The 65,451-nt window shown below is 42.7% G+C and overlaps 4 protein-coding genes and 1 long non-coding RNA gene across 9 annotated transcripts; 4 read left to right on the top strand and 1 right to left on the bottom strand.

Moving 5' to 3' along the window:
- The first annotated feature begins 13,624 nt into the window (after positions 1-13,624).
- On the top strand, positions 13,625-20,044 carry LOC109897561 (mitochondrial dynamics protein MID51-like). 3 transcript variants are annotated; one of them, XM_031833859.1, is made up of 6 exons: positions 13,625-14,576; positions 14,922-15,222; positions 15,416-15,563; positions 15,790-15,970; positions 18,703-18,965; positions 19,188-20,044. In XM_031833859.1, the coding sequence occupies exons 3-6, from the start codon at positions 15,417-15,419 to the stop codon at positions 20,013-20,015; spliced, it is 1,419 nt and encodes a 472-aa protein (XP_031689719.1). In that variant the 5' UTR covers positions 13,625-14,576; positions 14,922-15,222; position 15,416; the 3' UTR covers positions 20,016-20,044. The 3 variants fall into 3 exon arrangements, with proteins under 3 accessions (XP_031689719.1, XP_031689718.1, XP_031689717.1); XM_031833858.1 differs by having other exon boundaries at positions 15,412-15,563; XM_031833857.1 differs by having other exon boundaries at positions 15,382-15,563.
- A 1,953-nt stretch (positions 20,045-21,997) lies between these two features.
- On the top strand, positions 21,998-24,846 carry LOC116375846 (uncharacterized). The gene is made up of 2 exons (XR_004211257.1): positions 21,998-22,373; positions 22,920-24,846. It is a non-coding gene; the product is annotated as an uncharacterized LOC116375846 (long non-coding RNA).
- A 1,679-nt stretch (positions 24,847-26,525) lies between these two features.
- LOC109898286 (cathepsin D) lies at positions 26,526-34,508 on the bottom strand. 2 transcript variants are annotated; one of them, XM_020493203.2, is made up of 10 exons: positions 34,430-34,508; positions 33,976-34,225; positions 33,415-33,583; positions 32,994-33,117; positions 29,652-29,770; positions 29,216-29,415; positions 28,338-28,460; positions 27,891-28,035; positions 27,597-27,695; positions 26,526-27,375 (listed from the first exon to the last, which is right to left on the bottom strand). In XM_020493203.2, exons 2-10 carry the CDS (start codon positions 34,041-34,043, stop codon positions 27,214-27,216), a joined length of 1,209 nt encoding a protein of 402 aa, XP_020348792.1. In that variant the 5' UTR covers positions 34,044-34,225; positions 34,430-34,508; the 3' UTR covers positions 26,526-27,213. The 2 variants fall into 2 exon arrangements, with proteins under 2 accessions (XP_020348792.1, XP_031689716.1); XM_031833856.1 differs by having other exon boundaries at positions 34,402-34,460.
- A 17,901-nt stretch (positions 34,509-52,409) lies between these two features.
- LOC109897560 (apolipoprotein L domain-containing protein 1-like) lies at positions 52,410-54,223 on the top strand. The gene is made up of 2 exons (XM_031833855.1): positions 52,410-52,812; positions 52,987-54,223. The coding sequence occupies exons 1-2, from the start codon at positions 52,769-52,771 to the stop codon at positions 53,273-53,275; spliced, it is 333 nt and encodes a 110-aa protein (XP_031689715.1). The 5' UTR covers positions 52,410-52,768; the 3' UTR covers positions 53,276-54,223.
- Positions 54,224-54,961: 738 nt separating this feature from the next.
- LOC109898285 (cyclic AMP-dependent transcription factor ATF-4) lies at positions 54,962-58,086 on the top strand. 2 transcript variants are annotated; one of them, XM_020493200.2, is made up of 3 exons: positions 54,962-55,156; positions 56,058-56,468; positions 56,795-58,086. In XM_020493200.2, exons 2-3 carry the CDS (start codon positions 56,174-56,176, stop codon positions 57,709-57,711), a joined length of 1,212 nt encoding a protein of 403 aa, XP_020348789.1. In that variant the 5' UTR covers positions 54,962-55,156; positions 56,058-56,173; the 3' UTR covers positions 57,712-58,086. The 2 variants fall into 2 exon arrangements, with proteins under 2 accessions (XP_020348789.1, XP_020348791.1); XM_020493202.2 differs by having other exon boundaries at positions 54,981-55,156; positions 56,798-57,908.
- Positions 58,087-65,451: the final 7,365 nt, after the last annotated feature.

Here is a 65,451-nt window from a genome sequence, read left to right as displayed (position 1 = left end):
ACTATGTAATAACCAAAAAAGTGTTAAACAAATCAAAATATATTTTGATTTCAAAGTAGCCACCTTTTGCCTTGAAGACAGCTTTGCACACTTTTGGCATTCTCTCAACCAGCTTCACCTGGAATGCTTTACTAAACATTCTTGAAGGAGTTCCCACATGTGCTGAGCACTTGTTGGCTGCTTTTCCTTCACTCTGCAGTCCAACTGATCCCAAACCATTGTTGAGGCCAGGTCATCTGATGCAGCATTCCATCACTCTCCTTCTTGGTCAAATAGCCCTTACACAGCCTGGAGGTGTGTTGGGTCATTGTCCTGTTGAAAAACAAATGATCGTCCCACTAAGCGCAAACCAGATGGCATGGTGTATCGCTGCATAATGCTGTGATAGCCATGCTGGTTAAGTGTGCCTTGAATTCTAAATACATCACTGACAGTGTTACCAGCAAAGCACCCCCACACCTCATCTGTGCTTCATGGTGGGAACCAACACATGCAGAGATCATCCGTTCACGAACTATGTGTCTCATAAAGACACGGTGATTGGAACCAAAAATCTCACATTTGGACTCAGACCAAGGACATATTTCCACCGGTCTAATGTCCATTGTTCGTGTTTCTTGGCCCAAGCAAGTCTCTTCTTCTTATTGGTGTCCTTTAAAATATGTTTCAAGGCAAAGGGTGGCTACTTTGAAGAATCTGAAATGAAATATTATATTTAGATTTGTTTAACACTTTTGGTTACTACAAGATTCCATATGTGTTATTTAATAGTTTTAATGTCTTCACTATTATTCTACAATGTCGAAAGTAGTAAAAATAAAGAAAAACCGTTGAATGAGTAGGTGTGTCCAAACTTTTGACTGGTACTGTATATGAAAATATACAAAGGTATATGATAGGATATACCTCCTATTTGTTGCCCTTCCTCATCTACACAATCAGCAAATTTTCATCACACAATCACTGCTCTCTCATAACTGCAACTCATCTCTTGTTCCTAGTGTTATAGTATACTTTCAGAGTTTTATAGATATGCTGTCTCGCTTTCTATGCATCCCTTAGGACGTTCAATGAAAGAGCTGACAGTTAGGGGAACTTTTTCATCAGTCTTTGAGTAACTAATGGGTTAGGGATATTTCAAGGCATGTATTTCCTGGCCTTCATACGGGGTATAATATGTATGTCTCTGATGTCATTATGCTGAAGCAGCCAACACAAATAGCGCTCTGTGCCCATGCCCCATCCACTGGTGAGTAGAGGAATGACCTGCCGCATGTTGATGTACCACTTGTAGGATTCCTCTGGGACAGCGTGATGTCTGAGGGCTTCTTGCACCATCTCTGGGTTGGAATGACGCTCCCCAAGACCCAGAGTCTCTCCCAATCCCAAGAGGAGGTCCGATGCTTTTGCCTTGCGTCTGCCAGAGCCCTCCACATATGCTTGATAGAAAGCCACTCCCAGGTGGTCCATCTCTGTCAGCCAAACAGCGCCTCCGTACTTCTCAATCAAAACCTTTTCTCCTTTGCGGGTTAACTTCCTGCCAAACTGGGGCTGGTCGTCCTGTACCCACTCCAAGCAGTCTGGGGAGGGCATCATAGGGATGGCCTTGTCCAGAGTGACTCTTGGGAGAGCGGCTCCTCCTTCCAACTTCTCCAGTAAGTCCTGGACATGTGAAAGGGTTCCAGCAGAGTTCAGGATGATGTTGGAGTGTTTTTTCAGCATTGCATTGGTGAGATGAGCCAAGTATCCCTCAGCTATGTGCATGGCAGTATCCATGTCACCCAGGAGCTCACACTCAACATGGTAGAACTGGTTAAGATGCGTGGCATCTGGATCTTCTCCCCGAAAACTTGGCGATATATAGTATGCCCCCGGCAAGTTCTCTTGGAATCGCAAGAAATACTCCAGCACAAATTGCATGGAGTCAGCCAAGTACACATCCTGCCCCAGCAAGTTGACGTAAACGGGCTCGGAGTCTGATCCCAGGCCCATCGGAGAGGAGATTGTGTCAGTGGTGAGAGGAGTCAGGGCATATGCGTACTGACAGGTGTTGTTGAAGTACTCCACTGTGCTGTGGAAGAGGGTATTTTGAATTTGAAAGAGATTGCGGTACCACTGGCTCTTGATGGCTAACATGGAGTGGCTCTGTGGGTCCTCCCAGGAACGAGGAGGCCTGCAAAGTGTGATTTTGGTGTGGATTTCTTTTAGAGATTCAGGGCTAGCGGGAGGACCATCAGCAGATGAGACATACCCGGGGTAGCTTTGGAAGTACTCTGGGAACACCTCAGCAGGCTTGTCACCACGTGGAGGAACTAGAGGTATCAGCTTGACATGGGCATAATCAATCTCAAAGCCCTCAAAGATGAGTGCAACACCTCGAGCATGCATTCCTTCCTCCAGCAGCCCAGCTACTTTACGAGTGGCCAGGATCAGTGATGTGTAATCAGTCTCTTCCAGACAGAAAATGTTGCTTGGCAGTGGTTTACGTGGCACTAGAACTGTGAGTCCAGGTGTATTAGGGTAGGGGGTGAGGAAAGCCACATGATCACTGTCCTCCCACACCCGCCACTGTTGCTCCTCGCCACGGACGATACGGCAGAACAGTCCATTGTGAGAGGGATTTCCTAAGAAGTCATAACACAATGGTGCGTTAGGCGTTGGCAGCTTGTCCCGAATCTTGGCCTGAACCCGGTCCAGATCTGCGTCTTCCCAGCGTGGGCCACTCTTTGAGCTGCAGTAACCTGGGTCACAGGGCTGAAAGTCCTCCTCCCCGGTCAGATGGGGGCACCAGTTGGTTTCCAGGCCATGAAGTGGTAGCACTCGGATATGGGCCGGGGTCTCGGGACGTGGGTTAAATACTAGGGCGCAACGCTGTACCCCCAGTCGTTCGCATAGCAGGTTTGAAACAGCCCGTGCTCCTTGCAACAGTTTTAAGAAATCTGGTACAGCCAACTGAAAGATGCTGCTCGGTCCACTCAGAGTCTTTTGGGTAAGGATGGTGGCACCTGGTGTCCAAGGGTTTGAGTGTAGGTGAGCAACTAGTTTGTCAGTCTCCCAGATCACATTGGAATAACTCTTCATGGGTCTTAGGACTTCGACACGTGCAATGCCACCAACCATGGATGCCACAAACAACACCCCAGCATTGGTTTCAACAACAGCATCGCCTTTGGCGTCTACAGCAATGATTCCAGCACAGCTGCCCTTCAAGTTCTCAGACATGACTTCTCGACATGCTGCCCTAAGGCTGTAGCCTTTATGATGGTAGAGACTGGCTACTTTTTGAGCAACTGTGTGCCTTAGAAACACATCTCCATCCCCAGAGCAGGTTACTGCAAGCTTGTCATCAGCAAATATACCTGCTCCCACTACTGCTGTGTCCCCAACTCGACCCTTCCATTTTCCCACCAACCCACCAGTGGACGTTGCAGCAGCTAACCTACACCACCGATCCAAAGCAACAGCTCCCACTGTCTGTGGATGGTTGTTCTTGGAGGCATTGCCAGCACTGAGTTTTGCTATCAGCTCTCTGCGACGGATATCAGTTTGGAAGTACTCCGCCCTCATAGGCTTCTCACTCTCTTCTAAGCCTTGCAAAAACTCTTCTGCACCTTCCCCTACTAAGAGTGAGTGTGCACTCTTCTCCATGACCTGTCTTGCTGCTTTCACTGGGTTCTTCACACTCTGCACACAAGCCACCGACCCAGAGTTCATCCCATTTCCATCTACTATGGTCGCCTCCATCTCATTTTTCCCATCTTTGTTGAAAACCGATCCCTTCCCGGCATTGAACAGAAAGCAGTCCTCAAGAGCTTGCACACTCCGCTGCACTGCGTCAAGACTACTGCCTCCTTGTTGTAGCACTTGTGCTCCGAGGGTCAGGGCTGTCTGCAGAGCAAATTCAATGACCTCTACCACCTTTGTATTTAGCATAATCTCCTCCCCAGCTCCACCATGGATCACCAGAGTAAAGTCTGGACTCATGTTGGAGGCAGAGTCAGAGGGAAGTGTTGACTTGGACATTATCTTGCCTTGTTTTTGGCCTGCTGGACTAATACTTTTGTGAAATTCCCCTTGGGTGGATCCATTCCTTCTTCCTACTTGTCCTTCTTGCAGCAGACACTCCATGGCTCCCATTTGCCCGGCTACGGCATATCTGACAGCGAGAAGCATCACCAGCTTCAGATTTACTTTCAGGCTATCTTGAAGCTTCTCCAACACTGTGGCAAAGGTGCCTTTCCCATTGAGCACCATGCGGACCCGGTCTCTCCTCCCCAGGTAGGTTACAGCCAGTTGGTCTTTAGCGTACACATTCCCTACAGCAAGCTCCACTCCCTCCATCAAATCCTTGCCAGTAAGATAAACGGAGGGGCACCCAAAGGGGTCAAGAAACTTCTTGAGAGGGTTGTCTGGAGACATGGACCAGCGTAGGGCTGCGAGGTGAGGGCCCACACCATGTCCACTTTTAGTGGCTTTGATCAGGTTCTTGTGCTCCAGGAAAGCCACATGGAACAGACGGAGCAGTTCGTTCGTGTATCGAGGATTGTTATCTGGTCCGATGCAGGATTCCAAAGCACTAATGAGCTGGCAGGATTGCATGGTGAGGGAGTATGTCGGATCGCAGCGGCCGTGCTTGTAGTGACGCATATGGGTAGGGGTTACAAAAATATGGCTGGCAGCAGATTCCCCAAGAGTCTGCCTTAGGGAGAGCTGCAAGGAAAAGTTGATCCAGGCATCGTACAGGCCCCTGTGACCCCGGAGGGTAGCAAAGACATCTGGGTAAGAGGGAACCTCAAACGTGATTATGGGATGAATTGCTTTAGGGGAGGACTTTGGGGGGTCTGTTTTAGTTATACCCTTTAGTGGGAATGCTAGGGGTCTTGGGGAGGAGGAATCAGCCTTGTTAAGATAGGCTGACCCATTGCTTTCTGTGTTGGCCTGGACTAGGTCCACATTAAGAGACTCAGAGAGATACCACACAGTCTCAGCCACTAACCCGGCCACCATTCCATCCAGTGCACTGTGCTCGAACACCATCCCTGCTGTACTGTCTTTGAATACCACCAGGTTCACCACCTGTAGAAAAAGTATAGAAAAATAGTTTTTATTTTACTTGTGATGTTTGCTTGTGATGTTGAGCTAAAGAGGAACCGATGTTTTCAAGTCTTGTGTCAGTGAGTTAATAAACTGAAGTTTGTTGGGTGCAATTATGTATGGCTGGTGTGCAGTAAATATCCACTTACAATTTGATTCAATATAGAAAAATTGATTTAACTCCATTATCTAGCGTATATTTTTGTCAACACAAAATCATGTTCCAGGTTTTAAATGAGATGCATATTTTAAGACCATATCCTCATCCGGTAACCCAATGAATCCAGTTGATTCACTACAACACCACTGTACTGTACTGTATTGTAAGGACAGACGCTGGGAGACAAGAAGCAAGTACAGGGAGCGAATACTTAATGAATAAACAGACAGGAAACAAAACACGAACAGCATCTGGACAAGGCACACATAACAACATGAATACTGACTCTGGAAAGAAACAGAGGAAATTATAGATATAGGGGAGGTAATTAATAATGTGATGGAGTCCAGGTGAGTCCGATGAAGCGCAGATGTGCGTAACGATGGTGACAGGTGTGCGTAGTGATGAGCAGCCTGGCGGCCTCGAGCACCAGAGAGGGGGAGCGGAAACAGACATGACACTGTATTGTAGTAGTTGTCATCCACAATTACAGTACCACAAACATCCCATACTGTACCTTGTCATAGTATCTCAGACAGGGCCCATCTCCTCCTCCCAGTCTGACAGCATTGAGGGTGTCTGCCAGATCAGCTGGTGGATTGCAGTCTTCCAGGGAGAGAGCCACCACAGCACTCTCCATCAACCCCAGTGAGGCGGCCGCTTCCCCACCTGCTCTAAGGATCTCCTCCCTCACTGCACTCCAGGCTTGCCGCTGCAGGGCAGAGAGGCCGCAGATGGCAGAGGGCTCATTGTCCTTGGCAGCTCTATGTTGGCTCATCACATGAGCCACTTGGCTGTAGATGTCAAGGAACGGTAAAGGGGACATAGGACCACCTGGGCTGAGACGCTGCAGTATGTTGACTGAAAATACCTCTCCAGCACAGATTACGATGGCATGGAGGCAGTCTGGGTATAGCTGTAATAAAAATAGCACATTAAGAAGTAGGAGATAATCACATTAGATGAAAATAAGACAAGGGAGTATGATAAACTGTTATCATTATCATCAGAGACGGTGTATGAAAACACAAAACAACATTGAGTCAAAGTACTCTATTTTTTTCCCCAAAGCTTACTTTAATCTCATCTTGGGTCTTCCCAGGAATGCGGCTGGCAGCAAACACCTCTGATTGCTGTGTGCGCTCAGTTTGCCCCTCACCCTCTACCAGCGAAGGCTCACTATACATCTTGGCCACAGCCCAGAGCAGAGCGGCAGCCCTCTCAAGTTGGGCACACTCCTTCTTGGCTCTGGAGGGGGACAGGACAGCGGGGATGGCTGTCGAGGTGGGCAGTGGGTCGGTGCATGAGAGCAGCCGGCTCTTGAATTGCTCTGTCACCCAGTTCTCTCGGCCAGAGGCGGCAGCCGCCAAGCAGTTTTGGGCCTCCTGCAGGACCTCCCTCTGTTGGCTAAGGGTGTTTTTGAATTGAGGGTAGAGCTCGGGGCTCAGGGTGAGCTGGAGCACACGGCTTGCCTCTTGTAAGGTGACATCTAGCTCTGGAATAGGGTAATCGAGAAGTGCCATCCTGTCCTGTTGATAGGGGGAACCTAATGCAATGAGAGAGCGAGGATGGACAATCAATTGAGTTACTGTAAAGACACTCAGGTAATTTGCCCCAATATTCCCTCTCAACCATAGTATGCAAAAACATGACATATTAACCTGTATGAGTAGTAAAGGCTGTAATTCAATCAGGCTATTCATATTATCTAGGAGAAGAGCTCATGAGATACACAGAGGACTCTTTATGGATTCATTTGGCTGATGTGAATACAATACATCCTGTAAGGTCAATGTATCCTTTGAAGATACATCCCTTAATAATAAGAATAGCATAGTGTGTGTATTGCCAGTTGTCATGGGAATATGTCTCATGCTGCATGACCCTGTTGGGGTAATTAGATTCATGCTGATTCGCCTAGTCAGTCTCTCTTTACAATGCTGCCTGTTTTCCATTCTTCTAAGGCCGAATGAAGTACAAGCTATGCCTCTGACCTTGTGATTACCAGGAAGTTACTAATTATTATAACTAAATTAAGTTAAAATCGATAGGTTTCATGTTACCACTTTCATAAACGGTATAGGTAATATATAAGTTCAGAAATAAACTGTAGGATTAAACTGTAGGATTTAAGTACCAAATTGTAATATTTACCATAAAAATAAACTAATAACAGAGTTGTCACTTTTGTCAAAATGGAGTTTCATTAAAACCAGTTATCAGCAAACTAAACCAGCTTATTAGATGTCAAAATCATGTCACAGAATACATTTTTGTTTATTTTGAATTTTCTCTCTTGTACTTTGTAAATTAAATGTTTACAATTAACTTTTGAATGTAATAGCAGCTCTCTTCTAGAGAAGAGCTCTCTACAATCTCAGGGCAACACAACCGCAACACAACCAAAATATACTGTGTGTAAGGGTTACAATGTGTAAGTTCCTCAAATGTGATTGTGACAACCCCACTGACAACCAATGCTATTATATTTTGCATGCCTAAAATACATGTAAAATAACAACACAGCTATTATAATAAAAACATTTTCCCTCTGCCTAAGGCAACTTTTTGTCATCAAAGTTGCTAAGACCAATTACAATGATTTAGACTATAAATAGGAGACTAAATTATTTAAGTTGACATACATTATCAGGGGTATGTCCTGAAGTCCATACACCTCTCAACAGTATTAGCAAGGAGGTTGCCCTCTACTAAAGAATGTATCATACCACTATGACTCATTCAAGCGTGACTAACATTAAAACATGCATTTCAGGATAGACCAGCATACACATCTGGCTCAGCTTCGTAAGTGAAAAATAATGCAAATTGTAGGTACACAAAATACCGCTATGATCAAAAACACAAGCATTCACAGATACATGGCTCTTATATTACACTCTGTAATAAGTAGATAAAGTTGTGTTATTCCTACAGCCATTGTTTGTATGTGTATAAGCTCATAAAATGTAATTTATAAAAGTAGAAACTAGTTTACCTCAATACCGAATACACTTCAAGATATGCACGCTCCGTAAGATGCAGCGATAGTCAGTGAACAGCAAGTTTTGTTGTACCACACAAACAAGGGTTGGCTATAATATGTACCTAGTGATTCCAATTAAGGAATTACATTTCCTGTCTCTCAATAGACACTGGGTGAATCTGAGGCAGCCTCTCACTGCAAATACTCTTCCCGAGTGGCCAATGTCAATGTTTAACGAACGTTGGATCTCTTTTTAAAGGTTTTTCAGGTGCATAATTAGTTTCACGCTTTATGCTCCATTTCACCCAAACAGTCATTGACAGACAGTTTTCCACATGACCTTTTAACCCCTGTGACTTTACATTAAAAGTCACAGGGGTTTCGAAAATGTCTCCTGGTACATGACTCCTGGTCTCCATAATTAGATTTGTTGCTACAGTAGAATTAGAGGCATGAGGCTGAATTAGTAATGACTGTCTCTCGCAGGCTCGATGGCTATTGCCATCTCCAGTTACAATAGGCTTAACGATTTAACACAATTTAGACCATATTCGAAAACACTTTTACAAATGTCACTGCTGCCAGTGACTTGGTTCCCTGTGAAGTTCAGTTAGGTAGACTAACATTATCTGACTCACAAACATCATCCTGATGGCCATAGGGAAAAAAGTCTGTGGTTTATTTTTTAATACAGACCACCATACATTCAATCATGTGACTATACAAGTATTTCCTTGGTATTCTTGATTATGATCAATAGTATCCAGTTCTGAAATATTGGAATAGCTCAGGGTTCCCTTGGACTGGCGCAGCAGTCTAAGGCACTGCATCTCAGTGCTAGAGGCGTCACTACAGACCCTGGTTTGATTCCAGGCTGTTCCACAACCGACCGTGATTGGGAGTCCCATTGGGCGGCACACAATTGACGTTGTTAGGGTTTGGCCAGGGTAGGCTTTCATTGTAAGTAAAAATTTGTTCTTAATTGACTTGCCTAGTTAAATAAAAATCCCTATTTCAGTAAATTAGCAAATTGCCAAAAAATGTCCATACCTCCAGTCAAAGTGTCAAAGATGTGTGATGAGCCTCCTGAGGTTTCACACCTATATTTATACTCTGGTGCATGCTTTTTCTTATTGTGTACATAGAAAAACCCATGCCTTGTTTCCCTTTCCTCCCTTAGTGGAAACTGTTCTTAACATATGGGTCTGGCCAATGTAGTTTCACTTTCAAAACTGGTGCTTTTCCCAAAACTCACTGACCACAACTACCCGAAGCCCCCTGAACTCAGCTGCCCAAAACCCCCCTGACCTCTGACCTCAGTTGCCCGAGACTCCCTGACCGAAGTAGGCCTCACCAGCCTTAGACAGACACACCTTAGACAGAACTGTGCTGTACATTTTTATTGTAAATCAAATACAATTCTTAGCCATTTAAAAAAATATATATTAAACTTTAGACATATAGTATTCAACATTACTCCTTTTGTCAGTCTTTCTATTTGGAGTTGTGCTCTTCACAAAGGCACCTAGCCAAAACGTGGGGCATTGTTTCTGTTTGTTTAAGATTATGATTTTTTTGAGAGAATATAATTACATGTAAGCCTTTGGATAAGATTGCTGACAGTGCAGATTATTGTGCCTCATTTTCACTAAGGGTAATTTAGCAGACAAAGTACTCCGACATTCTTAATGGGGACAAACAGTATGTAATTGTTTGCGAGCTGCTTAGGTAAGCTAGTTGTGAGATTTCACCACTTAATGGCGTTTGGTTCCCCAATCTCAGAAACAACTTTGATTAGTTATGTGTAATTCCTAAGTAGCTGTTTCTTCAATTACACAACAATAAGAATGTAGATATTAATGATAACAACATTTTTATATTTTGTTATTAGTTATATTATTTGATATTGAATACTGCACTGTTGGGGAGGGCAAGGGCAAGTTAAGCATTTCAGTGTACTTAGGCATGTGACAAATAAAACTTGAAACCACCAGCAACATGGTGCCCAGCCCGTATGGGCATATAAGACAAGATATCAAGTGTCACGTATGTGTGTACAAAACACAAAACAAAATGTTACATTAAACAAATGGAATGCAATTAACACTTAAATGCATAATTAGCAATCATAACAAAGTACAGTTTTCACCTTGTCTCTCTACACAAACAATACAATTCTCCTTCTCTACCCCAGGAAAATTAATTGTGCAATTTGTGAAAAAGAACTTCAGCCTGTGTTCATCCTGTAGTCAAACACTTCATGAGTGAGCACCAACAATTTTACCAAATAGAACATGTCTCAAATCATCATACAGGGGGCAAATAAACACAAAATGGGCTTCACTTTATATTAACCCAAGATCACATAATACACACATTTTTCTTCTTCGGGGACTTGTTGAATCTACCCATCTCTGGTGCCAGAGAGATTGTGCCGTATCTTAACAGCTCACAAACATATTAATATGAGTGTTTTATTATATGTGTTACATTTATCCTAGTCATGTCCTTGTAATCAGTGATAATGCTACAGGTGATAAAACAATTCCCCAACAATAAAGTAATACTCCACTCTCCTCTAGCCTACTCTGGTCTACTCATTTAGTCCTAATATTACTTTGGCTTATGATCTTATTCACATATGTTTCTTATACGACTTCTTTGTCAAAATGATTTATTCCATCATAGAAATGTGTAGGTTTGTAGGCTAAATAAGATTGATTGCTGTAATGTCACTTTCTCAACCATAAAAATACTTCAAACCGGATGTAGTAACTCCAGTGCAAAAAATAAGTAGCCAATACCTTCCTGTTTTTCATTCTGACCCCGGCGTGAGGGGGAACTGTGTCTGTTGTACTTTTAAGGATACATCTTTGAAATAGTTTCTCGAACGTAAGTTCAGCGTTCTCTCTTGACAATGTAAAAATGTTGATCTGTCAAAATCCTATATTTTTATTCAATTGATTGTGAGTATCAGTTCCTCAATGTGTAAGGTCAGCCCTCGTTCAGCTTTGTTCCCTTTGATTGGCTAGTAGCTAATATTATTATTTATTTTTTATCAGTTAAGGTTAGTTCGCTTTTTACAGTAGTACTAACGTGATTTTTGTATTTTATTTTTACTGTTAGCCAATTAAAGGGAACAATGCTCATGCTACTGGTTTTGCTATTAGTAACGTTATCTAGCTAATTGTTAGCTCACTTATCGTACTGTCTATACGGACAACGGGGCAGAAGCAACTAAAAAAGTTTGCTAGCTAACATTACATTGTTAACATGTGTTCTGCTGGGCTAGTGCTATCGTAAACTATATAGCTAGCTAATGGCAGATGAAAGGGGTTAGCTAGCCAGCTAGTTCAGTATCTTCGGTTTATTTTATGTGTTGCTCTGTTGCTATGTGTCTGACACGGCTGCATAGCTGACTAAACTCAACTCACGATTTCAAGTTGAGTTTAATCGGCTAGGCTTCCTGCAGACTAGACAGGCGTAACATAGCTAATGTTAGCTAGTTTTCAAATGAACTTGATGACTTGCTGCTAGCTAGTAGTACCAACAATCGGTATAACGACCACCGAATCTACAGCAGCAAATGACCAGTTTCATCTCTTATCTCATCATTCACAACGGTTATCTAGCTAAATGTGCCCTATCAAATTTTATTGGTCACACACACACATGGTTAGCAGATGTTATTGCGAGTGTAGCGAAATGCTTAAGATTCTAGATCCGACAGTGCAGCATCTAACAGTTAACGTTAATATCTAACAATTCCACAACAAAATCCTAATCCTAATCGAGTAAAGGAATGGGATGATTATATATATGGATGAGTATATATATGGATGAGCAGTGACAGAGCGGCTAAGATGCAATAGATAGTAAAGTATAGATAGTGAAGGATCCAGTATATACATATGAGATGAGTAATGCGAGATATGTAAACATTCTTAAAGTGGCATTACTAAAGTGACTAGTGTTCCATTTATTAAAGTGGCCAATGATATCAAGTCTGTAGGTAGGCAGCCGCCTCTGTGCTAGTGGTGGCTGTTTATCAATCTGATGGCCTTGAGATAGAAGCTGTTTTTCAATCTCTGTCCCAGTTTTGATGCACCTGTACTGACCTTGCCTTCTGGATGGAAGCAGGGTGAACAGGTAGTGGTTATTTTCCTTGATTATCTTTTTTGCCTTCCTGTGACATAAGGTGTTGTACATGTCCTGGAGGGCAAGTAGTTTGCCCCGGTGATGCGTTGTGCAGACCGCACCACCCTCTGGAGAGCCCTGCAGTTGTGGGCGGTGCAGTTGCCGTACCAGACGGTGATACAGCCCGACAGGATGCTCTCAATTGTGTACCTGTAAAAAGTTAGTGAGGGTTTTTGGGGACGAGCCACTTTTTTTCAGCCTCCTGAGGTTGAAGAGGCGTTGTTGCCTTCTTCACCACACTGTCTGTGTGCATGGACCATTTCAGTTTGTCGGTTATATGTACACAGAGGAACTTAAAACTTTCCACCTTAATGATACGTTTGGAGGGTACTGTGGTGTTGAATGCTGAGCTGTATTCAATTAACAGCATTCTTACATAGGTATTCCTCTTGTCCAGATGGGATAGTGCAGTGTGACGTCGATTGCATCGTCTGTGGACCTATTGGGGCGGTAAGCAAATTTGAGTGGGTCTTGGGTAATAGGTAGGGTGGAGGTGATATGATCCTTGACTAGTCTCTCAAAGCACTTCATGATGACAGAAGTGAGTGCTATGGGGCAATAGTCATTTCAGTTACCTTAGCTTTCTTGGGAACAGGAACAATGGTGGCCATCTTGAAGCATGTGGGAACAGCAGACTGGGGTAGGGATGGATTGAATTTGTCCGTAAACACACCAGCTAGCTGGTCTGCGCATACTTTGAGGATGTGGCTAGGGATGCCGTCTGGCGAGGGTTTTACTCACATCGGCCACGGAGGAGGAGAGCCCACAGTCTTTGGTAGCGGGCTGTGTCGGTGGCACTGTATTGTCCTCAAAGCTTGCAAAGAAGTTGTTTTAATTTGTCTGGGAGCAAGACGTCGATGTCTGCTACGGGGATGGTTTTCTTTTTGTGATCGGGGATCATCTTTAGACCCTGAGCCGTTGAATTGCGACTCCACTTTGTCTCTACTTACGCTTTGCTTGTTTGATTGCCTTACGGAGGGAATAACTACACTGTTTGTATTCGGTCATATTTCCAGTCGCCTTGCAATGCAGTGGTATGCGCTTTCAGATTTGTGAGAATGCTACCATCAATCCACAGTTTCTGGTTAGGGAAGGTTTTAATAGTCACAGTGGGTATAACATCTCCTATACACTTCATTATAAACTTGCTCACCGAGTCAGCGTATATGTCAATGTTATTGTCTGAGGCTACCTGGAACATATCCCAGTCCACGTGATCGAGGCAATCTTGAAGCGTGGAATCCAATTGGTCAGACCAGTGTTAGATTAGACCTAAGCAAGGGCGCTTCCTGTTTTTAGTTTTTGCCTATAGGAGGGGAGCAACAAGATGGAGTCATGGTCAGATTTGCCAAAAGGATGGCTGGGAGGGCCTTGTATGCATCGCGGAAGTTAGAGTAGCAGTTGTCGAGTGTGTTACTTGTTTGTGTACTGCAATCGATATGCTGATATAATTTAGGTAGCCTTGTTCTCTGATTAGCTTTGTTAAAATCCCCAGCTACAATAAATGCAACCTCGGGATACATGGTTTCCAGTTTGCGTGAAGTTCCTTGATGGACGCCTTGGTATCCGCTTGCGGGGGGGATATGCATGGCTGTGACGATAACCAAGTAGAGTTCCCTTGGGAGATAATTTTCGGTCAGCATTTGATTGTAAGGAATTCTAGGTTAGGTGAACAAAAGGACTTGAGTTCTTGTATGTTACAATTACACCGTGAGTTTTTAATCATGAAACATACACCCCGCCCTTCTTACCAGAGAGATGTTTGCTTCTGTCGGCGCGATTGTACTGAAAATCCCGTTGGCCCGTTGGCTGTACGGACTCTGACAGCAAGTCCCTAACTAGCCATGTCTCTGTGAAACAGAGTGTGTTACAATCCCTGATATCTCTTTGGAAAACAACTCTTGCCCTAATTTTGTTTACTTTGTTAACTAGGGACTGGACATTAGCGAGTAATATACTCCGAAGCGGTGGGTGGTGTGCACGCATCCGAAGCCTCACTAGAAGACCTCTCTGGAACCCTCTCCTCCTACAGCATTGTTTTGGGTTGGCCTCTGGAATCAGTTGAAATGCCCTGGGAGGTGCAGACAAAGGATCCGCTTTGGGAAAGTCGTATTCCTAGTCGTATTGCTGGTTGTGCTGGTAAGTCTGATATCTAATAGTTCTTCCCGGCTGTATGTAGTAACACTTAGGGTTTTCTGGGCTAACAATGTAAGAAATAATACATAAAAAAAAAAATACTGTACAGTTTCCTAAGGACTTGAAGCGAAGCTGTCATCTCTATCGGCGCTATCTTGCCACCAAGTAGTTGAAGTTACTGTTCAGGATTAGTATAGCCTAACTTGGTCCATGTTGTCCCTCTGCTTCACCAATGGCAGATGCCTAGGCGACAGTGTTCGAAAATAAAAGAGAATACTACCCTTGCATATAATGAAGACCTATTCTATTGAATTAAATAAACGTCCTACTGTCTCTCTCTCCTCACAGGAGTCCTCCCCTCTCCATGTGCATCCCTAATGGGCGGCTGGTCTCGTATTGCGGTGCTGGAGCTGTACCGAGCACTGCTCTGTGCAGGGTGCCACCTTCACTACACAGACCGCAACTGCTACCAGCGCGCCGTGGCCGGGGAGTTCCGCCGCTGCCAGGCCCTGGCCGTGCCGAGCGACAAGGAGGACACACTGAAGAGGGGCCAGTTCTTCCTCAGCAGTAGACTGGGGGGGCTGATGTAGGTGGGGGTCAACCATCCAACCACACCTTTAGCAAGACGTGCTTGTCAGACCACTAACAGGTAAACTATTCAGATATTTAACTGACCACCTATCCTATCGCTCTCATAAGATGATAATACATATTTTAATAATAAAAGTTACACAGTCCTTGAGTTATGGTAATAGAACGCAAGACTCTTCACATCTGCATAAGTTCTTTCTTTGTTCTTCTCTCATAGTTTTTCCCTTCTAACTCTACATTCACAAAGACAGAATGGCGGGAGTGAACGGTGACCGTAAAGGAAAGAAGGATGACAACGGAATGGGCACGGCAGTTGACTTTTTGCTCTCTAATGCCAAGCTTGTGCTTGGGGTCGGAGGAGCTGCCATGCTTGGCATTGCAACACTAGCAGTCAAAAGAGTAAGTGGGACATTCTCTAAGCAATTATTTTGTTGTAAATGTTATCATGTATGTTATTTGTCCCTTGTGCCAGTTCAGTTGTAGGCTAAATGTGATCACCTCTCACTATTTGGCTTCTGATCTCCACATCAGTAATTTCACTGTTTTTAACCACGAGTGGAAGACAGGTCCATTTCATGAAACATTCTAATGGACAATAAAGCTTTTCAATTCAATCTCCTTTCAGATGTATGACCGTGCCATAAGTGCTCCGACCAGCCCTACTAAGATGGAACCATCAGGGAAAAGGAGCTGGGAGGAGCCCAGTTGGATGGGCTCGTCACAACGGGTACTTAACCATGACATGAAGTCAACAGTGAGCAGGTCACTGCAGACTCTACCCACCACCTCCAACTCCTTTGAACCAGGTAAGGTACGCTAATGTATTTAGGGTGTCACACACAATGTTATTCTGCATTACAACTATCAACATTGCTCATATAACAGTTACAATCGTGTCGTTAGCTCACCCCACAGCGTGAAATGTTACCAATGGCGCTACCAAACTAGTACTTTTTCAGTGGTGCGACTGGTTAGTACATTGTCAAGCAGGATGGTTATGCGTGTTGGCAAGGTAGAGGATGTGAGATCAAGTACGGGTAAGGATTGGTGAGCGAGGAATCTATACTGCTAAGCACCACAGGGATGCACGCCTGTTACACTCACACTTGCTCACACTCGTACACATTGCCTATCTGTGTTCAGAGTGAGGCCTGAACGGTAACACTTGGGATTGATGTAGTAGCAGGTGGTCACAGTGGGTTAGTAGTGTGTTTCAGATGGTTTGACCTCATCTCTGTGCAGTGTTTTCTAATCCTTGGCTTTGTCTATTGACGACAGGATGGCTGATGGCTGTCCTTCCTGTATTGTGGGTGATGCTACTGACTCTCAGTGCTTGTTGTAGGAAGCTATAGGGTTGTTCCATTTGATTTCAATCAGTTTTTGACCACACCTCTTTTGATTTGAACTAAACTTTTCATACATATTTGCCCATGGTTGAAGTGATCAGAAAATTTCTTTTTGGACCTGAATACTAAAACATGCAGGAGATAGAGGTGCTCAAAGTTGACCCATTTTTGCATACCATACCATGAGACAACCATGTATTCATCACTTGAAAAGATTAACGGTTAAGTTTGATATAATTTAAAAGCTTGAAAACAGGGTTGTCAAACTATTATAAATTGCATTAAAAAATATTTTATTGATCTTAAAACATGTAAACTCAGATTTATTTTCATTTTTACATATGTTGATGCTTAGACCCTGATGTATATCATCTGAGGTGTACTGTATGTGTTGTGCCTGCCATTGGTTGAGACACAGCACACTCTTGAATACTGGGTGGGTGTAATTTTAATCATAGAAATATAATTCATAGAATGGACCCATCCCTTCAGACAGCTGCAATTTAGCTGGTACACCTTTGAAATTAATTGAATTGAAATTTGACATTACAATTACTACCGCAAAGATGGCCACCGGTTCACCCACCGTCGAATGTCAATTTAAATGGAATGTCTATTCTATTATCTATATTTATATGATTTCAATAGGTTTCTTATGGAAGATTGACATTGTAATTTTGAAACAACTGATATTCCCATTCAAGTCAATATTTTCTGTGTGGACCTCTGTTAGCAGTTGATGTTACTCTTCAATAACACAGACCCCAAAGCAAATCAGGGGGAGGAAAATTGGTTTATTCTTATTCAAAGAGGACGAATCATGCATGGAGGTAGATGTTCATGCTCCCCTGTCCTCAGTGATTCATTTTTTGTAACCCAGCCCTAGCCTGTGGTTGACCAATTAGAATTCCTTGCGATAAAACTGGGCCAATGGCCAAATAACAAGTATCCTATCTCAGGTTGGACCAATGAACATGCCACACGTAGCTAGCTATAAGTTCAGGACTGACATTCCTAACAGATGTTGAACTGAAAACCAACTATTTCCATTGATAATTCCCTATTGACTTTCAGTACTTTTGACCTCACGTCCTCTGCGTCGTGTATTTATCTTCGACATATTCATACACCTCCAATCATCTTTGTGGTCCAATTGGAAAGTTGAAATGTCGATGTCATTCCCATTTTAGTGCATTCATTCAGCCAAAACATTACACCCACTCTGTATTCAAGTGCATGCTATGTCTCAACCGATGGCTGTCTCAACATAAACCTCAGATGTAAAATAGGATCCAAGCTACAACATTTGTGAAAATCTGTGTTCACACATTTTTAGATAATTGACGTTAAAAGTTTTAAAAAATATATTTAAAAAAAGGCTATTTTTGTTTGCTTTTTTGTTTGTAAGCTTTTAAATGATATCTGAGCCATTTTATCTTTTCAAGAGATAAAGACATGCAGTGGATGTCCCATGGTATGCAACATGAATCACATTTTGGGCACCTCTCTCTTGAATGTTCTGGCATTCGGGTCCAAAAATTCCCTTTCTGACACACTTCTACCATGGGCAAACATGTATGGAAAGTTTTGTTCAAATTTAAAGGTGTGCTGCCAAAGCTATTGAAATCGAATGGAACGACCCTATAGTTTTGTTAGTAGAAGCCCCACTAAATAGACTCAGATGGCTAGTTTCTATTGAGCTCCATTAGATATTTATTTTATAAAGTTAAAAAAATACCTCAGTCTGTGGTATTTTGGATGGTTCTCTTATGCCGGGTGTACACTACACAACTTTCAAAATCCTAACATTGCTGAGCCTCTCACATTTAACGACTGTCTTTCGTGTCGTTTCTTTGTCTTCCCAACTTATTGGCTAAACAATGTGTCACATACTACAAGATTCTCCACTTGGTCGTGAGGATTCTCAATACGGTCTGATCTCAACTTAAGAAATGGTGTAGCGTATGCCCGGCTTTAGTAGTAGGTTACTCTCTGTAGGAGAGGATCGTTTGTAAACCCAATGGTTTAGCAGCCTCTCTCGTGGTACTTGTTCCCATTAGTTGGGTTTGATTTCCTGTCGTCACCCAATATCCTTTCTTTCGTTCTTATTTACCTCCCATGCCCCCGATTTTTATAGTTACCCATACCTGCACATTACTAACCTCTGCCTGTTGTGGCTGTATCCCCCTCAGACTGCATGCGGAGGGCAACGGGGCGGGGACGTAGCGCTGTAGGAGAGACCGACCTCCTCCGGGCCAGGATGCGTCTCTCCTTACAGGAGAAACTGTGGGAGTTCTACCAGGAGCGAGTGACCATTCCCGCTGAGGAGCAGGCCACAGCCCGCCGGGCCGCCCTGGACATCTGCGCTGAGCTGAGGATCTTCCTGCACGGCAAGCTGCCCGACATGCCCCTCCGAGAGATGTACCTCAGCGGCAGCCTCTACGATGACCTGCAGGTAATAAGAGGGTAGTAGTAGGACAATTGTATTATCCCTCCGGGGGAAGGGGATAAAGGATAGATATCACTTCACAGGCTTAGGAGTGTTGTGACCACAAACAATGCTTTTTTTTTTATCTCTGTGCTCGTCTCTGGGTTTGAAATATTGTGGTTTACAAGAATAACACTATTTGCTCTCTCAGTCTCTCTCTCTCTCTCTCTCTCTCCCACTCTTTCTCAGGTGGTGACAGCGGATCACGCTCAGCTCATGGTCCCTCTGACCCTGGAGAAGAACCTGTGGTCGTCAGTGCCCGGTGAGGACACCATTATGAATGTTCCGGGCTTCTGGCTGATTCGCAGGGAGAACCTAGAATACTTCCCCCGAGGCAGCAGCTACTGGGACCGCTGCATGGTAGGAGGCTACCTCTCCCCCAAGTCTGTCTTGGAGGTGTTCGAGAAGCTGGTGGCGGGCTCCATCAACTGGCCGGCCATCGGCAGTGTTCTGGACTACGTGATCCGGCCGGTGGTTCCCTCGGAGACGCTCACCCTGGAGGTCCAGTACAAGACGGACCGCCATCTTTATGTGGACTTCCTGCCTCTGCTGGTGATGGACGACGGCGCCTCGCTGATCGCCAAACCACACAGGCTGGCTGCTGAGCGCCACGAAAACCTTTGGCGGCAAAGCTTCCGCGTGGCGGAGACTGCGCGCCTGCGGGCGCTGGACCAGGAGGACGGGGGCTGCCGCTGCGCCTGCCTCAAGGTGACTAAAGCTGTGTGCAAGCTGAACCCCGCCTTGGCGCGCCTGTCGGCCAGTCAGCTCACCAGCGCCATACTGCTGCTGAGCGAGAAGGAGGGCGACTGGACCCAAGAGGCGCTGGCTGACCGCTTTCTGCAGTTGCTCCGCTCGCTCGTGGGACACCTGGAGGCCGGGAGGCTCCCCTGTGCCCTGATCCCAAAGGTCAACCTGTTCTGTGAGCTGACGCCAGTGGAGGTGGATGAGTTAGGATATACCCTCTACTGTTCTCTTTCTGACCCAGAGGGACTCCTAAGGACTCCTTATTCTGACTGAGTCTGGTCATGGGTTCTAGGGTTTAGGACAGATGGTATATAATTCTAACTAAGGTTCCATAGATTCCATACTGCAGAAGAGGATATGATAGGTAATTCATATGTGCTTCAGACATGGACCATGTCCCCTGTGACCACGTTGCTGTGTGATTGAGTCAACATCACGTGTCTGGAGTTGCTGTTTCATCAATCAATATGCTTCTCTTGTACTTTTTTTATTTATGTAATTATGTTTGTGACTAAGGAGAAATGCAAAATCAACCACTTTGGTAGGATATGTTTAACAACATATTTTTGACATGCAAGCCATATCTGCTAAATTCAAATACAGGACCATCCAAATACCAGTTAAACCTCAGATGATGAAACCAGTCTCTTCATAATGGTGCACGTAAGCCGTTTTATAAATAGTACTGTTCAGAGGGGTATACTACAAAGCATGATCAAGGAGTTATCTAGGCAAGTTAGCTGGCTATCTTAAAAATAGCTTTTTTATGTAGAAAGATGATCTTCAAATGGACTTGGTCTAAGTTGAGCTTTCTTAATGAACCTACAGTTATTTCTGGTTGTTTATCAAAGTTGAACCTGCTTCATAGTATATCCCTTGGTTTAGGGCTCAGTGTTTGTTGAATTGGGGATTGCTTCATTGGCTAATATTATGTTACCGTAATATTATGTAACCAATTTGGAATGAATGATGTCTGAAAAATATTATATTTATTAATTATAATTTATGTGGGAAGGGAAATTGGTCTATTTGAAAGATATTTTGTTAGCTCCATTCTCAGATTGCTGGTCTTTCAAACTGAGATTATGATGGGTAACATTCGTCTAATGCGAGTTAATATCATGTCTTAACAGGGGCATGAAAGAGATCTTTCAGTCAAGTGAACAAGCCTCAATAATCGGCTCTAGCATTATTGGTCTCTACATACATTACCGGTCAAAAGTTTTAGAACACCTACTCATTCAAGGGTTTTTCTTTATTTTTACTATTTTCTACGTTTTAGAATATTAGTTAAGTTCTCAAAACTAAGAAATAACACATATGGAATCATGTAGTAACAAAAAATGGTTAAATAAATCAAAATGCATTTTGTATTTGAGATTCTTCAAATAGCTACGCTTTGCCTTGATGACGGCTTTGCATACTCTTGGCATTCTCTCAACCAGCTTCACCTGGAATGCTTTTCCAACAGTCTTGGAGTTCCCACATATGCTGAGCACTTGTTGGCTGCTTTTCCTTCACTCTGCGGTCCGACTCATCCCAAACCATCTCAGTTGGGTTGAGGTGAGGTGATTGTGGAGGCCAGGTCATCTGATGCAGCACTCCATCACTCTCATTCTTGATAAAATAGCCCTTGCACACCCTGGATGTGTGTTAGGTCATTGTTCTGTTGAAAAATGAATGATAGTCCCACTAAGCCCAAATCAGATGGGGTGGCGTATCGCTGTGGTAGCCACACTGGTTAAGTGTGCCTTGATTTCGAAATCAATCACAGACATTGTCACCAGCAAAGCACCCCCACACCATAACACCTCCATGCTTTACGGTGGGAAATACACATGCAGAGATCATCCGTTCACCCACACCCCGTCTCACAAAGACACGGTGGTTGGAACCAAAAATCTCCAATTTGGACTCCAGACCAAAGGACAAATTTCCACCGGTCTAATGTCCATTGCTCGTGTTTCTTGGCCCAAGCCGGTCTCTTCTTATTTATTGGTGTCCTTTAGCAGTGGTTTCTTTGCAGCAGTTTGACCGTTGAAGGCCTGATTCACAGTCTCATCTGAACAGTTGATGTTGAGATGTGCCTGTTAATTGAACTCTGAAGCATTTATTTGGGCTGCAATTTCTGAGGCTGGTAAACTCTTAATGAACTTGTCCTCTTCAGCAGAGTTAACACTGGGTCTTCCATTCCTCTGGCGGTCCTCATGAGAGCCAGTTTCATCATAGCGCTTGATGGTTTTTGCGACTGCACTTGGAAGAAACTTTAAAAGTTCTTGGAATGTTCTTTATTGACTGACCTTCATGTCTTAAAGTAATGATGGACTGTAATTTCTCTTTGCTTATTTGAGCAATTCTTGCCATTTATATGGATTGGTCTTTTACCAAGTAGCGCTATCTTCTGTATACCACCTCTACCTTGTCACAACACAACTGATTGGCTCAGACGCATTAAGAAATAAATCAATTCCACAAATGAACTTTTAACCAAAGCTGTCATTAAGGCAAATGGTGGTTATTTGAAGAATTGGAAATATATCAAATATATTTTGATTTGGTGTAACACTTTTTGGTTGCTACATGATTCCATAGTTTTGATGTGGTACGACACTCCATACAGTATGGGACTAGGTCACACTTAGCCTATTCTACCACTGTGTAAATGGATAGAATGTAATATTGACCATGTGAGCCGCCCCTAAAGCAAATAAATGCTTGTGGTATGACTGAATATATATATATATATATATATATATATATATATATATATATATATATACTACAATGTAGAAAATAGCAAAAATAAAGAAAACCCCTTCGAATGAGTTGGCGTTATAAAACTTTGACCGTTAGTGTATATAGCTTACTATTTAGCTGAGACTTGGAGGCAGGGTGCTTATTACACTCTGACATGATGCCAGTTCAAATGGACCGATAGTTTGGTGACACCGTCAGTACTGCCACCCCTAACAAGGTAAATTGTCTTAAGCACTGTTGTGGTCCACGAGGAAACAAGACCAGTGAGTGGGACATGGCAGGGGTTGTTCTTCTACTGCAGGGCACTTCTGGTACTGTAGAATGGTATCGTACAGTTTGTGCTGTAGCCAACTCTTCTCATCATGTATGGCATTGGCATGGCTAGAAGAGTTGCTTACACTCCATACTGTATGGGACCAGGTCACACTTAGCCTATTCTACCACTGTGTAAATGGATAGAATGTAATATTGACCATGTGAGCCGCCCCTAAAGCAAATAAATGCTTGTGGTACGACTGAAATCTTGACATTCTTGAGTTAAAAAATAACATGTTGCCCCACTTTTTTTTTCTTCTTTTTTTTGTCCTTGAAGCGAGTGTTTTGATTTTGGTTCAATTTAAACTTATTGAAATTAACTGTACTGAAATTGAAGCAAACTTTGCAAAGGTAGAAACCAATGGAGGCTGCTGAGGGGAGGACGGCTCAATAATGGCCGGGAATGGAGTGAATGTTATCAAACACATTCATGTGTTTTGATTCCATTCACTGCATTCTAACCATTATCGTCCTCCCCTCAGCAGCCTCCATTGGTGGAAGCACCCACTATAAGGCCTATTGTATAAATCACAGAGGTTTCTATCTTCATGGGATTTAAGTTGCGGATGATTTGTGTGTTTCCTAGTACTCCTCCCACAAAGTTGTTGAATGAAAGAAGGTTGAGATATAAGAATATATACTTTAATGCTAGGTAGGTTTGCAGTTTGCATGAGTAAGAATACCAATGTAGAAAGTTAATCATACATTGAGAAGTTATACACCATCTTGGTACTGTCTATGATGTCAAATGTCTTGTGACATTAAGATGAAATGCTTGACCTATATTTTCATTCATAGATCTTTGTTAGGTAGAACTGGTTGTTGCATACCTTGTATGAAAAATCTGCCATTACTTTCTCCTACTCATAACACAAAATGGTTGGTGTGCATTTGCAAATTAAACTTTGTGTTAGTTGGGATGTTAAGCTGAGAGCAAAATTACCAAAAACAGAGCACCTCTTTGTCGGTCACTGTGAAAAAAAAAATTTGTTTCCAGTTGCACATAGTGTTTGCCTTTCGGGTCTGATCTTGCTTCAGTGGCCCCTACTGGTATAAGGTAACTCTTTCTCAGTCATGACACAGTGTCTTCAGAAAGCAATCATACCTCTTGACTTTTACACATGTTGTGTTACAGCCTCAATTCAAAATGTATTAAATATATATTTCTCACCCATCTACAGACAATACCTCATAAATGACAAAGTGAAAACATGTTTTAGAATGTTTTTGCAAATGTATTGAAAATGAAATACAGAAATACATAATTTACGTAAGTATTCATACCCCCTTAGTCAATACATGTTAGAATCACTTTGCAGCGATTACAGCTGTCTTTCTAGGTAAGTCTAAGTGCTTTGCACACCAGGATTGAACATTTATCTGTACTTTTGTTTTTAATTCTTCAAGCTCTGTCAAGTTGGTTGTTGCTAGATAGCCATTTTCAAGTCTTGTCATAGATCTTCAAGCCAATTTTAAGTCAACTGTAACTAGGCCACTCAGGAATATTCAATGTTGTCTTTGGCCTTGTTTTTTAGGTTATTGTTCTGCTGAAAGGTGAATGAGTCTCCCAGTGTCTGTTAGAAAGCAGACTGAACCAAGTTTTCCTCTAGGATTTTGCCATTGCTTAGCTTTTTTTTTTTTTTATCCCCAAAAACTCCCTAGGCCTTGCCGATGACAAGCAGACCCATAACATGATGCAGCCACGGCCATGCTTGAATATATGAAGAGTGGTACTCTGTGATGTGCTGTTTGATTTGCCCCAAATATAATGCTTTGTATTCAGGACATAAAGTTGATTTCTTTGCCAAAGTTCTTGCAGTTTTTATTCAGTGCCTTATTGCAAACAGGATGCATATTCTGGAATATTTTATTCTGTACAGGCTTTCTTTTAACTCTGTCATTTAGGTTAGTATTATGGAGTAACTACAATGTTGTTGATCCATCCTCAGTTTTCTATCGCAGCCGTTTAAACCGTTTTAAATACTCCATTGATAAACCAATGTAATTAATAATTTCACCATGCTCAAAGGAATATTCAATGTCTGCTTTTATTTATTTTTACCCATCTGCCAATAGATGCCTTTCTTTGTGCGGCATTGGAAAACCTCCCTGGTCTTTGGGGTTGAATCTGTTTGAAATTCACGTCTTGACTGAGGGACCTTGCAGATAATTGTGTGTGGGTTACAGAGATGAGGTAGTCGTTAAAAAATCATCTTAAACACTATTCTGCATAGAGTCCATGCAACGTATGTGACTTAAGCACATTTGACTCTTGAACTTATTTAGGCTTTCCATAACGGAGTTGAATACTTATTGACTCAAGACATTTCAGCTTTTCATTTGTGGAACAAGTCTAGGGTTGTGAATACTTTCTGAAGGCACTGGACATGTGGCTCATTTCTCAAAGAGCTACTTTGGCCGAGGACACGTGGGCTATATTCCCATATCCACTTCATCATACCACCTATTTGGAATGCATGCCCAACTCTATACATTGCTTCATTCTTGGTGGTATGTTAGTGTGGATATTGGAACAAAGGAGTGTTCAGTTGAGACATTTCCCTTATTTATGATAGTTCCATTAACTTTACACTGTGTGCATTTAAGGGCTCTGGTAAACCCACATTGAAAGACAGCCAGGGTTAATCTGGTGTTGACCGAGTTGATGTCCAGCAGACCGGGATTTAAACCAGGTCAGTTGGCAGCTATAACCATCCCATGCCAAGATGTCCAGAGTTCAATCACAAGCCTTCAAGATTGTTATGCAAATATGCATCATTATTCCACATGTGATTCTTTTTTATCTTCCCAATTACCACAATATTGTCTCACACAGGTAGTCTTCTAGGAGTGGAGGGTGTGCTTTGGTACAGTAGTGCAATATACAACTAAATCTTTGTGTAGAGTTGACTATTTATTGTACATTTGTAACCAGAAAGTGTTTGGCAATGCTACCACCACAACCACAGTGTTCTGAAGTGCTTCACTTCAGATGTACTGAATTCATGGGACATTCTATAAATAGATGTGCAGATTTGTCTTTGTTTGCAGACCTGACTTCAACTATAATTTCTGTGCTGTTGGTCATTTTGCCATGCAAGCTTGTTACATCTTATGAAGCCTAAAGTAGACAACTACATCTACCTTGTGGATTTCAGCCTAGCGACGATATGCTTCCATGCAATGTATGTTTTTATGACGGTTTTCTATTTAACTTTAGCTCTGGAACTGAAATGGTACACAGCACTTTGTATACTCTGATAAATGTTGCAGCAGATGTTTGGTTTTTCTGTGAAATATTAAATAAGTAAATTGTAGGGAAAATGATCTTTGGGTGGGATACAGCAGGTGAAGCAACGGGTAGCTGGCTGCCGGCAAAGATGGAAATTAAGCTAGCCCACAAGGCTAGTACTTTTCAGACCAAGCTAGTAGTAAATGTTCAACTATTCGGCTAGTCAAAATGGCATAGATTTTGAAACCGGCTAGTAATTATTATAATTTTTTTTAAATACAAATAAAATCAGGCTTACTAACTCAGTTGACCAGTGCTTAAAATTCTTAATTTTATCCCTACACCTGTAATAGGGAGAAGGGTAGGGTTGTGACAGTTGGGTCAATTTCCTTCCCTGTACAGCTTCTTTAAGTGCACTTAAACTCCAAGGGTGTCTGCCGAAGCATACAACCATTACCTAAAAAAAAATGAAGATACAGTTCATTCTGGAAAAGGCTTTTTTTTAATTAATAAAATTCACTTATTTCAATCGGTTAGAATCACTTGATGCTGTAATGCATACATTTTTAGGCTATAACAGAAGCATTACGGTCTTGGGGTTGACATACAAGAGTACGTGTACACATGACGACATTGTTTCACAACCCTTGATAGTATTACTGGACCCTGGTACATAGTTAAATTCACTGGACATCAGTTTTGTCTTCTGCTTCATCTACAAAGGAAATGTATTTTGAGTAAAAACATGCATTCAGTAATCTGCTTTCCAAAAACAAAGTGGTTGCGTTGTCAGAGGAGATAGTGTATCTTTTCTGCCTAGTTGCATCACTTTGTCTTCATACAAAACACCAAGCTGAACTGCCTACAGCAGCTCATATCAGTCTCGTTCTGCAACTATTTATTAATCATTCACCGAACTCAAACACTTATTGGTCTTAAAATAACATTTTAACCCCCCCCCCCCCCCCCCAAAAAAGGGCCCACAAGAAGCAAAGGTACCCCTTTGGAGTTTGTTCATTTTGGTGGTGTGCTTTTCCTCCTAATACAGCATGATCTGTGGGGATTTAATAGGTACTAGTTCCACCTTGCACACATTGGTTTCCTAAGCCCACCATATTTCTTATACTCAAATCTCCACAACTGGCTAGGGGCTGTTTTTTCTCCCTTCTACTTTGCAGGGGCGAACCCCATGCGGTCTGCGTCCCTGTCAAACACGCTGTAGTAGCGTCCAATGAACACATCTCCCAGGATCCACAGTGGTCCAGCCGGAGGAGGGATGTCCATTGCCATGAAGCCTGACAGACAGATTTTTAGACCCATCTGGGACTCCTGCAGCACATAGGGGAGAAGCTTTGAATGATTTGTCACACTTCAACAGGTATATCCACAGAATGAAATAGATGCGTTTTATTACGTCTAGAAAATGTATCTCTATGCATGCGAACTTTGATTAACCGTTTAATTCATGCTGATTGATGTCAAATTTCAGACCATTTTCTACTGGCAGGCAGGCAGGCCACAGTGAACACTGGTCAGAAGGTATAATTTACCTTCAGGATATAGTCATCTCCAGTCAAGTTGAACATCTTCCCTCCTAGGTTGAATGCAATGATGGGAAGAGATGGAACCTTCTTACAGTCAATCCAATACTGAAAGTGAAAGTTAAAAATAATTGCATGTACTTCACAAATCAAAACTTAACTTGTCAGTACAATACAAATAAACAACTGAGGTTACAAGAAAATAGAGCCTTACCAAGCATGATTGAGATCTTTTGTTAACCATTCAGGAGAACTAAAACAGCGGTTGGAACTGACAGAACAACAGGTAGACATTTAACCTACCTCTCCCATCAGTAGAGGCAAGGCTCCGATGGCCTTGTGCAGCGCCCTGACCTCCTCTACAGGCCCGATGATGAGGGATGTTCCCGTGTCAACAATCGCCTGGCAACCGGCCTTGCACAGCGTCAGCTGGTTGCCCACTTCCACACTGCAGAGCACCAATTAGCTGTGATCACTCAAGACATAACTTCTGTGATCGATTTTATAAAATCGGTTGAAGGACATGCATCTGGTGTAATAGAAGCAATTATTGTTACCATGATTGTCTTTGATTATCTATATTTACATGAAGATAGCCATTTTTCCATTCACTATAATGGGGACCCTGCTTTCTGGAAACAGCATGCAGTACCCCATTAGCCTTGAACTTCATGGCTTCGACGAGGGGGCAGTTCTCTTGTATGGATATTATAATAGAGCCTCTGTGTAGATGAGAACCAAGTTGCTTACTTGTTCATCTCGATCTGCCAATAGGCCTTGCGTGTGACGTTGACATAGTGCAGGTCTCCAGTGTAGTACAGTGGGTCCGTGCCTCCCAGCATCAGCTCTCCTCCTACAGCAGCCGATGGATCTCTAAGGAACAGGATATCAAAGGGGTTACAAGTTATTCGTTCATTGGATAAATCTACTAGTGCACTGGAAGAGGGTCTTGATCGTCAATCTAATATCAGATCAGAATATGTATTGCCTCAACCCCATTGAAGCTAGTGGCGACAAGAATAGAAAGTTGTACAAGTTATGAAAATGAATTGAATTAACCTGTGGTTTATGTTCAAAGACTTTACCCATAAAAAGGAAGCCATTTTAAAGCTGCAATATGTAACTTTTTGGGTGACCCAACCAAATTCACATAGAAATGTGAGTTATAGATATGTCATTCTCATTGCAAGCAAGTCTAAGCAGTAGATATGTTATGTGCACTATTTCTATGCTTCCATTAAGTTGTTGTTGCATCTTACTTTCAGTTTTGTACACCATCAAACAGCTGAAAATACAATATTTTTGGTAAAATGGAAAATATAGTTCAACAGCAGTTTAGATGGTACAATGATTCTCTACACTATAACGTGCTTGTTGTCAAACTGAAATTAGGTTAACTATTTCACTTCCTTGTTTGAGGAAATATGACAGCAAATTTAGTTACAGAATTTCAGGATAACAAGAGCTCAAAATATCCCAGTTCAAATACAAGAAACTCCTTTCAGTTGACCTCCAACAGTGAACAGGACAAAAGTGTTAAAACAAATCACAGTCAACAAACCACACATTGACCTAGGGCCCTCAGTAAGAATGTATTCAAAAAGGTAAAACCCCTAAAACCAACCAACCTGCTAATATAGAAGGAAAATATGTTCTGAGGCAACAGCTTGGCAGCCATGGCGGTGTCAAACACAGGGGTTATATTTCTGACAGATATGGTAGGGTAGCCCATGCCCAGCACCCCGTCAAAGCGTGCCACTGCAAACGTGATGCCAGGTTGCTTTACGGCCTCACCAAACTGTTGACCAGTGACCTGCATGCCGGCCAACTGAGAAAGGGATGGAATGAAGAACAGGAAGTGTGATGTACAAAGCAGACTATTATTGAATACTAAAACAGTGAGGTTTACAGACAATACACAGTAAGGAATGGTATGCAGAGTATGCTCCACATTCAATCACTTAAAATCGACAGCGGTAAAATTACACAAAAATGCTGTGGATTTGCCCACTTAAATGAGAGGAATGCAAAGGAACAATGGACAACACAGAACAGTCCACTTACAGAGACGGTGTCCCCACTGATGAACCCAGACAAGCTGCCTCTGCCATACTGGATGGAGAACTTGGTGCCATTCTGAACGTAGGTGCTCGACTTCTTGGAGTTATAACGATGGTGGAGCCCTAAGCAGAGGTGCAATATGAAGTTCACACCTTTCTCAGGCTGGATAAATGTCATTCATTTTCATACAAAACAAACAAGTCCTTCATGATGCCTTAAACATATGAATATGACGTCCAATGCCAAAACATGGCTGAGCAAACAAGGTATTTGCATCTTTAGCTTTTGCACCCATCTCATGACTATATGATAAGAGACTCGGCAGGTAGTAAAACCATAATGTTATGAGTGAAGTGCATAGCCACGGGAAGTAGTTTGGGGGTGGGGGTGCTGCAGCGACAGGATGCAAAAAAGAAAAAAAACATCTGCACTGTAGACATCTATATTGTCGGCTAATACAGGAGTAGTGAAGGCCCAGTGCACTAGTGTGAAAATTTTTTCAGCTAAATGTATTTCTATTTCAGTGTTCACAAGCATTTGTAACGAGTCCAATAATTATCTGTACAAAACAGTTAATCTGATCAAATGGCGCTGACGGAGACGGCAGCATAGCGGCTAGCTCTTAGGAAACTTAAGTATTTTTTATTCATGTAAAAAAAATAATTACATTATTAGCACAGGAAATGCATACAGCTATTGGATATTAGAGCGGCGGTAACGCACCAGAACTACCTGCATTACGACCAGGAATACGACTTCCCTGGATTTGATCCTTTGTTCACTCTCCCCAGAGAAATTTAACTCATGCCACAGGCTGACCCAAAATGTCGCTGGCGGAGGAGAGGCACTCGAGGCGGCCTGCTGGTTCAACCACCCACTCATGCCACTTCCAAGTATATTACTCCCTAATATTCAGTCTTTGGATTACAAAGTTGAGAACAAGGATTTTTTCCCAGAGAGACATCAGGGCCTGTATCATACTTTGTTTCACTTGAAACATGTCTCTCTCGGGATACTCCGTCAGAGTCTGTAAAGCCAGCAGGATTCTTACTACATCGCGCAGACAGGAATAAATATCTCTCCGGGAAGCAGAAGGGCGGAGGGGTTGTTTCATGATTAATGACTCATGGTGTAATTCTAGGAACATACAGGAACTAAAGTCCTTTTGTTCACCTGATCTAGAGTACCTCAATTAAATGCTGACCATAATATCTCCTATGAGAATTATCCTCCGTCATTGCCACGGCTGTTTACATCCCATCCCAAGCCATTACCTCAGTCATCAAATACCTTCTCTGGACTTTATGCAAACCACATATCCTGAAGCTGCATTTATTGTAGCTGGGGATTTTAACCAAGTAAATCTGAGGACTAGGCTGCCGAAGTTCTATCAACATACCGACTGTACTACTCGCGCTGCTAAGACTCGACCATTGCTATTCAAACTTCCGGAATTCTTACAAGGTCCTCCCCCGCCCTCTTTTATGCAAATCTGACCACGACTCCATCTTGCTCCTCCTGTCCTATAGGCAGAAACTCAAACAGGAAGTATTCATGCTTCAAACTATTCAATGCTGGTCTGACTAATCGGAATCCACGCTTCAGGATTGTTTTGGCCGACGTGTTTTACTCATGTCGGCCACGGATAAGGAGAGCCCTAAGTCCTCGGTAGCGAGCCGCGTCGGTGGCACTGTGTTATCCTCAAAGCGTGCGAAGAATGTGTTTAGCCTGTCCGGAAGCAAGACGTCAGTTTCTCGCGATGTGGCTGGTTTTCCTTTTGTAGTCCTTGCCACATACGTCTCGTGTTTGAGCCGTTGAATTGCAACTCCACTTTCTCTATACTGACGTTTAGCTTGTTTGATTGCTTTGCGGAGTGAATAACTACACTCTTTATATTCTGCCATATTCCCAGTCACCTTGCCATGGTTAAATGCGGTGGTTCGAGTGCACATACATGCATACATAATGAACTAAAATATAAACGCAACATGTAGTATTGGTCCCATGTGTCATGAGGTAAAAATAAAAATATCCCATACTCAAACTAATTTAACTCAGATTTTGGGCACAAATTTGTTTACATCCCTGTTCGTGAGTATTTCTCCATTGCCAAGATTATCCATCCACCTGACAGGTGTGGCATATAAAGCTGATTAAACAGCATGATCATTACATATGTGCACCTTGTGCTGGGGACAAAATGTGACTCAAATGTGCAGTTATGTCAAGTTGAGAGAGCGTACAATTGGCATGCTGGCTGCAGGAATGAATGTTAATTTTCTCTACCATAAGCCACCTTTAACATCCTTTTAGAGAATTTGACAGACCGTACAACCAGCTTCACAACCGCATACCCCGTGTAACCACACCAGCCCAGGACCTCCACATCCAGCTTCTTCACCTGCTGGACCGTCTGAGACCAACCACCACCTGAGAACAGCCACCAGGATTTTCTGATGAAACTATGGGTTTGCACAAAGAATTCCTGCAAATTGAATGCTCGCCGTAATCACCAGGGCCTTGACCTGACTGCAGTTCGGCATCGTAACCGACTTCAGTGGTCAAATGTTCATTGGCATGCTGGAGAAGTGTGCTCTTCACAGATGAATCCCAGTTCCAACTATAGCGGGCAGATGGCAGATAGCAGATAGCGTATGGCATTGTGTGAGTGAGTGGTTTGCTGATGTCAACATTGTGAACAGAGTGCCCCATGGTGGCGGTGAGGTTATGGTCTGGGCAGGCATAAGCTACGGACAATGAACACAATTGCATTTTATCGATGGCAGTTTGAATACACAGCGATAGCGTGACGAGATCCTGAGGCCCATTGTCGTGCCATTCATCCCCCATCATGTTTCAGCATAATGCATGGCCCCATGTCGAAAGGATCTGTACACAATTCCTGGAAGCTGAACATTTCCCAGTTCTTCCATGGCCTGCATAGTACATTGAGCATGTTTGGGATGCTCTGGATCAACGTGTATAAAAGTGTGTTCCAATTCCCGCCAACATCTTCACACAGCCATTGAAGAGGAGTGGGACAACATGCCACAATCAACAGCCTGGCCAACTGGTTTTGAAGGAGATGCTGCACGAGGCAAATTATGGTAGCACCAAATACTGACTCGTTTTCTGATCCACACCCCTACCTTTAAGGCATCTGTGACCAACAGACGCATATCTGTATTCCCAGTGATGTGAAATCCATAGATTAGAGACCAATTCGTTCATTTAAATGGACTGATTTCCTTATATGAACTGTAACATTGTTAATTTTCCCCCCCAGCACCCCTACTTCCTGCGGCTATGGCGAAGTGTAGTGAATGCAATAATAGACTGACTCACAGCATGCGACATCCAGGAAGGAGCAGTGAATGGAGGGCACCCACAGGTTGGAGGAGCCAGTGTCAAACAGCACAGTAAAATCCTGGGGTGGTGTGCCTATGCTGATCACCCCATAGTACTGAGCCTGTAGAGAGATTTGATACAAACAACATTCATATGATAAATACATATGCCTAAGTCTATACTACAGTTCTCTTCTCCTCGCTCCTAAGGAGAGATTCTGAATGTGCAAGCTTTTATTCAACCATATATTACATGATCTTCAATCTGGGCCATATATAAAAGATTGGCCATGTTATGAAGGGTTGGAACAAAAGCCTGCATCCTCAACTCCTGGAGATCCCTGGCTTTACTTAGAATTGCTTTAGTCAGCCTAGAACAAGCTAGTGTTAACCCAGGCCTAGTGACAATATCCACTTACATCCATGAAGTTGGTGAGTCTCTCAACTGGCACTTTCGGGCTCTGAGTGTTTATTGGTATGTTAGCTCCTGCACCACCAACGGTCTTGGCCATGTCCTGGAGTTGTTCAAAACTCCTCCCATTGTCATTCATCAGGCGGCGCATACTGCGCGTCTTGTGGAGGGGAATTCTAAGGGCAAATATGTATGATAAAGAAAATAGAGACCGTTTTTGTCGTAATTTGTTTAACGTATCATGCAGAACTCGTGCGCTCTACTTCCTGTTTTATACAAGTGTTCTACTGATGGCCCCATTCATTTACGAGCAGCTTGGTTCTTTTTTAATGTACAATCTATGTTAACCTCAATGCAAACTAGATGTCATGGACATGCCAGCGTTATGGAAACGTTCTACGTGTGCACCAAAATCTGAACTACATGTGCCTAAACAAACATGCATGTAATAACAATTGCATAATGTCAGGAAATTAAACTAGAGAGATAGCCTATTCTCACAGGATGGCGTAAGAGTAATTATTATTTAGTTTTCAAAAGTTTCCCAAACAGTAGACAAATATTTTACCTTATAATAGCAGAGCTGTGCGCTATCAACAGCGCGATGGTTATATACAATATTTTAAGACACTTCATATTCTGTCTTTGATAGACCAACTGGATGGTAAGTTCTTTCACTTTAAGCACGAATTTTGGACGTCCAACCCGTCTGTCCACAGAAGACCGAGCACTATCAAATCTACGCACTAAACCCAGTTATATCCGTATGTCTTTCGGTGATTTCCGTACACACTCGGTTTTCTTCACTCGGCCGAACCCTGATTGGAGAGAGCACATACATTAGACGGTCTTATTGGCTAGTAAAAAGTGTCCATCCTTTTAAATTGGTCTGTGCAATCGGGGATCCTTTGGACGTCCGGAGTGGACGTTTTTTTTATACTGCACAGTTGATTCAAATGATAAAAGCTTGGGGGGGATCCCGGATAGCACCGACCATTTTAAATCAGCCACCATCTGCGCACTTGACAAGTCGTTGTCTCAGGATCACAAGATACACTGAGAAGGGTCTGATTGCGGCCCGCAATTTGGGGCGTTGCTGCATCTGCAAGAACCCCTCTTAAAGACCGACTGCCTTTAAAAAGCAACGCATCACTTTTAAAACAGCCTATCATGCATCGATATGAGTTGTAAAAAAGTTATTAGTGTCAAAATTTACTACAAAGTGTAAATATAATAATTTTGGTCATAAAGTCAGTCTCGTCTAATTGGAGTTTCGAACAACGGGTACGTCCCTTGAAAGCTTTTCTGAAAAGCAAGGTCTTGAGCTGTGCCTTAAAGGAGGACAGAGATTCTTCAGCTCTAATAGTGTCTGTAAGTTGTGTGCCACAGCCGTGGAGCAGCGCAACTGAAAACCATCACCCATAGTTTAGTCTGCTGCAGGGAGACAAACCTGGAGTAGCGAAGGGTGCGTCTGGGGCAGGATGGCAGATTGAGGTCAGACAGGTACTTGGGTTCAGAGTTGTGGATAGCTTGGTCGGTGTGAACCAGGATTTTGTAGTCCATGCGTGAGCATATGGGGAGCCAGTGGAGGTTGAGCAGCACTGTAATGATGTGCTTGTGGTGGAGCTGTGGGTGAGGACACGTGGAGCAAGTTTTGGACATATTGTAGCCAGTTCAGGCATTTGGCAGATGTGCCAACCAAAAGGGCATTACAATAGTCCAGACTGGATGAAATAAAGTCGTGGATGAGTTGCTCGGCTGCAGGTTTTAAAAAAAATGTATTTAACCTTTATTTAACCAGGTAGGCCAGTTGAGAATCAGTTCTCATTTACAACTGCAACCTGGACCAAGTTTCAGGTTGGATATTCCACGGATATATGTCTGTAGTCTTCCTTACGTCCACCAACAGCAGTTAGGGACCGTCAACATATTGACAAATCACATTTCAATAGCTATTTAACCATTACTCCTAAAACGTTCAAAACTGGTTCTAGCTAACCCGATGGCATAGATACACATTGCACACATTTATTTTTCGTCAATTTACATCTCGCACTATTTAAAATTATTTATTTACATTTTTTTATTTCAATAGCTCATTGGTCATTTGACCAACTGGACTCAAATAAGGTTCAGAATGTTCACTGACTACCCTTCTATATTGCACACCCTTTTAGTTTGTCAATTTTCATCTCACAAGATCTTACATGAATTTGTCTAAATTTAAAATTTCAATAGCTCCTTGGTCATGTGACCGACCAACCTCAAACAAGGTTCAGAATGTCGACTGACTATACTTTCATATCGCACGCTCTGATGTTTGTCTACTTTCATATCATGCTATTAGACTTAAATCTGTAAGTGTTGCAGGCCTTCATTTCACAAGGGTGTTAAAAAAATGTTTTTGAAGTTAACAAATGTTCCATCTATCAATAACTATCTTTCACATGGACACTGAAAAGATCTGCCAGTGGCTGTATGTGGTATGGATCAAGGACAGGAGAGGTGTTCGAAGCAGAGATGCTTTCATGAAAATTTGATTTGTCAGTCAGAGTAAGCTTGATGAGGTGAAAGAATCATTTTCATAGCGTCACTTTCATACACTGTACATTAAGATAAATCCTTCTACGTTGAGAATTAGAACGCAGTTTACATAACCTGATAAGGACTTGATATTTGAGTGCATTCACAACAAGCCTCCTGCAGACAGCTTACAAAATGCAATAGTGCATTTGAGTGTTCGTTTTTCTGATGAAAATAGTTATTTGATGCATGGCCTACTATTTCTAACTGGAAATACTGTCATTTTACCCACTGTCTTTTGTGGGTAAAATCCTTTTTCCAAAATTGATTTAGGTACATTTTTGTGAAGAGCTTGTGATATGGGTCATTTAATAGTAAAATCATTTAAGGGATCAAGACATTTCTATATTGCTTCCCCAGTGCACAGTCTAGCAGTCTGACTAAAGTGCCAGAGGTATGAGGAGAGACATCCTCCCTTGTATTTATGGGAACAAATATTTCCTAGCACTTTGGATCCTATTCTTGGACAGTTTGAAGACACAATGCATCAACACAAAAAAACAAAAAAAAGACATTACTGACCACGAGTAACCTCAACCTTGTGGGTCTGTGGGTGTTTGGGCCAATAAAGTGCCAACTCAATTCTACCAGTGATGAGTCTTTCATGCCCCTATGAACGGGGGGACACATGGCAATAGTTTTTTACTGGAGTACACTAAACCCTAATTGGGGCTCTTTTCTTGACACATAGTAGCAGTTTACTAGATAAGAAGTCAAGAAGATCAAAAAGTAGATTGTTGTAAGGGTGTATTACATCCTGTGCTGACCACATTGTCATATCCATTCTGGATTCTGAGTGGTAAAATCATAGCTGGAAAATGCCTCTATGTATGTGTATACATTTTCCCCCAAGTCAGAACTGCCAAAGTTGCAATCTACTGCAGAGTTCTGTCATGCTATCCAGGTCTGTGCCCAAACAGTTCGAGCTTCTACTTTTAAAAATTCACCTTTCCAGAAATAAGTCTCTCACTGTTGTCGCTTGTTATACAGCCCCCCCTCAGCCCCCAGCTGTACCCTGGACACCATATGTGAATTAATTGCCCCCCAGTTATCTTCAGAGTTTGTACTGTTTTAGGTGACCTAAACTGGGATATGGTTAACACCGTCATACATTCTAAACTAGATGCCCTTAATCTCACCCAAATTATCATGGAACCTACCAGGTACAACCCCAAATCCGTAAACTCGGCACCCTCAGATATCATCCTGACCAACCTATCCTCTAAATACACCTCTGCTGTCTTCAACCAGGATCTCAGCGATCAATGCCTCATTGCCTGTGTCCGTAATGGGTCCGCGGTCAAACGACCACCCCTCATTACAGTCAAACGCTCCCTAAAACTCTTCAGCGAGTAGGGCTTTCTAAATCGACCTGGCCTGGGTATCCTGGAAAGACATTGACCTCATTCCATCAGTAGAGGATGTCTGGTTATTCTTTAAAAGTGCTTTCCTCACCATCTTAAATAAGCATGCCCCGTTCAAAAAATGTAGAACTAAGAACAGATATAGCCCTTTGTTCACCCCAGACCTGACTGCCTTTGACCAGCACAAAAACATCCTGTGACGTACTGCATTAGCATCGAATAGCCCCCGCGATATGCAACTTTTCAAGGAAATTAGGAACTTATAGGCACATTCAACAGCCTTGGTTTCTCAAATGACTGCCTCGCCTGGTTCACCAACTACTTCTCAGATAGAGTTCAGAGTGTCAAATTGGAGGGGCTGTTGTCCGGACCTCTGGTATATGGGGCTTTGGTGACGCATCCAATTTGTTGACTAGAGTGTTGGAGGCTATTTTGTCAAGGACAGGTAGGATAGTCTGTTTTACGAGGGTATGTTTGGCAGCATAAGTGAAGGATGCTTTGTTGCGAAATAGAAAGCCGATTCTAGATTTAATTTTGGATTGGAGATGCTTAGTGTGAGTCTGGAAGGAGAGTTTACAGTCTAGCCAGACATCTAGGTATTTGTAGTTGTCCACATATTCTCGGTCAGAACCTTCCAAAGTAGTGATGCTAGTCGGGCGGGAGGGTGCGAGCAGCAATCGGTTGAAGAGCATGCACTTAGTTTTACTAGCATTTAAACGCAGTTGGACGCCATGAAAGGAGTGTTGTATGGCGTTGAAGCTCGTTTGGAGGTTTGTTAGCACAGTGTCCAAAGAAGGGCCAGATGTACACAGAATGGTGTCGTCTGCGTAGAGGTGAATCAGAGAATCACCAGCAGCAAGAGCGACGTCATTGATATATACAGAGAAAAGAGTCGGCCAAAGATTTGAACCCTGTGGCACACCCATAGAGACTGCCAGAGGTCCGGACAACAGGCCCCCCGATTTGACACGCTGATCTATATCTGAGAAGTAGTTGGTGAACCAGGAAAGGCAGTCATTTGAGAAGCCAAGGCTATTGAGTCTGCTGATAAGAATTCGGTGATTGACAGAGTGGCTACAGTACTGTCGAAAGCCACAGTACTGTCCTTTATCGATGGCGGTTATGATATCGTTTAGGACCTTGAACGTGGCTGAGGTGCACCCATGACCAGCTCGTAAACCAGATTGCATAGTGGAGAAGGTACGGTGGGATTCGAAATGGTCAGTGATCTGTTTATTAACTTGGTTGTGATATCATAGGTCGTAACCAGGGGTACCGGGTTGATGACTTCCGGAACGATTCCTGCTATTGTTTTTATCATTAGCTTACTAGCTACTAACGGTTGTCGATTGTGCGGGCAGCAGAGACCAAGTTTATAAGAGTCACAAGCACCAATCCACCTGAAACAAGTGTTACTCGAAGAAGAGGGACAACTTCATGAAATACTTAAGAGAGTATTATTTGATCTTACTGTAATTGTTAAACATCATTTACTTTTTGTTATTGTTTCAAAATGCTTTGTGTTGTAGTCACGACAGACAAAGATATATAGTTAAGCAAACTTTACTAGGCATGTTATCAACCAGCACATGACTAAGGTAAGTGACAACTGGTTTCCGTTTCCTGTGTAACATCAATAGGAGTAACATCAATATTGCTACAGTTATGGACCGAATATAAGGACTATATTGTACTAAAATAGTTTTCTTTACGTTTAGACACTGCCATTGTAACCGATGTGAAATGGCTAGCTAGTTAGCGGGGTGCGTGCTAATAGCATTTCAATTGGTGACGTCACTCGCTCTGAGACCTTGAAGTAGTTGTTCCCCTTGCCATGCAAGGGCGGCAGCTTTTGTGGAGCGATGGGTAACGATGCTTCGTGGGAGGCAGTTGTTGATGTGTGCAGAGGGTCCCTGGTTCGAGCCCAGGTAGCTATACTGTTACACCATCAATCGACGGGTTCTTCTTCTTTATGACTCATCTGTCACTGGGTCTGAAGCAGAAGGATTTGGCCCATCGGTTCAGTCGGATTATCATCTCTTGGGCCAACTTCCTGTCTACTGTCTGCTTGGATAAGCACAGATATGGATCCCCAAGGAAACCATCAAAACCCACCTGCCACCTGAGTTCAAGGACTATCCAGACACCCGGGTAGTGATCGACTACACTGAACTCCGCTGCCAGTTACCATCTTCACTACTACTGCAGATTGAGATGTTTTCTTCCTACAAGTCACACTGTACCTTTAAGGGCATGTTGGGAACGTCACCACATGGAGCTGTCACTTTTGTGTCATCGTTGTATGCTGGACCTGTGAGTGACAAGGAGATCTTCAAGCAGTCTAGAATGATTTCCATACTCAACCCTGACATGGCCATTATGGTGGATAAGGGCTTTCTCGTAGATGACATTGTTCCCTGCAAGGTCTGCCGTCCAGCCTTTCATTCAAGACGCACACAGATGCCAGCGCAATAACATCGACAGTGAGACAGACCTGCCCAGCAGCTCCGACTTTGTTTACAAAAGACTACACAAGAAATACTGCACAAAACACCTTAGATAGATGTAAAATTACACAACTTAAACATTCTCTGCAAAAACGTCTAAATTAATTACAGATTTCTTGAGTTTGTATCAATTCGGGTGATTTTGAGGAAGTGAAAAAGGCTTCCACTTCTACAGTGACTCATGAGGGACAAATATCATTAACCAAACATGGGAATGATCAGGAGACTTGGTCCGTGTGCTTTTGGATAATTCCTTTTATCTCGGCAAGGCCAAAAAGAGGAAACTAAATAGTTTTAGAATTTTTCTCGTTGAAAACCAAAACGAAAACCAGGTGTCAACTCGTTATCTCGTTTATGGTGTCCAAATTGGGAATAGACTAACAGAAAACAAATAAAAACAACATTTATCAAATGTGTTTTGTTTTGTTCATACCTGGAAATACACACCCCTAATAATATTCATGGATGGTGTATGTTTACAGTCTGGGTTGAGCTGCAGTGTCATTAGCACTGAGAAAGTTGTGTGACAGCCAGGTAGATAAAAATAGTAATGTTAGCTAAGATGCTTAACTTATCATGAAGTTGGCATGCCAATAGAAGGAACTCAACAACAACTGAAAAAAGTTGGCTGGCGCCAAATGGCTGGCTAGCGTTAGCCGGCAAATGTTACTGCTGACTAGCTAGCAAGCTGGTTAACTGACTGTCTAGCAGGTTGGCTAGCTAGTCATGCTAGCTAGTGGAAGTAAGTTAGTCCCTCATGCTAGCTATTAGTAGCTAGCTAGTGAAATTAAGTTAGTCCCTCAACTTGCTACATGATTAAGCTGCCCGGCCAGAGGTACCTGCTGCAGAAAGCTGAAATTTCGACATTACATTCTGTAGCTAATTTATCTAGATATTCTGTCTGGCTGGTGCTTACTTACTGAATAGACTAATAATGCACTGCAGATACTGTAAATGGTTACCTAACTGTCCCTTTGCATATATATTTTACACATTCAACACAACAATATCCAATCAGGCAGTACATGGAGGGACCTGATCAGTGATCCTAGATCTGCAATGCTACCCTGAGACACTGTGAATAGACTTAGATCTTCAAGTCAAAATCAAATCCAATTTATTTATATAGCCGTTCGTACGTCAGCTAATATCTCAAAGTGCTGTACAGAAACCCAGCCTAAAACCCCAAACAGCAAGCAATGCAGGTGTTGAAGCACGTTGGCTAGGAAAAACTCCCTAGAAAGGCCAAAACCTAGGAAGAAACCTAGAGAGGAACCAGGCTATGAGGGGTGGCCAGTCCTCCTCTGGCTTTGCCGGGTGGAGATTATAACAGAACATGGCCAAGATGTTCAAATGTTCATAAATGACCAGCATGGTCAAATAATAGGTCTGGGACAGGTAGCACGTCCGGTGAACATGTAAGGATTCCATAGCCGCAGGCAGAACAGTTGAAACTGGAGCAGCAGCACGGCCAGGTGGACTGGGGACAGCAAGGAGTCATCATGCCAGGTAGTCCTGAGGCATGGTCCTAGGGCTCAGGTCCTCCAAGAGAGAGAAAGAAAGAGAGAAAGAGAGAATTAGAGAGAGCATGCTTAACTTCACACAGGACACCGGATAAGACAGGAGAAGTACTCCAGATATAACAAACTGACCCGACACATAAACTACTGCAGCATAAATACTGGAGGCTGAGACAGGAGAGGTCAGGAGACACTGTGGCCCCATCCGATGATATCCCCGGACAGGGCCAAACAGGAAGGATATAACCCCACACCACTAGAGGGATATCTTCAACCACCAACTTACCATCCTGAGACGAGGCCGAGTATAGCCCACAAAGATCTCTGCCACGGCACAACCCAAGGGGGGGGCGCCAACCCAGACAGGAAGATCACATCTGTGACTCAACCCACTCAAGTGACGCACCCCTCCTAGGGACGGCATGAAAGAGCACCAGTAAGCCAGTGACTCAGCCCCTGTAATAGGGTTAGAGGCAGAGAATCCCAGTGGAAAGAGGGGAACTGGCCAGGCAGAGGCAGCAAGGGAGGTTCGTTGCTCCAGAGCCTTTCCGTTCACCTTCACACTCCTGGGCCAGACTACACTCAATCATATGACCCACTGAAGAGATGAGTCTTCAGTAAAGACTTAAAGGTTGAGACCGAGTTTGTGTCCCTCACATGGGTAGGCAGACCATTCCATAAAAATTGAGCTCTATAGTAGAAAACCCTGCCTCCAGCTGTTTGCTTAGAAATTCTAGGGACAATTAGGAGGCCTGCGTCTTGTAACCGTAGCGTACATGTAGGTATGTACGGCAGGACCAAATCAGAGAGATAGGTAGGAGCAAGCCCATGTAATGCTTTGTAGGTTAGCAGTAAAATCTTGAAATCAGCCCTTGCCTTGACAGGAAGTCAGTGTAGGGAGGCTAGCACTGGAGTAATATGATATTTTTTTTTGGTTCTAGTCAGGATTCTAGCAGCCGTATTTAGCACTAACTGAAGTTTATTTAGTGCTTTCTCCGGGTAGCCAGAAAGTAGAGCATTGCAGTAGTCTAACCTAGAAGTAACAAAAGCATGTATACATTTTTCTGCATCATTTTTGGACAGAAGGTTTCTGATTTTTGCAATGTTACGTAGATGGAAAAAAGCTGTCCTTGAAACAGTCTTGATATGTTCGTCCAAAGAGAGATCAGGGTCCAGAGTAACGCCGAGGTCCTTCACAGTTTTACTTGAGACGACTGTACAACCATTAAGAGTAATTGTCAGATTCAACAGAAGATCTCTTTGTTTCTTGGGACCTAGAACAAGCATCTCTGTTTTGTCTTTAAAAGTAGAAAGTTTGCAGCCATCCACTTCCTTATGTCTGAAACACAGGCTTCTAGCGAGGGCAATTTTGGGGCTTCACCATGTTTCATTGAAATGTACAGCTGTGTGTCATCTGCATAGCAGTGAAAGTTAACATTATGTTTTCGAATGACATCCCCAAGAGGTAAAATATATAGTGAAAACAATAGTGGTCCTAAAACGGAACCTTGAGGAACACCGAAACTTACAGTTGATTTGTCAGAAGACAAACCATTCACAGAGACAAACTGATCTTCCTTGAATTGTATGTGTGTAAGTAACTGGGGGTGGGGAGAGGATGGACTGCAGATGTTTGTGGTGGCCTGGCTGGTCATTTGTTAGTAGGCTGTAGCCTCAGGCCTTTGCTTCTTAAATATTTAACATATATCTGTTGCAGTAATTCTGAAAACATTTTTATTTTATAGCAGAGTGAACAAATGGGAACATTTGTGCAATCAAAAGGGAATATTCAGACCACACCTTCAACTGTATATGTGAGTGACAGACTGGGCTCAACATTAACTACTTAGTATAACACTTGAACTTTGCATGTCACATGTGTATGGATCACAATAGGTCATATCTAGTATCCATTAAAGCGACATTCACAATGCAAATTCAGTGAATTTCATAAATTTTGACATTTGCTCAGTACTTGAAGGGATGTGGCCAGTAGTGAATAGATGTGTAAAGACAAAGTAATATCATGAAATCAAATATTGTCTTAGCTTGTAACTTATAAAATATTCAATTTGATTTGATTTTGGATCACAGATAAAATGTAGAAATGAAAATATTTTCATTTACAACATTAATCATGTCTACACTGTATTTCTGATCAATTTGATGTTATTTTAATGGGCAAAAAAAATGTTTTCTTTCAAAAACAAGGACATTTCTAAGTGATCCCAAACTTTTGAACGGTAGTGTATATCGCCCTACCATTTCCAAAAGGGAATGTTGTGAAAATGGTTGGATATCCTTTTCATTGGTTGGTTGTTGTGTTATCATTAAAACAGCGCCCACTTTCGGTGTGAAACTAAAGCCTTAACCCACATTATGGCTAAACGTATTTGTCATCGCTCATACAGTGCCTTGCGAAAGTATTCGGCCCCCTTGAACTTTGCGACCTTTTGCCACATTTCAGGCTTCACACATAAAGATATAAAAATGTATTTTTTTGTGAAGAATCAACAACAAGTGGGAAACAATCATGAAGTGGAATGACATTTATTGGATATTTCAAACTTTTTTAACAAATCAAAAACTGAAAAATTGGGCGTGCAAAATTATTCAGCCCCCTTAAGTTAATACTTTGTAGCGCCACCTTTTGCAGCGATTACAGCTGTAAGTCGCTTGGGGTATGTCTCTATCAGTTTTGCACATCGAGAGACTGACATTTTTTCCCATTCCTCCTTGCAAAACAGCTCGAGCTCAGTGAGGTTGGATGGAGAGCATTTGTGAACAGCAGTTTTCAGTTCTTTCCACAGATTCTCGATTGGATTCAGGTCTGGACTTTGACTTGGCCATTCTAACACCTGGATATGTTTATTTTTTAACCATTCCATTGTAGATTTTGCTTTATGTTTTGGATCATTGTCTTGTTGGAAGACTGTCCCAGTCTCTGTCCCAGTCTCAGGTCTTTTGCAGACTCCATCAGGTTTTCTTCCAGAATGGTCCTGTATTTGGCTCCATCCATCTTCCCATCAATTTTAACCATCTTCCCTGTCCCTGCTGAAGAAAAGCAGGCCCAAACCATGATGCTGCCACCACCATGTTTGACAGTGGGGATGGGGTGTTCAGGGTGATGAGCTGTGTTGCTTTTACGCCAAACATAACCTTTTGCATGTTGCCAAAAAGTTCAATTTTGGTTTCATCTGACCAGAGCACCTTCTTCCACGTTTGGTGTGTCTCCCAGGTGGCTTGTGGCAAACTTTAAATGACACTTTTTATGGATATCTTTAAGAAATGGCTTTCTTCTTGCCACTCTTCCATAAAGGCCAGATTTGTGCAATATACGACTGATTGTTGTCCTATGGACAGAGTCTCCCACCTCAGCTGTAGATCTCTGCAGTTCATCCAGAGTGATCATGGGCCTCTTGGCTGCATCTGTGATTAGTCTTCTACTTGTATGAGCTGAAAGTTTAGAGGGACGGCCAGGTCTTGGTAGATTTGCAGTGGTCTGATACTCCTTCCATTTCAATATTATCGCTTGCACAGTGCTCCTTGGGATGTTTAAAGCTAGGGAAATCTTTTTGTATCCAAATCCGGCTTTAAACTTCTTCACAACAGTATCTCGGACCTGCCTGGTGTGTTCCTTGTTCTTCATGATGCTCTCTGCGCTTTTAACGGGCCTCTGAGACTATCACAGTGCAGGTGCATTTATACGGAGACTTGATTACACACAGGTGGATTGTATTTATCATCATTAGTCATTTAGGTCAACATTGGATCATTCAGAGATCCTCACTGAACTTCTGAAGAGAGTTTGCTGCACTGAAAGTAAAGGGGCTGAATAATTTTGCACGCCCAATTTTTCAGTTTTTGCTTTGTTAAAAAAGTTTGAAATATCCAATAAATGTCGTTCCACTTCATGATTGTGTCCCACTTGTTGTTGATTCTTCACAAAAAAATACAGTTTTATATCTTTATGTTTGAAGCCTGAAATGTGGCAAAAGGTTGCAAAGTTCAAGGGGGCCGAATACTTTCGCAAGGCACTATAGTTAGATGTATCTTGTATTTCTGAGTCTTGGATCTTCCTCACACAGTAGACTTGATATCAGGGGGGGAAGTGCAACATTTCAAAACAAAGCTCTCACTGGAGATTTGCCATGTAAAAAGACAAGCGAGAGTTTGCAGCGATTTGATGTAGTGGTTTCCCATCATTCTGCCCCTAGCCTCCTATACCCCCCAGGAAGTCATTCTTGGTGAAGTCGTTCACGGCCATCGGGTCGTCCTATGACCTCCCATCCTTACAGGTGGATTCAGACAGCCAAGAGGAAAACGCATCAATGGTAAGGATGATGCCAGAAGGAAAATGGCAAATTTTTCAAATCCTTCTTTGACCGTGTTAAAGATTTTTGCATTGCATTTGATAGAATTATAGGGACAATGGAAGCCCATGGAATAGCCAGACACCAGGGTCTGCCAGGTCAAGGAGCCGGTCCCCCTTTCGGCCAAACTTTTTTGACTGCTGGTGACCTACGGCCTCAGATGTCAGAGCCCCAGGTGAGTAGAAGCCAAGTGAGTTCAAATGCAGGACAGCACTAACCTCTTCCACCATACTCAATTGCTATGACAGTACTAAAAATGTATGATTTAAAGACATGAAGAAATGCACCTTATACTGTCGTATGGAGGAGACCTGGGTTTCAAAACTCTGGTTGGTCACAATAGCTACATTATCATTTAATTAATCCTAATGGGCTGTAACAGTAAGTACTTATTATTCATATTATAATAATAATACTAATTTGGGAAGGTGCTTATATTTGTCTTGATACACAAAAGTGTGTAATGGAAATGTATTTATTATTTTTGGCATATCCAAATTTCCCCTGAGACACACCCGCAGGGAGTAGAGTCACCATTGTACAGCGCGCCTGGAGCAATTAGGGTTAAGTGCCTTGCTCAAGGGCACTGTGGCAGACTTTTTTTTATTTTATTCCCCTTGTCGTCTCAGGTATTCAAACCAGCAACCTTTCCGTTACTCGCCCAAACCTCTATGACACCACAACAGTCTATATACCGTTTAACTGCACATAATCGTGACTTTGTGATTTGTGTCTCAGCTAAGTCTAACAGGAAGAAGTCAATCTGTGTACCAAATCTAGACTCAGCCAGCATTACCCCAGTATATGTCCCACTCAGAGCCCCTGGACAAGAGACAGAACCCAGGCTTCCCAGGCCTCTCCTGAAGCTACAGCAATGTGATGGATACCCAGGTGAGTCAACAACACTCTCTTCTCGTGTTTCATTACATCTCGGTTCTTCTAATCAGTTTTCCTGTCAGAACCAGTGTAGAAGATGCTGCTGTGCAGAGGCCGGGGCCTCTTCCTCTTTTTCCCCTCTCATTCTTCCCTTTCTAGTCTGGCTCACTTTGTTTTGCAGTTAATGTTCCAATTTGATTGATGAACTGTTTTGACAGACCTCCAATCAGACTGGCTCCCTAACAGACTATCGGAGCCCCCGTTTGAACCCCTGTCCTGTTCGCCGCCCTCCAGTTCCTCCCAAGAACTATGGCACTCTTCTGAGGCCCTCTCCATCTGCAGGTGGGGACGATGACAATGTTGATAGATCTAAACTTGGAATGACTGAGAAGGTAAACCAAGAGAACCACTGAATAAGCCAGTATATAGTGTATACAGTAAGATAGCTTGAATAAAACAAATCAACCCACTACTCTTCGTTGTGGTTTAACACAGGCCTTCGACGGGTTCAGCAAAAAATAAGCCTTCCCCTCCTCCTCTCCTATGGCCTGTGAGACCCCTCTCGGTCCCCCATGATGTCCCGCTCCTCTTCAGCCTCTTCAGAGTATGAGAGGACGCTCCCAGAAATGCACCTACTACAGCCTCAGGTGAGAGAGTACTTCATATTCATTGCAAAGAAGAAAAGACATCAATGTTCACTGTTTTATCAGTGTAACTTTACTTTCTGTCAATCAGATATCTTTGCTTTCTTTGTATTGGTATAGGATTCCATAGAACAAAAGCACAGTCAGTCCCCTCACCCTGTTCGACCACCAGCTCTACCCAAATCTGAACCCCTGTCCTTGTATGGGGGCTATGACGTCAATAGATCCCAGAGTCCGACGGTAAGCATCACTCAAGTTACTTTTTAGGCCCTCATATCAATTCACAACTAACATCGCTTCTGGGATTGTACATGTTCAATAGCCCTCAAACACAGACAATGAGAGGTTGCCTCACCCCTCACGGCCCCCACCATGGTCGGGAGGGCCCCCCTCCCACACCCGGTCTCATTCCCCCTCAGGGATTGGCCACACAACTCCAACCCCTGCTGCAGGAGAAAGCCGTACATGCCCCTGTCTCCAACTGGTGCTGACAGAAGCACAAAAGCAGCTCACGACTATACATACACACATGGTGCCATTCAAAGGATATAGTACACCATTTATGTATTGTGATATGCTTTCATCTGAGGTGAAACAGATACTGCATGTGTGTGACAAAGACAGGGAAGTGTTCACAGTGAAATATAACTACCTCTATTTATGTTCCTTCCTTCCTGAAACTCAAAAAGTCCCCTTATGGTTATTAAATGTACTTGTGTCTTGTTGCTTTGTTGTTTTTGTTCACATGTGAAAACATGTGTTCTTGGGACACTTCACATGTGTAAGTGAAATTTCACGTGAAAAACATGGCCCACGTTGCCTGGCGAGGATTCCCAGATGTACTCCAGATTGCGATGGTCAGTCCAGATGAGAAAAGGGTGTTTAGCCCCCTCAAGCCAATGTCTCAACGCCTTCAAGGCCTTGACGACAGCCAACAGCTCCCGGTGCCCCACATCATAGTTTCGCTCCGCCGGGCTGAGCTTCTTCGAAAAGAAGGCACAGGGGCGGAGCTTCAGTGGCGTACCCGAGCGCTGAGAGAGCACTGCTCCTATCCCAGCTTCGGATGCGCCCACCTCCACTATGAACGGCAAAGAGGGATCCGGATGAGCCAACACAGGAACTGAGGTAAACAGATCCTTCAGGTGCCTAAAAGTCCTGTTCGCCTCAGCTGACCACTGCAAGCGCACCGGGCCCCCCTTTAGCAGTGAGGTAATGGGAGCAGCAACCTGACCAAAACCCCTGATAAATCTCCGGTAGTAGTTGGCAAACCCTAAGAATCGCTGCACCTCCTTTAACGGTGGTGGGAGTCGGCCAATTACGCACGGCTGTAATGCGATCACTCTCCATCTCCACCCCTGACGTGGAAATCCGATGCCCCAGGAAGGATACGGACTGTTGGAAGAACAAGCATTTCTCAGCCTTGACGTACAGATCATGCTCCAACAGGCGACCAACCACTTTGCGCACCAGGGACACATGCTCGGCGCGTGTAGCGGAGTATATCAAAATGTCGTCGATATACACCACTATACCCTACCCGTGCAGGTCTCTGAAAATCCTGTCCACAAATGATTGGAAGACTGATGGAGCATTCATTAACCCATACGGCATGACTAGGTACTCATAATACACTGAGGTGGTACTAAATGCAGTCTTCCACTCGTCTCCCTTCTTATTAAAACGCACCAGATTGTACGCACTCCTGAGATCCAGTTTAGTGAAGAAGCGCGCCCCGTGCATTGACTCAATCGCCGTAGCGATAAGAGGTAGCGGGTAATGTAATGAAGTGCTATTTCCTATGCAAATGACCAGCTTACTGCTATTGCATTGCTATAACTGAGACAACACATAGCAACGTATTTTCACAGTAAAACATGGTAGGGCCCATACAGGATATCTCTCACACACACACTCACTGAAAAGACACACAGACTTGCCAAGACAGGAACGCACACACTTACACACACGCAGCCCCTCCCCTTCTGGATGGGCTCCAAAGACAAAGAACTCTGTCGAGAACCAATGGGATACTGACACCAGGATGGAGGAGACTGTCTATCATCTACAAACAACCTACCAGAAGCCAGGACTACCAGAATCTACCTACGTCATTTCAATGTATAAAATGAACTGTACGATATGTGTCCGGTCTCTTTTTTTCCAATGGTTCGCATGAGAACTTGACGAAACGGAGCCGTGCACGTTTTGCCAGATATCATTACTCTTGAATAAACGGCCTTTACTATACCGTATCCGCCTTGTCCAGCGTCTCGACTTGGTCTCGTTTCTCATATACCTATTCATCAACAGTAACTATACTTCACCATTATTTTATTGAGACCTCGATAATCAATGCACGGGCGCAACCCTCCCTTCTTCTTGGTGTGGTGTGGGGGCTGTGCTTTGGCAAAGTGGGTGGGGTTATATCCTTCCTGTTTGGCCCTGTCCGGGGGTGTCCTCGGATGGGGCCACAGTGTCTCCTGACCCCTCCTGTCTCAGCCTCCAGTATTTATGCTGCAGTAGTTTATGTGTTGGGGGGTTATATCTGGAGTACTTCTCCTGTCCTATTCGGTGTCCTGTGTGAAAGTGTGCGTTCTCTAATTCTCTCCTTCTCTCTTTCTTTCTCTCTCTCGGAGGACCTGAGCCCTAGGACCATGCCCCAGGACTACCTGACATGATGACTCCTTGCTGTCCCCAGTCCACCTGGCCATGCTGCTGTTCCAGTTTCAACTGACCTGAGCCCTAGGACCATGCCCCAGGACTACCTGACATGATGACTCCTTGCTGTCCCCAGTCCACCTGGCCATGCTGCTGCTCCAGTTTCAACTTCCACCTGACTGTGCTGCTGCTCCAGTTTCAACTGTTCTGCCTTATTATTATTCGACCATGCTGGTCATTTATGAACATTTGAACATCTTGGCCATGTTCTGTTATAATCTCCACCCGGCACAGCCAGAAGAGGACTGGCCACCCCACATAGCCTGGTTCCTCTCTAGGTTTCTTCCTAGGTATTGGCCTTTCTAGGGAGTTTTTCCTAGCCACCGTGCTTCTACACCTGCATTGCTTGCTGTTTGGAGTTTTAGGCTGGGTTTCTGTACAGCACTTTGAGATATCAGCTGATGTACGAAGGGCTATATAAATAAATTTGATTTGATTTGATTCTTTACAAAAAATAAACTCGAGGAGACGGGAGAAATGGAGGGCTGAATGTACCCCTGATGCAGGGATTCAGAGACATATATGTCTCCATAGCCACCGTCTCCGCTTGCGACAGGGGATACACGTGACTCCTGGGAAGTGCAGTGTCTACCAGGAGATCTATCGCACAATCCCCCCCGTCGATGGGGTGGTAATTGAGTAGCCTTCTTTTTACAGAAGGCGAGAGCCAAATCAGCATATTCTGGGGGGATGCGCACGGTGGAGACCTGGTCTGGACTTTCCACTGTAGTAGCACCAACGGAAACCCCTAAACACCTACCTGAACACTCTTGCAACCACCCCGTGAGAGCCCTCTGTGGCCACAAAACAGTAGGGTTATGACAAGCTAACCAGGGTAGGCCCAGCACCACAGAATACGCAGGAGAATCAATAAGAAAAATACAAATATTTTCCCTGTGACTAATGGTGACTATCTAAGGCATGAACGGGGAAAGGCATATTTACAGGAACAGGTCCTATTCTCAGTGCCTAAGCCAAAACCAGGCTTCACATGAGGTTTCCCCTCTTTCTGTTGCTGTTCACCTGCATTATTAGATGATATTAATTTCAATCGAATCTAAAAACCTGTGTGTACCTTTTTTTGTTTTTCAGCAGGAATTTGAAAGTCTAATGAGATGGATGAAGACAGTGGGATGTGGGTTAAACATTATTACCACAGATGTACAGTACCAGTCAAAATTTCGGACACACCTACTCATTTCAGGATTTTTCTTTACTTTTACTATTTTCTACATTGTAGAATTATAGTGAAGACATCATAACTATGAAATGACACATATGGAATCATGTAGTAACCAAAAAAAGTGTTAAACAAATCAAAATATATTATCTTTTAGATTCTTCAAAGTAGCCACCCTTTGCCTTGATGACAGCTTTGCACACTCTTGGCATTCTCTCAACCAGCTTCATGAGGTAGTCACCTGGAATGCATTTCACTTAACAGGTGCGCCTTGAAAAAGTTAATTTGTGGAATTTCTTTCTTTCTTAATGCGTTTGAGCCAATCAGTTGTGTTGTGACAAGGTAGGGATGGTATACAGAAGATAGCCCTATTTTATAAAAGACCATGTCCATATTATGGCAAGAACATCTCAAATAAGCGAAGAGAAATGACAATCCATCATTACTTTAAAACATAAAGGTCAGTCATTTGAAAGTTTCTTCAAGTGCAGTCGCAAAAACCATCAAGCGCTATGATGAAACTTGCTCTCATGAGGACTGCCACAGGAAAGGAAGACCCAGAGTTACCTCTGCTGCAGAGGATAACTTCGTTACAGTTACCACCCTCAGAAATTGCAGCCCAAATAAATGCTTTACAGAGTTCAAGTAACAGACAACATCAACTGTTCAGAGGAGAATGCGTGAGTCAGGCCTTCATGGTCGAATTGCTGCAAAGAAACCATTGCTAAAGGACACCGATAAGAAAAAGAGACGCCATCCCATCTGGTTTGCACTTAGTGGGACTGTCATTTGTTTTTCAACAGGACAATGACCCAACACACCTCCAGGCTGTGTAAGGGCTATTTGAGCAAAAATGAGAGTGATGGAGTGCTGCATCAGATGAGTTGGCCTGCACAATCACCCGACCTCAACCCAAATGAGATGGTTTGGGATGAGTTGAACCGCAGAGTGAAGGAAAAGCAGACAAAAAGTGCTCAGCATATGTGGGAACTTCAATCAATCAATCAAATGTGTTTATGAAGACATTTTTACATCAGCAGATGTCACAAAGTGCTATACAGGAACCCAGCCTAAAACCAGAAACAGCAAGCAACGCAGATGTAGAAGCATGGTGGCTAGGAAAAGACTCATGGGAAAACATTCCAGGTGAAGCTGGTTGAGAGAATGCCAAGAGTGTGCAAAGCTGTCAAAGGCAAAGGGTGGCTACTTTGAAGAATCTAAAATCTAAAATATATTTTGATTTAATATCTTTTGGTTACTACATGATTCTGTATGTGTTATTATATAGTCTTCACCATGTGTGTTATGTCAATGTCTTCACTGTTATTTTACAATGTAGAAAATAGTAAAAAATAAAGAATCCTTAAAATGACTAGGTGTATCCAAACGTATGACTGGTACTGTATATCGCATTATTTGACACTACATTACATTGTATTTAATTCATTATTAAGGATGAAAGAACGTGCAACTGTTCTTCTGTAAAAAAAAATCTACTGTTCTCAGCTGTTAGGATGCAATATGTGGCCATAGATTACTGAGGGATAATACATTTGGTTTGTAATTGTGTATGTGTCTCTTTCAGGCTGGGAAAACATGCCTCCTTCATTTTATGGCCTCAGTCTAGAGGATGAAACCAGGTGAGACCTGACTAACCTCTTACTGTACACATGTGGTTAATACACCATTTCAAGGATAGAGCTTTGATCTTACATCCAATACAGTACATCCAATACATCCAATCCAATCCAATACAGGCATACCATTTAATCAGCCCTCTGTCTTTCATTAAATCGGTCTTTCCATCCCACCAGGGAGTTCAACCAGAGGTGCCTCTATGCAAAAAATGGCCTCTGTCTGTTCAACTGCCTGCTAATGAAGCGTAATGATACCCTGCGAGGCCTTTTCACAGAGCTCAACGACCTCGCCGAGAAGCCGGACAAAGTGCAAAAAACCAAAACCATGGCTATCGCAGGGGGCACCACGGACGCCATGGGAGGGACGGTGGCCGTTGTGGGCATTGTCCTCACCCACATGACCATGGGTTCCTCCCTCATAGCCACAGCAATTGGGCGGGCATGGTGGCGTCGGGTAGCGGGATAGGCATCAAAGCGGCCATGGGCAACATCAAAATCAACTCTGTGGACCGGAAGAGGCTGGAGGAGGTGGTGCAGAAGTACAAAGCCGAGATAGCAGACTTGGAGTTGTGTCTTTGTTTCATCCACAGTGGGATGGCTGAGCTGAGGCAGTACAACTTCCACAGGCTCCATCATGCTGATCCTGAGGCCCTGCGGATAGCCAGGGTGCTGGAGGCAGCGCATCCTGGGTGTAATAAGTCCCAACAGTTGGGCATGAAGTCTGAGATGATCCTAAAGGGTTTGCCAGAGACATGGACCTGTATTATACTGACAAGGACAGCCAGAGGCTGAAAAGGGCTCTGAGACTAAGTTTGCAACCAGGACTGCACCAAGTGTGGCAGACTTTCTCTCTAGCAGCCAGTAGATTTTGAGGTGTGTGTGTGCTGTCATTAATGCAGTAAAGGTCTGGCAATGTTTTGGACACATACAAGATATAGTTTTTTGGGGGGAGGCCGGAGGGAGGTGCTCATTTTTGAAGTGGGTTGCCCTATTGAAGCCTACATGAAGCTACTGAAATTTCAGCCCCCGTGAACAGTCTCGGTTATCAGTGCAAACTTGCAGTGATAATATTTGGGAGTCTCAGCCATGTACATAGGCTGACAGATTGCTGGCCTGAACAGGACAAAGGCAAAGCAGCGGTACTGCTCTGTGTCCGCTGTTTGGGCAGCCATGGTGCTTTCTGTATCCATAAGTCTCCATATATCCATGAACTTTGAAATGTTTGAATCCTCTCGACTGTAATGTGATATGTAGATTCAAATAAAGTATTTAAAATGTGTGAAATGTATGAATGTGAAATGTTTTACTATGCAGTGTGTACTGCTGAGAATATCCACAGGACATTTTATCTATATCCTATTTGTGAATTATCTGAATACTAAAAAGGACGTGCAATAAACTTTATTGAAAAGTTGTTGGCTCACATAAATTATGTGATTAGTATAAGACATCACAGGATGATTTGTAAAACTGGCCCCTGTTAACCCCCAATGTGCGGAAGGATACGGTTTCCACTAGCTTCTATAGCCACAAAGTCAGATTCCACAGAAAAACATTTGCTTTGGTCTTAATTTAAATTTAGGGATTAGTCATAAAGTTAGGAAGAGAATTTAAGATGAATTTGTAGAAATGGGTGGGGTTTATGACTTTGTGGCTATAGAAGCTAGTGAGGACCTGTGGAAGGATATTCTAGGTCTGCATCAGCGATGTATATAAACCCTTGATTGCTAGGGCATGGCCATTTAGAGTCTTTGAAGCCACTGGTCGGACATATTGGCACTCCCCAGTAGGCGCAGTCCTCCATAGGAATGAATGGAATTCTATTTCACTTTAATGTTTAAAGGACAAAATTACATGTATTTAAGTATTTGTTACTGTAGTGGGGACAATAACATCAGTAACCTCAAAGAATCTGACTAAGGAAAGTGTTTTTTATTTTTTCACTTTATATGTTTATCTCACATAATATAATTTCAAAGTATGCATTAAGGTGTTTGTAAAAGTATAAACGTGACAAAAATGAATGTAGACATTAATAAATGCTTTTCTTTAACTTCCAAAATATGTTTTACAATGGGGGGGGCAAGATGGATGCACGGTGGCTTCAACACAAAGCCTCCTATAAGTAATCTAGTGTGTATATATACATCATTGGTCTTTTTGAGAGTTGTACATTACGCTGCGCCCTCAGCATGCGCCATTTCCAACCAGCACCAAACAACATTCAAGTGACACCACTTTCTTGTGCGAAATGGCAGTTTAACGGTTCGCGGCGGTCCTAGCAGCAGCAAATTCAACAGTGCGTCAATCCAGTGCACTGCTTCAACTTCATATTTGTCAAAATGACGTAAGTATATATTTGTAGGCAAATGGCTGGCTAACGTGAATCTGTGACATGTCAATGACGACAATGCGGTCTAACCTCAATCTGTGAAACTATTAGCCTGCTTATGTTGTGTAGCGAAGTATTTTTATAAATGCATATACTATATCTTGCCGTAAGGTTGCCGTTCTCCAGACAAATCCTTGGAATGACATTGGATACAGACGTCACGAGTCAGAGCAGAGAATGTTACATTGTATCTCTTTCTGGTAAACTGGCCAGTGAGCTGTTAACATAACAACCCGCGACATTGTCACAAATTGGTAAAAATATAGATTTTTTTTTAAATAGAATGTGTGGTACGATTTTATTCCAGGAATGCCAACGTGGAACAAAATGTTTCGTTCTTTTTCTAACAAAATGGCGATATAATCAATGTTTAAGGCGGGAGGGTGAACACAATCGTGGCTGTTAGGGAGGCGGAAGCAGCCATCTCATTCGCTAGACACACTTCCATCACAGATAGAACCATGTTTAGTTATACAAATCTTTGCTTCTGTTCTGACGATGGTTGCTGTGGAAACTGACTGACCTCATTTGGCGCGTGTGCGAGTCACAAGACAAAGGCAGTGAGGGTATTCAGTGCCAGTGCAAGGAGGTGCTCTGTAAAATGGTAGGGGCAGTGTTATGCACAAAACGCATTACAGATATAAACATAAGTTCAGACTTACATATTTTTTTTGCCACCCAATTAAAAATGTGCGCAGACAAATATTACATTACTCAATCACAACACAACATGACTGACCATGACATAATATAGAATCAACATAAAGGAGAAAAGGCCATTTCTTTAGCCCACATTATGAGCTTCGGTTTACATTATTACATGAACTCACCATGTCATCTCCTATCTCTTTCCCAGGTCCCTTGTGGAAACCCTTAGCACTGCTGTAGTTGACAGCATAAAAGAACCGCTCGACCTCCTACTGCAGTACCTACCGTCTCAGATCCTAGAGACTGTACTACAACAACAGAGCTATGACCATGATGAGCTCACAGTTTGGCCTGGACGATATGGAGGCCATACTCTGGGGGCCTTCCTCTCTCATGGCCGACCCCATGGGGTCGCTGCTTCACCATGATGAAGTTCCCTTGATAGAGGAGGCTTCACCCCTCCCGTCATCTTCTCCAATTCTCCTTCTATCCCCTCCTCCCTCTCCGCCTTCGCTGCTCCTCCAGGAAGAGAAGGCTGAGGTAGACTTGCTGTCCTTCCCTTGGCTATCTGCTGACGAGCTAGGCCACACCCATCACATTGCTGCAGATAATGGGAAAGGTGAGGACCACCACGTCCTAAGTCCTCCACACGTATGTTCATACTGGTCGACAGTGTGTAGAAATCCATAGCAATTTATATTTTATTCCCATGATCTGTTTTTTTTGCAGTATAGAAAAGGTAATAGGTTTTCAAATCAAATTTCATTTGTCACATGCGCCGAATACAACAGGTGTAGTAGACAGAGAAATGCTTTTATCACAAATATGGAAACTTAGACTTCCACTTTGACATTTATGATCACTACGTGTAATGCGAATATTTGTATTTTCATATTACTTTGGCTATTGAGCAGTTGAATAACCTGCTTTCTTTGTCCTCCACAGAAGATGCCTTTTCTGGCATGGACTGGATGGCTAAGAGGGTCAACCTGAGTGAGTTTGACCTGGACTCCCTTATATGTTCCCCTAGCTCCCCTAAAGACCTCATTACTTCCTTTGAGTGTCCCATGGAGCTGGACTCACTCCCCCTCCCAACTCCCACGGACCTCCCCGCTACCACTGATCCACTCCTCCCCCTGACCGTCTCACAGCCCCAGGAAGACCCGCAGGAGGAGGTCCATTCACCTCCCCCCTGCGTCCCCGATGCCCAGGAGGAGCTGGAGATCAAATCGGAGCCCCAGTCCCCAGCCCCCTCTCTTCTTCCATCTCCCACCTTCACCTTAGAGTTGGGCAGTGAGGTGGATGCCTCGGCGAGTGTCAGCGAGAAGCTGCTTCACCTGGAGTTACCCCAGTCGGTCCCCAGCATCGTGCTGTCTCTCTCCCCAACCCGCATCGTTGTCCTCCTGGCCCCTAAACACGAGGTTGGCGTGACAACCGTCACCATCCCAGAGATCCTCTCCTCTGACAGCGACAGCAGCTTAAGCGCCTCCGGTCAGCTCAACTGGCCCTCCATCGCCACAGCTCGGTCAAGGTTCCAAAATAGGAGAAAACCATACACAACAACCCCCAAGTCTAGGCCACAACATCCAGACCAGCCATCTCCCACCACCACATCCACTGGAGGACCCCCGAAGGAGAAGAAGCTCAAGAAGATGGTGCAGAACAAGACGGCGGCCACGCGCTACCGCCAGAAGAGGAAGACTGAGCAGGAGGCCCTGAGCGCGGAGTGCAACAAGCTAGAGCAAAGGAACCACAAGCTGTCGGAGAAAGCAGACTCCATCGCCAATGGGATCCAGTATCTCAAAGACCTCATGGAGGAGGTGCGCCAAGCGAAGAGCAAGAAGGGACTCGGTGACCTCTAACCGTAGTGTAACCCACCAAGTATCCTACTATCTATAATGCTTTTTAAATCCATGTATTGAGACTCCCAAAGCCCAAGTTCTATTGACCTTCCTGCCTGTCTCTTCCTTTGAGTTTAAAGAGACTGTTCTTGTAGCTTGAGTTTGATGTAGTCCCTGATCTCTTGTATTAAAACCTTAAGTATTTTCCTAACAGTATATTGACTTGTGTAATTAGTCTAATCTTTCGTCTCTGTCATTGTTTATTCTTATCAAGACGCGTCTATATGTATATAGAAGCATGTAGTCTTAAATAGGTTTTGAATCCTATTATACATGTGTATTTTTACTGTAGTCTGAATTGTATTCCTTTCCTTATCTATTAAAAAGTAAAATACATTTGGTCTTGTGCAATTAATTTAGCAAACTCTGGGAATATACAGTGAAGACAAAGTATATTATTAAGACCAATCTTGCCATTTTACTGCGTCTCAAATAAGTATTGAGATTTCCAAATAGTGATTTCAAAATAGGGTCCTCGGCCTCATTTAGCTAATACCGGTGTGAATGTGTTCAGAAGTGCGAGGCCAGTTGTTTAAATATAGCCCAGATATGACCTGCTCCAGTGCCCTCCTGGTTCAATGGAGGAACATTATCAGTATGTTCTGGCTCAACAACCATTTACCCAGATATGGGTCAGGTTTAACAATTGCACCATATCCCCTATCTAGTTAATTTACTTTGTTTTAGTTCATTCTGGGATACATCCAAGTTATTAGTATTTTCTGATCATCTTGTGTTGGACAGTTTCCAGCTACCTCACTGACCTGTTCTCTACAGTATATTGTGTGTGATAGACAGTGTGTTTGTGTGCTGACCTAAGCACTGCTTAAATAATGGAGGTTGACCACAGTGGCACGACACTATATTCAACCTAAAACTGGGACTAGGGTTCTCGCACACTTTTTTTTGTTGCTCTGGGGCTTTAGTCCAGATAGCTTGGGGGAAATTCTCTATTTGGGATTGTGCCAAACCTCTCTGGGGTAGGTGGGACGCTTGTCCACATGGCCAATAGCCAGGGAAAATGCAGAGTGCCAAATTCAAATACATTTCTATTAAAATCAAAAATTAAATTACACATGCATGTTAAAGCTACACTCGTGAATCCAGCCAACATGTCAGATTTCAAAAAGGCTTTTCGGGGAAAGCATAAGATGCTATTATCTGATGATCGCACAACCGTAAACAATGAGGTGTGACACGAAATAACATATAAATCATGCCTTACCTTTGACGAGCTTCTTTTGTTGGCACTCATATGTCCCATAAACATCACAAATGGTCATTTTGTTCGATTAATTCCGTCAATATATATCCAAAATGTCCATTTATTTGGCACGTTTGATCCAGAAAAACACCGCTTCCAACTTACAAAATATCTCAAGTTACCTGTAAACGTTGCCAAAACATTTCAAACTACTTTTGTAATACAACTCTAGGTATTTCTTAACATATATAATCAATTAAATTGAAGACGGGATGATCTGTGTTCAATACAGGAGCAAAACAAACTGACCCTACTTTTCTGGTTACGCGCCTCTATCAAAAGGTACACATGAAGTGACGTTCGTTCTGAGCTATGGTACTTCATTACACAAAGGAAAAACTTCATCCAATTTCTACGAACTGGTGACATCCAGCGGAAGCGGTAGGAACTGAGGAAAGTCTATTAGAATTCTGGATTCCCCATGAAAAGATATTGAAAAGACAGTGACTTAAAAACCTCGGGGTTTCGCCTGCTAAATAAGTTCTGTTATAGTCACAGACATGATTCAAACAGTTTTAGAAACTTCAGAGTGTTGTCTATCCAATACTAATAATAATATGCATATATTAGGATCTGGAACAGAGTAGGAGGCAGTTCCGTTTGGGCACGCTATTTATCCAAAAGTGAAAATGCTGCCCCCTACCCCAAACAGGTTTTAAGTGGTGAATGAGGCACAATGTATGGCTCTCTGAAACCATTCACAAGCTCCCTAAAGAGGCTGTCTGTTCAGTGAGAAGCACAACCAGTTCCGTAGGAAAATTAAACCTAATTTACCACAACTTCTGTTAACTCTTGATGTTATAACTGGTCTGTCTGATAGCTAATTTTTAATTAAACCCTTATGTTGCATCATTTAATAATGGATAATAACCCTCACCGCAAAGCAGGAAGTGTCATGCGACTCAGTCTTCCTTGGGAATATCATGCAAAATCCATAGTGGACATGTTACTGGCCAATCTTGACCCTTGACTGAGACAGTAGGCTTTTACAAGCTGTGGGTTCTGTTGATTCCTCAGTTGTGGTTGGTGTCAGCAACACTTGAAGTTTATGTTCAGTTCACAGACATCATTTAAATAATGGAAGACATGCAATAGGCCTACATTGGACATATAGACCTACAAAACATCTTTGGATGGTATTTGAATGGTATTGCAAAAAACAATGAATGTTTGTTAAATACAGTTCAGTACAATAAGCTCTTCATTTGTTTTTTCTTCTAACTTTTCCTTATTTAACATTGAGAAAGGATATAAAAGTAAAGTAATTCCTTGATTAGCTCCTTGGATCCCTGTTATGATTTTTTGAAATTAGATTGAATAGGAATGGTCTTAAAACTGTCCCTTAAGGCGCTCCTGTCTTTATGTTGCTTAACTGCAATGTAATGAGGGATGTTGTGTGACAGCATTGCTATGTATTACTGGAATGAAACATTCCTTTTTTTATATCGCAACTCTGGACACTCCTAATGCTTTACTGACTGTTTCATCTAATAGTGTATTGCAGTACACATACTTAAAAAACTTGCACATTCATATTTGAATGTTCAATTGCACTCAATTAAATTTGTGGGAACAACATGTATACCTGTATTGAATCATTTTATACTGTAGGCCTAAAAGCAGCCAACAAGTATTCAGCATATGTGGGAACTCCTTTGAGACTCTTGGAAAAGTATTCCAGGTGAAGCTGGTTGAGAGAATTCCTAGAGTGTGCAAAGCTTTCATCAAGGCAAATGGTGGCTACTTTGAAGAATCTCAATTATAAAATGTATTTTGATTTGTTTAACACTTTTGGTTACTACATGATTCCATATGTGTATTTCATAGTTTTGATGTCTTCACTGTAATTCTACAATGTAGAAAATAGTTTTCAAAAATTTAGAAAAACCCTTGAATGAGTAGGTGTGTCTAATCTTTTGACTGGGACTATTGCATAATTTGCAAATAAATTCATTAAAAATCCTGCAATGTGATTTTCTGGATTTTTTTCTCATTTTGTCTGTCATAGTTGAAGTGTACCTATGATGAAAATTACAGGCCTCTCTCATCTTTTTAAGTGGGAGAACATGCACAATTGGTGGCTGACTAAATACTTTTTTGCCCCACTGTATTTGGGTACATCTTCCCATTTCAAATGAACTATTATGGCAGCTTAATGACTTTAAATCATTTATACTGTTATGATAGAATTGTGCCACCAGTAGGAGTAGTAACACGAATGAAGGTAACACCAATGAAGGTAACACCAATGAAGGTAACACCAGTGACACATTTGAGGTAAATTAGGGTAAGTCTTTAGCACTTAAAAAATTATTTACTAAAGTGATATGATGAATCATTTTGCACACAATGTAATTGTCCTTCATTGAGGCGACCACATCAGGTGAGGCAATCCCATATCACAGTCATAGTAAGTATGCCACATTATATGCAATTACAGCCAACATGTATGCAAGTATATTTGGAATTTGAGTTGCTACTTGTTTACATAAAAATGGAACTTGAATGTTGGCTGTATGGTATATATGAGGGAGGTGTGCCCCTTCCTGTCCAATGAGGTCATTAATGGAAGAAAAAAATCATCAAGTAAAAATACGGTCACACACATATTGAGATACTATGCCCTTATTAGTATCACATTGAGACAGTTTCTTGTGTAACTTGCTATTTATTAACAATAACTATTACTTTATAATAACTTATAATGAGGTTATTGAGGATTGGCCAGTATTACATGCCTTATAATGTTTGAATAACAAATCACTTAATTAAGCCTTATATATGGCTAATAACACAATAAAGGCATAAGCTACTTATATACATACTTATAAACTAGAACTTAGTGGCTAATATGTGTACCTTCAAATAAAGTGTTACCCTTGTTTGAATTGTTGTTACTAATTGGCCCAAGGCTGCATCATTCGTGGGGGGACAACATGTTTACTGTTACCTTGTATAGCTTTGTAATGAGTAATGAGATCAGCTATAATATTGCAGATAGTGTGGCTTCTATCAATGTAATTATCTGCATCATTTCCAATCCCCATATTTTTTATTATATACATTATGTTCTTTCTTTAATAGCCTTTGTTTGTTTTCAATCTATTTCATCTACTTTCTAGCATTCAAAATAATAGATATCTCTTAATGCCCAAAATATGTCACTACAACTCTATACTGGGTCAATGTGCTTGCCCTAAGTATTGTATACAGTATTGCAGTATAAAGGACTTGCATTAAGTTTTACCATTGATAAACAGTTCAATACAACAACAAAAAATGAATGATGTGCAATTATTTGTCCTTTAAAATGTTTTTCATGGTTGTAAATGCCACAGAAATTCAAAAATGACCCAACTACTTTGAATACACATACAATGCCTTCAGAAAATCTTCACACCTTTTTCCATTGAAAAAGTCAAGTTGTGTGAATACTTTCTGAAGGCATTGTATGTGTTCTTTCCTTTAATTTCCGGTGTAATTCTACACCAGGCCACTTTAAAATGTGAATGTTGGGGTGCGGGAATGTGTCCACCTTACAGTGTGTAAGCATGTGCTCTTGGCTACTCTCTCCCTTGTCACTACTGGAGCTGGCATCCTCTGCTTTACAGTCTTCTTCAGGGCTGTTGTTCTCAGGTGACTCAGGGCTTTCTTCATCCACTGTCAAACACAAAAGATCCCAATTTTCTCAAAACTTATCCTGGGGGGTGGGGTGGTAGTTTATAAGTATGTATAGAATGTTAAAATTATTTTAAAAAATATTGATTTTGTCCTTTAGTACTGTCACGTTCTGACCATAGTTCTTTTGTGTTTTCTTTGTTTTACTGTTGGTCAGGATGTGATCTGAGTGGGCATTCTATGTTGTATGTCTAGTTTGTCTATTTCTATGTTTGCCTGATATGGTTCTCAATCAGAGGCAGGTGTTAGTCATTGTCTCTGATTGGGAACCATATTTAGGTAGCCTGTTTTGTGTTGGGTTTTGTGGGTGATTGTTTCCTGTGTCTGTGTTTGTGCCACACAGAACTGGTTCGTTGCCAGTTCACTTTGTTATGTTGTATTTGTGTTCATGTTGAGTTTTCTTATTAAATAACATGGACACCTACCACGCTGCATATTGGTCTGATCCTTGCTACACCTCCTCTTCAGAGGAAGAGGAGGAAATCTGCCGTGACAAGTACTATAGCCCATAGAAACACATTGAATAACACATTCATGAATGGCAAAAAGAATGGCAAAAAATAAATCATAAGGAATAAGGTTTTGAAGTCAGGAAATATGTTCGTTTTATCAACATTTACCCTTTTATTTTTGTTGGAACAAAACTACCTCCATACTTCCAATTGTTTGTATGGGTTACCTTCAGACGAGTCCTGTGACACTTGTGGGGGCCGTATAGCAAAACGGAGAACACCATCAGGTTTACAAGAGTCCCCCTTTCCATACAGTGGTCATAATAGTTAGGCGAAACTGTTCGGATGCCACAGACGTTTAAGTGAGAAGACCGATTTTCGGGATGTCTCATGGTCTGACAAACACCACTGTAGCTCGGCCACTTTCCACCGCAGATGCGGAAGGCTGACATAGGCAGATGTGGTGGATTGAGACACATCCATTGCAAACAGATATTTCTAGCTTAAACTGACAGATTTTGATGGGATTTCTTTATATTGGTATGTCAATAGGCTCTTAAGGATTTTAAAGGGCAATCATGCCACTTTTCAACCTCATATTCATTACCTCCAGCAGTGTCAACATATAGTGCTTTCGTAAAGTTTTTCAGACCCCTTGACTTTTTCCACATTTTTGCCTTATTCTAAAATCGATTAAATAAATAAACATTCTTGGCAATCTAAACACAGTAAGAGATGGCACCGACATATATGGCAGCTCTGCTTCTTAAGCAACTTTGCAGTATTTTTATCTGTGTTATAGCATACATTATTAGCCCAGAAAAGGTTTTGTGTTATTACATACAGCCGGAAATAACTTTTGGATATCAGAGCGGCGGTCACTCACCAGCATTACAACCAGGAATACGACTTCCCAAATTGGATCCTTTGTTCATACCCCCCAGGACAATGGAGAAGTATTCGGAGTGGAATTCTAGTCCGACTCAGGAGGCGTGCACACCATCTACCAAGTATATTACTTGCTAATGTTCAGTCTCTGGATAATTAAGTAGACGAGCTAAGGGCGAGGGTCTCCTTCGGGATATACTGTCCCCGTCCATTCAGCCATCTGGGTTCTCAGTGCATCGCGCAGGCAGGAATAAAGAAGAAAGGAGGGGGTGTATGTTTCATGATTAACCACTCATGGTGTGATTGTGAGTAACATACAGAAACTCAAGTTATTTGGTTCACCCGACCTAGAATACCTCAATCAAATGCTGGCCGTATTACCTCCCAAGGGAATTCTCTTGGGAGTCACAGCCGTGTATGTTCCTCCTCAAGCCGATACCATGACAGCACTCAAAGAACTACACTGGACTTTATGCAAACTGGAAACCACATATCCTTAGGCCGTATTTATTGTAGCTGGAGATTTTTGTAAAGCAAATTTGAGGAAAACGCTAATGAAGTTCTAGCAATACATTAACTGTAGTACATTGGACCAAAACATTGGACCACTGCTACTCAACTTTTCAGCTTCCCCGCCCTCCCTTAGGCAAATCTGATCACGACTCCATTTTTCTCCTACCTTCCTATAGGCAGAAACTTAAACAGGAAGTACCCGTGCTAAGGTCAATTCAATGCTGGTCTGACCAATCGGAATTCCTGCTTCAAGATTGTTTTGATCAGTCGGACTGGGACATGTTCTGGGTAGCCTCTGAGAATAACATTGACGAATACACAGATAAGGTGACTGAGTTCATCAGGAAGTGTATAGGAGATGTTGTACCCACTGTGGCTAATAAAAGCTACCCAAAACAGATGGCAGCATTCGTGCAAAACTGAAAGTGCGAACAACAGCATTTAACCATGGCAAGTTGACTGGGAATATGGCCGAATACAAATAGTGTAGTTATTCCCTCCGTAAGGCAATCAAACAGGCAAAACATCAGTACAGAGACAAAGTGGAGTCCCAATTCAATGGCTCAGACACAAGACGTATGTGCATGGTCTACAGACAATCACGGACAACAAAGGGAAAACAAGCCACGTCGCAGACAGTCTAAACACTTTCTTCACCCGCTTTGAGGACAACATAGTGCCACCGACGTGGCCCGCTACCAAGGACTGTGGGCTCTCCTTCTCCGTGGCTGATGTGACTAAGACATTTAGGCGTGTTAACCCTTAATTCTGTCATCATAAAGTGCTTTGAGAGGCTAGTCAAGGATCAAATCACCTCTACCTTACCTGACACCCTAGACCCACTTCAATTTGCTTACCGCCCCAATAGATCCACAGACGATGCAATCGACATCGCACTGCATACCG

This window comes from Oncorhynchus kisutch, linkage group LG10 (assembly GCF_002021735.2).
Source record: "Oncorhynchus kisutch isolate 150728-3 linkage group LG10, Okis_V2, whole genome shotgun sequence".
Classification (NCBI taxonomy): Eukaryota; Metazoa; Chordata; class Actinopteri; order Salmoniformes; family Salmonidae; genus Oncorhynchus; species Oncorhynchus kisutch.
Note: the sequence above shows the minus strand (reverse complement) of the source record. Positions and strands in the feature narration are given on the sequence as shown.

Coding starts and splice junctions, on each gene's coding strand:
- LOC109897561 (XM_031833859.1), top strand. CDS start 15,417: ATGGCGGGAGTGAACGGTGACCGTAAAGGAAAGAAGGATGACAACGGA. Junction 15,564..15,789: donor CAACACTAGCAGTCAAAAGA/GTAAGTGGGACA, acceptor ATCTCCTTTCAG/ATGTATGACCGTGCCATAAG. Junction 15,971..18,702: donor CTCCAACTCCTTTGAACCAG/GTAAGGTACGCT, acceptor TATCCCCCTCAG/ACTGCATGCGGAGGGCAACG.
- LOC109898286 (XM_020493203.2), bottom strand. CDS start 34,043: ATGAAGTGTCTTAAAATATTGTATATAACCATCGCGCTGTTGATAGCG. Junction 29,771..32,993: donor CTTCCTGGATGTCGCATGCT/GTGAGTCAGTCT, acceptor ACCTCTGCTTAG/GGCTCCACCATCGTTATAAC. Junction 29,416..29,651: donor TCAGTGGGGACACCGTCTCT/GTAAGTGGACTG, acceptor TCCCTTTCTCAG/TTGGCCGGCATGCAGGTCAC.
- LOC109897560 (XM_031833855.1), top strand. CDS start 52,769: ATGCCTCCTTCATTTTATGGCCTCAGTCTAGAGGATGAAACCAG. Junction 52,813..52,986: donor AGTCTAGAGGATGAAACCAG/GTGAGACCTGAC, acceptor CCATCCCACCAG/GGAGTTCAACCAGAGGTGCC.
- LOC109898285 (XM_020493200.2), top strand. CDS start 56,174: ATGACCATGATGAGCTCACAGTTTGGCCTGGACGATATGGAGGCCATA. Junction 56,469..56,794: donor TGCTGCAGATAATGGGAAAG/GTGAGGACCACC, acceptor TGTCCTCCACAG/AAGATGCCTTTTCTGGCATG.